Here is a 59,256-nt window from a genome sequence, read left to right as displayed (position 1 = left end):
CACAGACTCGCTGTCAGTTGTGGTAGAGCAGCTGACACATGGTCATCTGCTACCCCGTGGAAACTTTTGCATTTGTCCAAGTCCTTATGGTACTGGATTTTTTTTAATTGGATGTAAGAGATACAAGCATCTTCCTACTCCTAATTTAAATTGTGACACCCAGCACCCGCCTAGCCTGTGAAGCTTGAGGCTATGTAATAATCTGGCACAGGAAAGGAAAATTATCCTTATAATACTGAAAACAGCTAAAAAAAAAAAAAAAAATGTCTGATGGTTTACTCTCATAATTTGTTGACCAGTTTCATAATGCTATACTTTTAATTGCAAATACGGATTCACCGTTTTAAGATTTTATTGGAAACCTGAGACCACTCTCTGCTGTTGAAGAAAAGTGAGTACTATTCTAGGCTCAGGAAAACCACATCAGAGAAAGTAATTTATAGCATATTGCAGAGAGCTCATCTTTCCCAGAGGACAATACTCAAAGACTACAGGAAGTTTCTTTTAGTCTAATCTCTAGAAGCAGCAGCAGTTCTAGAGTGCTGGCTCCAGTCGAGATGGTGTTTTGTTTCCTGCAGGTCAGTTTGTACACATTTATCCACTGTTGTTTTCCTAGTGTTACGGCCAAATGCATAGTTACGGGAAGACATGAAGCTAGCGTTCAGTTCTAGCTAAGTAGGGTCTGTAACACAAAGTACAGCAAAAACAGTTACTTGCTGCAAATGTACTTTCAGTACTACTTATTATTAAATCGGCTGAAGACCTGTTACAGAGGAATGTGTTAATAAGCAGGTAATTTGGATCACTTGGAAGGGTACATGCCAGTCTGTCTTGAAATGTTCTGGCCACCTCTCGGTCACATACAGTATCATTTGAAAGGTGTAGAAAAAGGGGACCTCCAAGGGTTATATAAAGTTAAAATGAGTTGTCGTCTATATAACTGCTGCTTCTAGTAACGGGTGCTCTATGAGAGGCAACCTGGTTTATATTAATATATACAAACCAGTACAGAATAGACATCTTTTATGAAAAGAAACAGTTAAGTACTTTAAATCAGAATTTAAATTAGCAACAGTGTAAAACTAAATCATAATCTGCTAGTATCTGTTTGTATGTAAAGGTAAGGAGAAAAGGGTTTATTAAAGGTGTTTCATAGTCCGTTCACTGACCAAACCTAGTATTACCTACCACTATTCATTTCTAGTTAGGGTAAAAGTTACTTTTTTAAGGCAGCGTTAACTTAGCTATGCAGCTGATGAAAAACAAATACACATTTGAACTTGTCCTCTTAAAAAAAAAAAAAAAGGTGGACTTAAACAGCCAGTATAGGGCAGCATTCTTTTAATTTTAAAGTACAGGGGTACATGATTGATATCAAAAGTATTAAAAAGAGCTGAAAGTCAGGAATGAGTTGTACCCTATGTGCTGGATGCAAAAATACTATCAGATCAAATTTTTCCCATGACAGGGCAGAGTTATTAAGAATAAACGGGCCAGCTCAGTCTCTGTCCTAAACTTGCTGGTTTTGTGGGAATTTTAAACCAGACATGAAAGCTAAATTTACATGAGAGTAGTCCATCATTTGACAATACATGCATCTCTTGTCCCTTGAGAAACAGGATCTGAAATGCCTGTTTTGTTTTTTTTTTTTTTTACCTACATAAGTAAGAGAGTTCAAAAAACAGATCTGTGAATAAAAGAAAATTGCTCAACCTAGTTAAGGGCATACAAATCAAATACAGGATTCAGCTTCAGGGATGTCTTGAAAATTAGACTATGCTATTCCTTAAAAGGCAGGAACGATAGCACCTCCGTAGGAACCTGATATTGTGGAGCACATGGGGAAATAGAAGGGAGCACCCCAGGGAACTGCTAAAGGAAGCAAGTACTAACCATGCTCCTCCACCTATCTTCCAGCATGACCCGTAGGCTGTAGCCTGTTTGATGCACCTCGCTATGCTCATGTGGGGCACTGAGTGGTACCAGTGGCTCCTGTTCATCTGCCCCTGTGCAACACCAGTGCTCAGAACTGCTCACCAGGCGAGGACACTAGCTGGAGGCAAAAATATGACACGAGTAGAAATATATGATTGATTACAGCACCATGTGGGAGATGGGACAGATTCTGCTTGGGAAGGAGACAGAGGCAGCAGTGAGAACAGGAGGCGGGTAGAGTAGACAGTTGTCCTGATTTAGGTACCAGCACAGATGACTGCAGCTTGCTCTCTGGCTGAACCCCCATAAAGACACACAGTCTTTGCACACCAGCTCTAATAACAGACACGGAGTCGTGTACCATGGTGGAAAGGAGGAAGAGTGTGGAAAGGAACAGGGAATAAATTTGTAAGAAGATGAGAGTTGAGACGCAACTTACTGTAAGTGTTTCAGTGTTAAACCCACTCATCTGGCACTCCTCTAGCCTCACACAGAAAGGCAGACTGGCCAAATAACTTAGGCACAGAATGGTACCATCTGTCCCAGCTGACACTGGAATTACAGTGTTGTATCCCAGTGATTACGTAGGTGTGGGCCAGTGCCCTGCAAGCACGTATTACAGGGAAACCAGGTGGCAAACTAGCTCTAATGTACCCCAACAGGAGGTATGTGTAGCAACCAACGCTACATGCCAATTCTGAAAATGCAATCTTGCTGTTTTCAGGCTTAAAAACAGAATAAATGCAGAAACCCAGGAATTGCTTGAGGCTCAACTAAAAAGTCTGACGTACTTAGGTAAGCAAACAAAAATACCTAACCTATTGGCCAATCCGAGCCTGTTCTTGTGGCATCAGTTTTTTGACAGCAATAGCTGGGTTCCAGTTCAGTTTCAGAACGCTTTGGCCTCTGTAGCAGACTAATATGACAGCACAGATATTTTTACCCTGTCACAAGGCAGAGTAAAACAATTTGTCCAAGTCAGCTTCAGTGGTGATTTAACCTGATCTACCTTGGCGTACACTGAAACAGGGTAGGAGGAGCAATCACGTGGTGAAGTTAATGCCTCTGAGCTGTTATGGTGGGGACCTAGAAGATGGGCTATAGTATAAGAGCTACAGGGACTGTAGGTTTTCAGTGTTCAGCTAGGTTTTCAAGAAAACAGAAATATACACATTAACACACTGGAAGGATGTTACAACTGCCTGAACTCTTCCATTAGAAGATGTATTTGAAGCTTAAGTTCTTAGGGGTACAGTACATCTACCTACCTTTCACTGTATGCAGTAATTTTATTGCCTCACGTCTCTCCCTTGTCCCCCAAAGATCTACAGCAGACGTGATTATGTGGCTGATGACAGTCCAACAATTTTTCAGTCACGGCAGAAATGTCTGATCTCTGGGAACGCAGGTGGGGGATCTTCAGCACGGCAACATTCATCAGTCTTTAAAAACCTGTCTACAATTGCTGAACGAAGTGCAGGTATTACATTCTCTTGGGGCAAGTGTGCAGGCTGATGTGGCTCTACTGTCTGTTATCTTTGGATACGTTGTGTGCCAGCCAGTTCACTTTGATTTTCCAGCTCTCTCGCAGGGCTTCATTAAACTTTAGTCTGAAGTGCTTCAGTGCCTCCTCATCTGTTTTCCCAAGAGCTAGGGAATCCTGAAGGTAAGAGGCAGAAATGAGTGTAGCCTCACTGAAAGCGCAACTGAACAATTAACTGCTCAACTACTAAGATGTTTACTCACTAAGAAATTACTCTATTTGAAAGGAGCACCGAGTAGGAAACGAGTAGCCATTAATTGTTTTTAATAGTTACTGTAGTTGCACAAGGTTTTTTCATTCTGATAAACACATGCATCCTACTCTGATGTTGGGCATGGCTAGGTTGTTATAACTTAAGAGGCAAACTGGGAACAGGAAACGATACACAACCGAAGAGCTCCGTCTCCTTCCCTGCAAGCTGGTTCTACAAGGTACCTACTGCCTTTGTGCTGAAGAATCTGAAGTTATTTCCTGAGCACCGGTATCTGGCATTTCTGATGTCCCGCACATGAACGTTGGATATCTACTCATGATTTTTGGAGCTCATTTGCTTCTAAGAATATGCCCTTCCATACTGAACAGCTCCTCCTCACTGAGCTACAAGATCAGGTATTCAGTTTTAACTGGGCTCTGCTTCTCTTACCTTTAGATACTGAATGTCTTTAGAGCAGCTGAGTTCTGGCAGGCCAGCAGCTTTCATCAGTGCAAACAAGTGCAGGAAGAGAAGACCATGGCGCCTCAGAATCATATAGGCTTTTTCACAATAACCCCTGAATCTGTTCAGAAAGGAAGATGAGGCAAAGGAATGAAGAACACAAGCTATACCATTTTATAAAGCAAGACTACATATTGGTCTGAACCCTGCTGTCTGCATTGATGACTACCAATCTCTTTCACCTTCTCTAACAGGTAGGTAATCATTTATTTACTTTCGTGTGTATAGACAGCTGCAGGCTGCATATCATGGGTGGAAATAAATTCTGAAAATTCAGAGCTTAAAAAGCTTAAGTTTAACTGCTAACACTTACCTTTCAAACTTCTCACTGTTGTTAGTTTTTCCTTGCTGGATGACATGCACAAAGTCGTAGGTTAAGATGAAAGGAACTCGTTCTCTATTAATACCAAATTTAGTCTTGAAGTTCCCCAAAAAGTGGCCAAAATCAATATGGAACAGCTGAAAATAAGGAAGAAAAAAATTGTTTTCAGAATAGTATCTATTTTAGCTGATCAGTGGTGAGTTCTCTTCACAGTTACTGTATTCAAGAGATACTGACCATAGGATTTTGGGAGGGAGAAAAAATGACCTCTCCCATGGCACTCCTTTGGGAAAAGAGGCAATATTTACTTGCCAAGCTAGTCTCTAGTGTAATTAGATCTCGGACAGGACAGAAAAGGCACTTACCTCTTCAATACTTGGCATATCTGAAGAAGTTTCTGTTTTTTGTAAAGCCTTAGTGTGTCACTAGTAGAAGCAGAAAGAGAACTAAAATGGGTACCCTACCAGTGCAGTGTGCAGTCCCAGACCGTGTGTGGAAAGATGATGTCCTGTTTTGAAGTTGCTACAAACTATTACTTGCTCAGGTAAGGCTCCCCCCCACCCCCTTTTTTTTTTTTTTTTTAAATACCAAGCACAGTGAAGTCGTTGCACCGCTCGTGCAGTGATGGGAAGCAGGATCCTGCGCAGAGCCTTACACACTATGGCAATTTTGCAGAGCTGCTGTAAACCCTAGATGCACAAAACCCAAGGCTCAGGCTACCGCAGGGCGTCAGCTCCCCCAAGTGGACAAACAACTGTGGCCTCTGCTCTGCAGGACCAGTTTGTAAGCTCCCTGCCCAGCATTTTTTTAATGGGGAGAAGAGGCAGTCCTAGATAAGGGCTGCTGCTAGTCACAGCCCAGGGAGGGACGTTAGTGTCTTGTTAGCAAATGACACGGTGTCTCTGTCCCTGCCGGGACCCCAAAAGAAAGGCACTACCAGGTGTCTTTGACTGTGACTGCTTGATTTACGGGAATAAGATGCAGAGGAGTGGGATGCTACAAAGAGTGCAGGCAGGCAGTTGCGCGTACCTGAGAGATACGAGTCTCAAAACATCAGCAGCCAATTTCTTACTTTCAAATATTAACTAACTAGCTGACTTCATTGGACCTGCAGGAGACTTACCTTGCACCGTCTAGCACAGGGTTGTTTTAGGCTTTGTAGAATTCACAATTAAACAAGAAAGATAGCTTAGACATCCCCCTTTGCCAAAATACTACTGATGTAGTTTAGTACATGTCCTGTTAACAAAGGGATTTTCTTTTTCCTAATTTTGCCCTTTGTCTTCCTAACAGTGTACAAGAAGATATAAACTCTGGTAGCTCTTCTTGTGGAATAGAAAAGTAAAGGAATCAGTACAGGTATCAATGTGAAATAGAACCGCGCTGATCACTTGCATTCATTTTAAAAAACAACAAAAACAAAACAACTTTTTTTCTAGGAGGAAGGCTATAAATATATCAGCTTGGGTAAGTAACTGAGGATCTTACCTAGCAACTACAAGTGATTTGTGACTCTGCTGAAGCCAAGTAAGTCTTCAGACTAAGTACAGTGCTTGAGTTTGCATCTGCAGACAGTTTTAGGTCTGAGAGGTATGAATTGCTCCACTGTAATTTCAAAGTGGGTATTAGCAGCAGCAGCTGATGGCAGTGATGCTTACAGAATTGTAATTCAAATTATAAAACTGTATTTACCCTCTTCGTGACAGAAGCTATTGAGAATATTTGTCCAGTCTGCCTCTCGGCTGGAAGGTGAGGTACATTCCTTAGCAGTAGGATTGCACTGGGATGTATCTGTCCATCGCTAAGTAGCATTCATGCCCCTCCTCCAGTACTTCAACAGCAGCAGTGAATCCCCATACCTGTCCAGTTTCCCGGATCATGATGTTATCACTGTGCCGGTCACCTATCCCCAGCACATATGTTGCCACGCAGTACCCAGCACAGGAAAGAGTGAACTCCTCTATAGCTTGTTCTAATGCGTCACTAAAGAGGGTAAGAAAAAGATCGAAAGAGAATTTTACTTTGAACACCAGTACTTCACCGCTGGGAAAGCTGTTTTTGTAGCTTCCCCCATGCAAACCTGCAGGAGAAGGTAAGGCAATCACGTTTGAATTGCTGTAGCGCTCTCCAGAGGCAGTACTCCCATCCATGCTTTACAAAAACGAGCTGCAATAACAACTGTCTGTAATTGGAGAGGTCCAGATAAGGTCGTATCCACAATCTCAACAAAAATGGCTTAGTCTCAACTAAATTAACTCATTTCTAGATCTCCACAGATCCAGAAGATGAAGTGGGCTCCTAGAATGATTCCTGTTTGTGCTCTGTAATTTGGTGCCCTGCTACATCAGAGTAGCACTGATGTATTGCTGCTATCTGTTTCTGTATCTAGTAAAATCCCAAGCTACGCAGCTCTTGTGCTGCTTTCTTTTTTCACCTCCCCATTCTGGCATGACTCCTTCTGCCCCTTTTCCATCTGCCACCACACTGACTATCTATCTCTAGAGAAAGTAACAGGACCAATGGGAAGATCAAGGTTTGGATCCAGCCTGTGGACAGCGCTACCTTAAGCTATCAAAGATCGAAAAAGCTTGCAAACAGCGACCCAGATGCCTCCATTTCTGCTCAAGACCCATACAGATCCACATGATGCCTTCCGGTGTGCCAGGCAGCGAAGCAGCCATAGATATTGAGAGACAGCTTGGAAATACGCAGAACTGAAGGACAAAATTGAGCAAAGCAGAAGAAATGTCTCTAGATGGAAGGAAGCAGTAAAGCAGCACTGAGTAAAAGGTAAGCCCACTTACCCTGGGTTCTTGGATTTTAGCCAGTTCAGCAGCGCATCCTTGTTGAAGGCTGCAGTGGCCACCATGTTGCTCTTGTTCAGCTGGATGTTGGCAATGGTGTCTGAATGCATGACTACTTCTATCAGTCCAGTCTTGTCTCCTGTGGAGAGGCAGCCATAAGGGGTCATCCTGCAGAGATGAAAGAAACCCTTCCACTGAAATCTTGCCCAGAATTGGGTTGTGTTGACTTTTAAGCTTTCCCTTGTCTGCCATATCTACTCCATCTCTACTCTTCATTTCTACTCCTCATTACCACAAAACCTGACTAGCTGCTCATAGAATACTAGACAGACCTGCTGGGGACAAAATAAGCTTGCAGACTAAATGGCCTCACCACACGTGATTTATCATTGCAGCAGGACAACTGTGTGCACATTACTCACCTCAGGTCCAGGCCCTCCTGCTTCCACAGGATGTCCATCAACTGGATCATCTGCAGCGTCAGCATGTCCTGACGAAGATCTGTGCAGCATTACAAAGGAAAAAAAGGGTGATAAGTACCTCCCATTCTCCCCCCTCTTGTGCTGTTGCAAGTGGCACTTGTTTTGCCCCTGAAGCAGGCTGCTAGAAGGGCCTTTACCACGTCTGTCACTTGCTAGGTCTAGCTAGTAAAGAACATCAGCGCAGAGCAATGTTTACTAGTGCAGTAATAGCGTAAAGCCACCATACTAGATACCTTAACTCAGACACGATTCAACTAATGGAGGTATACGCTACTTCACTTTGCTTCCCATAGCAGTCAAAGTAGTACTTTAGAAAACATCTGTCTGGACACAGCAGTGAGCAGCAGCCACTCCAATCCTACAAAGCTTGGACTGCTGTAGCTCTTTCAGACCTCACATCAGGTTTCTTTTTACTGTGCAAGGGTAATCAGCTACTACTGTGCTAAAATCGTAATGAAAAGGGCAGCAAGTGAAATACAGAGGAGAGTTTATTATATCTCCAGATTACGTTCAAAAAACTCAAACACGTTGATGGTTCTCATTTACACAACATCTTAATGGTCCCTATTTAGGCCCACTCACCACAATAAATATTTGAGACTATTATGCCTGTGAAAAACATATCCTTTAAAGACTTACCATCTCCATTTTTAAAAATAATACCCACTCCACCTCCACCTGTCTCTTCATTATTAAACACAATCCATAAAGGTTTCATTTTGGAGTCCATAAAGGTGCACTGGTCCACACTAGAGGAAACAAAAATATTACCATCAGAGTTTCCATCTATGAAAAAAGCAGCCATCTAAGCTGCAAATTCAACAGCATCTACAAATGCTAACGGGCTGGTGACTTCCATGAGAAAAGACGACCTTGGGGTAACCAGAAACCTGGCTCCACTGCTGAACAAAGCCTGCAGCACAAATTAAGAGACGCAGCTATCTTCCTTACCAAACTTCAGCGAGGATAATGTTGGGGTTCAGGGGGGACTGGAGGTGGGAAAGTGCTTCAAGATAAGTTTCCTGTTTCATGCAGACATGCATCATCTCCTTGGTTTGAGGCTTGGTGGCCTTCTGAGAACTCGCTTTAACAAAGTCATTCAGAGCTTTCATCTTGTTGAGTGCTTCTCCCTGAAAAAAGGGAGGGATGGAACAGGGTTAACAAACAGGAAATTCCTGGAGAAAGTTTAAAAACTATTCCAATTCTACTGTGAAATGTAAACCTTGGTTGTATCTCTTACCTTCTCTTCAACTTGTGGCAATTTCACACATTGCAACAAATCAAATTTACTAGTATCTGCTTGACGGAGATCCATAATCAATTATGGATATTCTGCTGGGCACAAATGCATTGCAAGGTAATGACTGCACCAGGAATACTGCACATTATCAAGCACCAAAGGAAGAAGTGAGGTGCACTGGCTAGAAAAGTGAGGATGAGACCTATAGCCCCTGCCCTTCAATGCTTTGGGGGAGTTCTGGTTATGCAAAAATGCCACTCAGCCTTGAAAACAGAAGCAGCACTGGTTTGTGGGCACATCTTAGATACGACTTCATGTATACATGCGTCCCTCACTTCTGAACTAGGTACAGTAATCCTTGATAGATAATAGAGAAGTTTTAGCGAGTGGGTAAATAGCAGGATTAGCTCCACACAGCAATTGAAGGAAAGAGTGCACTGCTCCGAATCTGACAGCCAATTTTGATCAGCTCCTACTGAATGGTAACTCATTCAACTCATCTAATAACAGCAGTGGTCTTTGAACATTTCAAACCATTCTAGACACATAGTGTAGTTTGGGACGTGTGCGGGTGAGTAAGAGATGAGCAAAGTCACATGTGATGGGGAACTCCAGGCTCTTAACAGGATGTGCCAAAACAAATATAGCAGTTAAAAGGCTTTTTTTGTATTACTGATAAACATTAAGTTGGGAAAGCTAACAGCTGAGAACCAGCTCCAAGCAAGAGGGAAGTCAACCTTATGGCCAAAAGCAATTTTTACCTGTTTCATCAAAACTTTCATATGGTGGGTGCTGCCTCTGCAGTATGCTTCCAGGATCAGGCCAAACCTCAAGGCAACTGCAGGAACATGCATTTCTGACCTAGGGGAAGAAGGGAGATTAAAGCAATTCTGACTCACTGCAGTGAGTGACTAATCCTCCCATTCATGCCAGCAGAAGGAGGGGGGGAGAGGAGGGTGCAGAATACTAGCTGCTGTTTAGATTCTTTCTATGTACCGGGGAGGGAAAAAATGCACCCACTCCAGAAGGTGATGTAGAAAAAACATTGCTTGAAGAGATGAGACATCTTTCTGGGTGACTAAATTGCTAACCACTCCTTTGAGAACACCACTTAAGGAGCAAGGACAGTTAAGAGCCTATGGCTCAGAACTGGCAGGGGCCATGGACATCCAAAGTAAATTTCAACTCACAGGCATGTGTGTGTATATAAATTCTGAAAACAGAACCTAATCCAAACACCACCACCACAAAAGAAAATAACAAACAAACAAACAAACAAAGATTTTGTGTCCTCCTGGAATAATCCTTATTCAGTCTCCCAAAGTAAAAAGCAGCAGTTCCCAGGTTTTGGTAGTCACAGCAAGGAAATCCCACCAATGCTTTGATGAAGGACACTAGCTAAAGGACAGCCAATAGCCTTTAAATAAATACCCTGGCATCTATACATACAGACATGCTTGCTGTCTCACTTCACAGAGCAATGAGGAAACAAGTAAATGTTGGTTTCACTCGATTACTGAGAAAAAGCCTAAAACATTTGCTCTTTACCTCAGATGCCAGAAGAGGAAGTGGCCAATCTTGCGGTTGGATAACGCCCTGTCCAGCAGGAACTTGGTTAATTCACAGTCTAAGTAGGATTCATACTTAAGCACCTGGACAAGCTGTAGCAGGTATTGGAACAATTCATGATCTCTGTGGACAGAAAGGAAAAATAAAAGACAACCTTATCTTTACTGCAACAAGTGTACTTGCAAAAACTGTAAAGACAAGACTGTCAGCCTTGTTCACAGTCCCCCTCAGCAGCCCCAAACATAAATAGAAAGGGGCTCTGCATATCCCTTGTGGATAACACTTACGTCAGCTTCTTTAATGAGTTAATAGCAAAGGAACCAACGTAACGGTCAGGAAAGCTAAAATCCAGCAGCTCCAAGGCATTCAGGACAGGCAACTCTGGCCAGGTCTGAAGCAGAGAAATCATCTGTAAGGGAAAAAAAAAAACCAAATAGCAAAAAAAGGAACAAGGTTTTTATGACAATGGACATAAATCTAAAATTCTACTGATGGAAGAGCAGCTCCTTTGGGGGGGGGGGGGTGGGGTGTCACTATTTATAGATGCCTCAGAGCAAGTCTGCAGACACCAGGTCAAAAACCATCAGTCCAAACTTTCTAGCAAGGCTGACAGGAGGAGCCATCCAAGTCCACAGCAGGGTTACATTTGCTGTACCACAATTAGTGGAGTAAGCTCTTTGGGAAAAGCACTTTTTGCAGCCTAATAATGTAGACTACAAAGGGACCTTTAGAAGGTCCTGTCAAACCTCTTGAAGTAAGGAGGGATGAGCAGCACAGACACCATCCCTAACTGATGTCTGATGTTGTCAGCGGAAGAGATTCACTGACACCCTGAGGTAGCTTGTGCTGGTCTCTCACTATCAGTTAAGAATATCCAATCCAGATCCTATTTCTGCCATGAATTAAAACAAATTTTTTCTTGCCTCCATTTCCTAAAGGGAATAAGCAAGACCTTGGTGGTCAGTAATGAGTCTGGGACAGCGCACAGAGCCAAACGGAGCCCAGAAGAGCCAAACTTCAACTCAGCTGGGTACAACTCAGCATATGGTCACAGTGACTGGTTGAGAACAGATGATCTTCCTCAGACTCAGTGACGCCAAACCTACCTGCACAGGGGCACTGCAAAACATCCCCTGCTAAGTCGGCCTCCCAAACACAACACAGGAATGTAGACACTGAAAGACGGATCAAACAGGGAGCCCTGGCTGCCAACCCCAGCACCCTCACCTGGGCAACATCTTCATGCTTGTTCCATTTGGTGATGATAAGCAGCTTTGCCAAAGCTTGTGGGTACTGGTCACGGATATCGTATCTCATCTTCCACACCAGGTCTTTCTCATGCTCATATAGTTCAGTGTGGCTCCTCCGCTCCAGTATCTCCTTCAGTTGCAGCTTCTGCTCATGGGAATCACAGGAAAGAGCGTACACAAGGGCTCAGTCTCAACCCAGAGGACTTTCTCAGCCCAGAGAGACCCTGCAGGACTGGGGCATGACCCAGTTTGGTGAAAAAAAGCTGGTTGGGGGTAAGGTGGAAACCTATAACTTGATCTATGAAACCAGGCTTGCACATAGCCTGCACACAGCTGAAAAACTGAAGCCAGAAGACTCACCTCCTCAGGATCTTCTGGTGCAGCACGGGGTTGTTCTCCATTCCTCCCCAACTCCAGCAGCTGGGAGACAAATAAAGAGTCTGAGAAAGGCTCCTCGTTTCCTCTGTACTTCTAGCTCACCATCACTTCAGGCATTTATGCTGCCTTAGAGATCAGTCACTTGCCACCTCTAGAGAAGGGAATCACACCTCTCACAGCCCAAGTGTAGGTAATGTACTCAGTAGGACCCCTCTGCTCAGAGGTGTAACCTAACTGCCCATAGAGCCCCTTCCCTGGTAGTAACGAGAATGAAGGGATGAGTCCTTTCCCCCAAAAGGGCACATCTGCACACCCATATAGTTCGGGAACAGGGGCTCTGGGTCACCGAGCTCCAGGCTAACATGAGCCATTCCAGATTCGTAGAACGGGCGCGCATTTGCCAAGCAGACAGCGCTGCCCAAGCCACCCTGCACACTGGCACAATCCGTTAAAGCTTCCGAGCCAGAACATGCATCATGAGGGTGCATGCATATATGTCCCTGGCAGAGCAGATCTCCTTTCTTTCCTGTAACGGGCACATTTCTTCTTCCACTTTAAGCGTCTGGCCAGTTGCAATGACAGATGGAAAATCCCCATACCACACAGCATGTTATCACTCTGTGCTGAAAGGGAGGGAGCTGTCTACTTTCACTCATTTCCCCTTTTATTCCTCTTCCTTCCCATAGAGCCTAATGCTGCCTGCAGCTTAAAGGCAGCTCAGTTAAACCCATTTTTTAAACAAATGCTCATCTATGAGAGCAGCTTTACCTCAGTAATTCATAGGAACTCACCGCTTGGAAAAGTATTCAAAGGTCCATTAGTTAAGAGAAAAAGTCAAATTTTCAATTAACAATATCTATTCATCAAGTTTGCTTGTATCCGGTCCTGTCAACAGCTGCCCAAGAGACAGTGGCACTGTATGCTCCTCCACCAGCAAAGCTAGGGAATTTCTGTGCCTCCCAAAAAAGGTGTCCATGTCCCCTACCTGCTCAAATGACGGGTAATACACAGGATGCAATGCAACGCTGGGGAAGCAGATGACCAAGGCTGCTGCACTTTCTGTGTTGGGGTTGCATTGTACCGTGCCCATGGGGTTGAGAAGTTCCCCTTTCTCATCTGAAAAGCAAAGTACATAAACCCATGAACCCAAATCTTCTGAAGCTTTGGTCCAGAAAGCAGAGTACAGACTGCTTCCAGCTCTCACTGGACATTGCCTGGCCCTGAGCAGCTCACTTCATTTTCCTGACTTCTCACAAGCGAAGTATACATGACATCTTTAGGACAGCAGCAACCTCTTATGTCATACGTACAATGTCAAGCAAAACAAGGCCTTCATCTTGGCAGGGCTCTAGATGCCATCACAATACAGAGCGATAATCGTACTGGGTCTGCTACTCTGAACTATTACGGCCCCTCGTACAACTACTGGACAGCAATGCAGAATGCAGGGCGTCTCCTGTCTTTGTGGTGGAGACTAAAGACGCAAAACAATACAGTAGCTCTACCTCCTGACATACCTGGAAAGGAGGACCACATGTGCAAGCAGCACTCCCCTGTTTTCAGCTGGTCCTTATAGTCAAAGAGCATGACATTCACCCAGGCGATTGGGCAGTCCTGCAAAGCAAAGAAAGCAGCTCATTTGGGTGCTGTAATTGCAAAAACTGGATGAAGGGAAGAGAAGAACTAACAAGAAAGTGAGATATCCCCATGCAAAGCAAAGCCCTCACAATAGCCAGGAATAACAAGTTACATAATCTTGATCTTTTCCAAGTCTGCAAATTGCTACACAGAATGCCACAGGCAGGTAACTTCCCGTTCAAGAGTACGTAGGCACCCCCTCACCAAAAAGTTGCTGTAAAGAATATACCACTCCGGGTAGCCATGCCTGTCTGCTTACCTTTTAAGTTCTCCTAAAATCAGAGTACAAGGTGGCATCAAATTCAGATATTTGCCAAAACCTGGGGTCTTTTGTGTAGTGCTGAATGGCACCAAACACTCCCCACAAATGTGTCTAAAACTTCATCACCCAATATTTTGCATAGCTGAAGAATCTGTAAGTTTCTGGTAAGTCCTTGCAACTCTACCCTTGATGATACTTGAAGGAGCTATGACATATATACTTCATACATTTCACAGTTTGAGGGAAAGGAGAATAACCTTAATTTTGAAACAGGGAACACAGATTTAGCATGACTTCAGAAAACTAGGCAAAGAATGCTAGATATATCTGATAATGGGAAGAAAAGGCTTGGCTCTTTTGTACAATAATAAACACCATCTATAGAAATCAAACTTTATGCTGCCAATCCCCCGCCACACCCCCCAAAATAACACCCACAAGGCCAACCCAGTCACACAAGCCAGTCTCATTTTGGAGGTGGGAGACTCCAGCAAGTAAAGTGACCGGGACACAGCCAAGAAAGAGAACCCATCTCCCTGCTCCAACCCAGTTCCCCACCACCAGAGCAGACAGACATATTCCACAAGTGACCTAAGATTTCCTGCAGTCAGGTTCCCTAAATGGAACAGTTTACTTCATATAACAGTTTCAGCAACACCAGCATCTCACTCAGCTGCTCAGAAAACACAAGGCTTAAGCATACACTAGCACAGAAACTGACTGGCAAAGAGGTTGCGAGGCAAAATTCTAGTGAGACGCACCCACAAACAGTGTAATATTTGAAGGGAACCACAGCGAGACGACATCTTGTTCCACTGAGACATTCTAGAGAATGTATCAGGCTTACCCTGAAGGTACACCAAAGGACTTGGTGGAGGTAGCAAAAGCAGCATTTTCCTCTAATGCAACAAAATGAATCACTTCCAAGTGGCCTCTCACAAACCTTTGAGTTGATTTGATTAGACTAAGTATCTTTAGTAAAATCCTATTTGAGATATCAGCTTCTAGATCATAGGGAAAAGCCAAACAAAACACCACCGCCAGCAATAACCTTTTCTAACAGAGTAAATGACATCAAACCACAGCGCAGAGCCTGCCAAAACGCAAGGCAAGATTTTTGGTGGATAAGGTCCAGCAAAGCAACGATTCAGCACTGTAAGGACAGAAATATCCCCTGCGTGACTTACAGAAACACTGAAAGCCAACCCTCTGGGTGACATTAACCCTCTGACTCATCCCAGTCAGTCTGCAAGCATGCCTGTTTTTGTGGTAGTAAATGGTTTAGTCCCACCTATCTGCTCTGGACAGTCTGCACAGACAAACAACATGCATGTAATTAACCTCTGAGTACTGTAAGCAAAGCAAGCAAAAAGATTATTAATCAAAAACAAAAACCAGGGTGCACTCTGACTGTAACACCCTCTTAGCAATCATTTTAAATGAGATCTGGGCACCTCACTCAGAGCTGCAGCTGACCATGTCGAAAAATCCGTTTCTGCAGAACTCAGCTCCAGCAAATATTGTGATTTTATATTAAAAGCTCACCAGAATGCATCCACCTTTCCCCAGTACCAGAATACACACGAACAAGATCCTCTTAACAACTCAGCTAACCAGGCTGGTTTTGTTTTGTCAATCAGAATAGCGTGATCTCCTTCTGACTGCTTCAAAACTGAAAATTATTCCAGTATGACCACAAAAATGCAGCCTGTGGATGAATCAGATATTCTGTTCAACAAAAGCCTCCAGCATGAGTTGGAGTTCTGCTATTCTTAAGTAAAAATAAAAACCAATAAAAAGGTTGATTCTGGTCCTGGCCTCAAAATGTTTCCAGTCTGAAGTCTCCAGCGCAGAAACTGGTCCACACAAGCAGGACTCGTGGATTGCCTGTTGCTCCCCAGACATTAATGCACCGTAACCCTGAGAACCCTATTGATGTCAACACCACAAAGCCCAGTGAACCTCCCAGCAGTGAAAAGGAGCTAGCAGAACTGAGACTAAAATCTTCTGTGATCACATTTATCAGTCCCTCATTTCTCTGTACTCTAGTAAAGACGGCATGACTAATCCTCTCTTTAAAGCATGGTAACAGTGTTTTTGTGGCTGCAGAAACAGCAACTTGCAGAGGAACAAATGCACTTGTTGCTCATAAAGAAAACTCTTCACATGCAAAGAGCCAGAGGCATCACGCTTAAGTTACAACACTGGGAGAACAGCACTTCAATTACAGGCTGCACTTAGATCTACTTTTAGTTACTGAATTATTAATGGCCTAGAAGTTTTGGAATAGAGGTGAGGAAAGTGAGAAATATCACTACATCGCTGATTCAGAAGCTCAAAACAAGAGCTTCCAAAGTGATTTAACAATTCCTATCCTCAGTTTGCAGCATCTGAAGATTCTGCACTTCGATTTTACCTCACCCAAAGCTTTGCTGTAACCAGTGTTTACATTCCTCATTTTCTTCCCCCTTCTTAGCTGTTAATTTGCTCCATGCGGGATTTGCATGAAAAGACCTTACTAGAAAGAAGATGCAACAGCGAAGATGGTTTAACCTCAACTACAAAACAAGGAAGTTGCGGAACAGCAAAAGAGAAACACTAAACACAAATGATTCCTCTTTACGTGCATTCAGATGCTGGGTACATTTCTTAATGGCCTTTCTGGACCAGAAATTACATTTAAACAGCCTTTCCTACAGGCAGCCACTCCTCAGTTTCCTGTTCCTGTTGAAGAAGTTACCCGCCATCATTCTGTAAGCTCTTTTATTAATAAAGTCTTCTTCTGAAAGCAAAGGGCATTTGGTTCAGAATGGTATCCTGTGCCCTCCAGCACTGGCAAGCCTGGCTCAGTCCCACACTGGCTTTACTTACAGCTTTCTTGGACTTCTTCTTGGTGGAACGTGCCTTCTTTGCCTTCTCGATGACAGCATAGAGGGCAAAGCAGAGCCGCGCCATACGGGGAAGATCACAGATGTTAATATCAAAATCCAGCCTCTGCTTCCACACTGGTTCTGAGCATACATTCACTTCAGAGCTTGACACTGTCTTGCACAGCATCTCATTGCCATGGAAGAGTCCTGCTTGTACCACCAGCTGAGGGAAGGAGAAATAAGAGAATACCATGAATCCACAGGGACTTGACTTGTTTGCTGAACGCACATGATTAGAAGAGGAATGGGACAGGGCATCCACTCCCCCGAACAGGATGCCCTACTCCTGTCTCTTTCCCAATTCATTAAGTTCCTTAATCTTCCTCTTTACTCAACTTCAGTAAGGGCATTGTTATCTTTTTACTTCATTCGGACTTGCAAGAGCTGCTTAATCATTGCAAAATGCTTGGGTAATCCATTGGTAAGAGTATTACAGGTTTCATCCTGTAAAGCCAGGCAATATAAATATTCACTGAACCTTGCCCCCCGAGATGCTACAAAAGCTCAGGAACCTGTCACGGTGAAAAAGCAGGACAGACACCAAGAGCTAGGCAAGCGCTTATGCCAAAGAGGAGGCAAATCAACACCACAGGAGAAGGGCACATGCAAACAGCTGAGCCCCAAAACAGGCCTGCAGCGCAGTGCTAATGGCGAGCTGTCTCCAGGTGCACGTTTGCCTGCAAATCTGCACTCCTCTTGCAGTCTGCCAGATCGCTGTACAGCTGATAGGCCAAGCTCATCCCCAACTTTACCTCTTGTTACAGTATTGCTGGCTAGTCTCAGTCACAGGAGTTCTCCCCAGGAGAAGCTCTCTGCAAACGATGGGGCACTGGGCAGAAGAAATAACTATTTTGTTGCCTGTTTCTTTATAAAGCCTTGCCCTGCAGAACACCTGTAGATGTGATATATTCTTGCCCTGTTTCCTTCCTTTCCCAAAGGGCAGCCATTCCCCTTCTCCTCATTCGCCTGCTCCCCCTTCACGGCAAACACCTTGCAAATCCCAGGGCTTTGCTGCATCGTGCTTTCTGTCTTAACTTTACCAGTCACCACCTCTCCCATCATTCTCTCTTCTCGGAGCTGAATTTCCCCTCCTCTGCTTTTTGCAGACTTCCCTGCCCCTCCACACCGCTGTCAAGCGACATGACCACAGGGCAGCAGCTCTCTTTGCTACTCAGAAACTTTTGCAGGGGAGTGTTTCTAAGAACGCATTGCTGGGCTGCTGGCTAGCAAGTTCCCTTCCCCTTCCTGTTGTGCTGCAGTTTAGAAACTGCCCAAGGGCTGAATGAACCATAATGGAGGATCACGTGAGATCAAGCTGTCGGCCTCTGCTTTCCTCACCACACAAACAAGACAGATGCAACTGGGAAAGCCAAAACACAAAACCAAAACCCCAAAGTGAGTCAGTACCTACCTTCATTCTCTCATCTGCATTGACCTTGCTGCCTTGCACCAGCTCAACGTAGAAAGACTGCTCTAAGGACCAGAGGGAACCATAGTTTGGCTAGAAAGAGAAAAGGGTTCCGATTAGAAATAGGTGCAACAAAGACTTCTCAAGCCAGCGCCAGACCTCACCTCTCATCACACTTTTTGCTCCAACAGAAAAGAGCATTGCATTGCAGGTGGGGAGCATGAAGTCTGTGACAACCAGGGAAGTTGTGGAGGGAGCTGGAAGGCTGACTGCAAATTCCCAGCTCTTAGACCCTAGCTAGGAACCTGTCCTGAGAGAGGCAGGGAGAACCAGCTGCTGTTCCCAAACAAGATCAGCATCTCCATCAGTGGATGAGTTGAGGGTGACCCCACTGGGTCACTGTCCCCTTTTACCTTTTTCTTAGGGAGCGGGGGAGGCTTGGCAGCCATCTTTGGGGGGCTGGCAATACAGTTGGTTTGCTCATCTCTCATAGCAATGATAGTGGAGGAGTGTACCATGGTCAGGTGGGGCGTCAGGCCTCGGTGCAGGCAGCTGCGAATATACTGCAAAGAGAGGACAGAGTCAGCATGGATGAAACGGAGCCAGGCAGCCAAGAGCAGTCAAGCTGCTCTAATCAGTACTGGCTGAAGCAGAAACAGGGGGAAGGAGTAAGGACAGGACACAGCAACAATCAAAATTCAGTTTCAATTTATCTCCTCTTGCTTTATAAGCCTGCAACTCACTGGACTCATACTGCCAGAACTGAGAATATGAAGTGCCTTTTATAGCTGGCATTTCATCAACTGACTCAAATGGCTGCATTAAGGGAAAACACTGAGAAGGATTCCACACTCCAACAGCAGTTTGCCCTGCCAGGGGAACACAGGATACAGGATTACTTGCCCAACTTTCAGGAAGAGAATCCCCAGCCCACCATGCAAACAAACAGACACTTCCAGAACCATAGTCTATAAATGCATTTACACAGCACTTGGTACCCAAGGATGGGCTTAGATCACTAGCCCTCAAAAATGTAAGCATCTGTTAGGTTGCTAGAAATATCCCTTGCCCTAAGCAGCATCCGGGTCCCGCCACTGATGTGTTGCATTCCTGTAAACAGCATTGCCTCCTTGATGGAGGATAACCCATCTCAGTCCACCCTCCCAGCAAGAGGAGGCCATATGGGAAAAGATTCATTGATAAAGCAAGACACAAGGCTCACCTGAAACTGGTACAGGGGGTAGTTCCCATAGAGATATTCACATTTCCCATTCACCTGCAGGGTGTAGTCCTCTGGGTTCTCCACTGTCTCATGGCGGAAGACAGTAGCCTGCTTCTTGATAGCATAGCTCATTAATGTGATGGGGAACTCCTTTGGGGAGATCTGGAAAGTGAAGCTCTCCTGCAATCCCAACAACACAGCATACACTGTCAAACACCAGCAAAGGGCTGAAATCAGCACAAGGAGCAGCAGTAGCTCAGCGGATAGGTAACAACATTCCTGTCGCTGACAATAAAGAGAAGGATAGGAAGGCAGAATTACCCCCACACACACATTAGCAAATAAGTAGGGATGTTTGCCAAACTGGGCAGGAGCATGTTTCAGCAGCACAAGCGCAAGGCTGGAAATCAGGAACTTCAAGTCCAGTTTAAGCAGAATCACCAGTTCATGTGGTTGCTAGTCATTAAAAATCTTCCCACTGTCATTCCACCAGCAAGGCAGAGGGTGGCTAGGATCACCACGCTCAAACACACTGCTCTGGAAGGCCCTTAGCCCATGGGGGTGGCTCCTGCTTCATGCCCAGGCACAACATGCAAAAATAACATTAACCAAGGGTAGCAGGCAAGAACAGGGGCCCATGGGCAACACAGACTGATGCCTGCAAGCAGTGTACGCTCAGCATGAGCCGAGCAGACTCTTGGGCTTCAAAAGGAAAGGCATGTAATGGATTCTATGCTCCTCTCCTACCCAAAACCAAAAAGCTTTCCACCGCATGTACATGCAGCAACCTTAGCTACCAGCTAACCAGTACACCCAATGCATGTTCAGGAAGGGGAACAGCTCCCTTGGTTGGAGGCTCAGTCTCCCTCCCAACTATCTCCACAGGCAAAGGAATCTGGAGAATGAAGATGAACACTGAACACATGGAAACACTGTCCACGCACACATTATTCTGTCTCCAAATGCCCAAAGGTTCCCAAAGGGAAAGCACAAACCAGTTAAACATTGTCACAGAAAAGTTTGTGCTTTACCCCGCCAGACTGAAACTTGACGTTGACAAAAATGTTCTTGGTGGGGGTATGTAGAGGGCCAGTCCCAAGGCCTTTGGCCATGGGCTCCAGCTGCAAGGGAAAGTTGTACTCCATCCAAGCTGCCCAGCTGAGCTGCTGTCGCTTTGCTGCTCTCTCCTCACAGAACTGGCACATTTTGGTGCGGAAATCATTCACCTCTGGATCCTGCACAGAGTCGAACTCATGCAAACCTAAGTGGAGAGTAAGAGAGAAACGCAAATAAGCATCTGCACCCAATGGGGGAAATGAGCCTTTGATAATCAAGTGTTTGTGAAACAGTCTTCCTAAACACATGCTTAATATTTGGCCAAAAGGAGAAGAGTCAGCCAGGCTACTAGCAATCACTTATTTACTACGTACAATTGCACCGACTCAATTACTGTAGCCCTCTGCCAGCAGGAAAGATCACCCTTCTTGGGTCTGCACACACACTGTTCCCTTACCAGATCCACCAGAGACCAAACTTGCTAATGTCATCACCTGCATAAGCAGGACTCCATCACTATTCCATATGTAGCGAGGCTGTCTGGGACAGAAGCACGTTTCACCTACAGCCAACACCCCTGCCACACTCCTGGTGAGACCAATGATGGGGAACTGACCTTTTCCAATGAGCAGGCTGATCTGGGAGTTAATAACCTTCTTGACTCTGTCTCCTTCTCGAGCCACGAGCCGCAGTACCGGTAGGAAGGGCTGGATGTCACAAAGCCGCCGTTGCTCATCCTCCAACTCTTGCTGTTCTGCTGTCTGGTTGATGCACGTGAAGACATAGGCCTCGGGATCACTGAGCATATGGTACAGTGGCTCATACTGAGCATGCTTCCACACCACCTGGGCCAGACCAACAGCAGGGTGAAACTACCACTGCACTGCCAGAACTTCATCTTCCTCTTACTGTCACCCCACAACCTCACTCTCCCGAGATACGCCATTTAGCGAAGGCAACGCACAGCCAAACCGTCTCGCAGCATTCCTGGACCTGCAATCACAGGCTGCTTTTCAGCCAAGTCTAGTGGCTCCAACTCGTGCTGAACTGCTGGGTAGATTTATTTGCAAACGCCTTTGACTTCCTTTTTTCGTGCTTGCCATTTGTTTCAGGCAAAGTAAATCCCTCAACCTGAGTATTTAAATAACCCCCACCTGAATACCTCACAGTAAGTACCTGCTGACTGCTAGCCTTGTGAAATAGAGGTATTACCCCCACTGGAAGCAAAATTGGGTTAAGTAACTTGCCCCCAGTAACATGAAATCTGTGACAAGAGCCAAGAACTTTTCTCAAGTCTTCTCAACACTATCCAGTTCCCAAAGATCCTTCGCTCCCAGTGGATGGCACTTCCACATGACTCTTCATATTCCGCTTCTTCACTCTCATCCTAAGCACCTGCTACAGGAGACAAAACTCCGGAGCAGACGGGCCTCTGGTCTGACCCAGCATGCCTACCGGCTGTAACACACAGACCTGTAACTTAACAGCGGGAACCAATCAGCTCTCCTTAGGGGTTTTTTGGTTGGTTCTGGGTTTGCGTTTTTTAACCTGAAAATTGCAGCATGAGAAAACTTGGAATAATCTGGCACTGTGCTTCTGTCCCTTGTGATCTGTGACTCATCTAGGCCAGGTTGCTGCTGCAGAGAAAACCTTTTCCACTGTTTTCCTTCACTCTCCCCTAACGCCGCTTCCTGCCCAGGGAAATAAGGAAGCAGCTACATTTCATTTACACGTGGTTTCACTATAGGATTGTATTCCTCAAGTGAAGCACTAAGAAAAATCCTCTCTATCATACCGTTCCCAATTTTCAGTATTCAATTTCTGTCAGGCAAGAGAAGGCTGGGCTGGCATCCTGAATACTTTGAGTCAGTCCAGCATTTGTATTTGACTATTTGGGGGTGACTTCTCTTACTTGCATATGCATACACAAGAGCTTTCATCATGAAAAATCCAGCGTGGGGACTGGTTGGCTCAGGTGAGCAGTAACTGAACACACAATCCACGAGCTCTATGTGGCCAACTCAAATCTGCCCTCACTCCATAGTTACTCTAATTCTCATCCCAAGGTTGGACAAGTACCCAGAGAACCGAGGCCAACACCACTAGCACCACCACCAGCACCCTGTTGCTGGCAGTCTCAGCAGCTAGACAAGGGTTTAGTGGATTGCAGAGGCTGTCACAAAGGAGTGACTCTCATACTGAGTCACAAGGAACTGCCTCAGAGCAACGCAGAAGAAACCCAACTTGCACCGAGTTAAGACCCAACACATTTCCCCAGGTGCTCCCCAAGAACAGACTCCTCGTTCCAGGAGACTGCAGGTAAGACTGTGGAACAAGGCTGTTACCTGCTTGATGGTGCCCAAGCTGGCATTGCAGGACACAGAGAGGTTTAAGTATATGCCTGTGGGCAGCAGAAAGTCCACCTGGATGTTTTGGTTTTCCCCCTTGGACCAGAATTCCATAGGGCAGTAAATGCCTGGGGGCATCCTGCTCACTTCTTAGCTACCACCTGAAAGAAAAGGGAAGAAAGTCTGTTGCTGTTGACTACATAATATCTCCTCAGATCTGTGCTGGGCTCTGTAGAAAGTTAATGTGCAAAAGAAGCCGAAGAAAGGAAGGTTAGCATATCCTCATGGCTCAGAAAAACATGCACCTTAGTCAAATTTCCAGTCCAGTGCCTTTAAGCCACAGAAGCGTTCTTGCTATAGCATTTGCTTCTATCTCAATGCAACCCTTTCTTATCTCTTCTAGATGGGGATTAACATCTACATCTGCATTTGACAAAGAAATTAAAGAATTATCTTCACTTGAGAGCGAAGGCACTTGTCCCGATAGCTCATCTACAACCAAGCAGCCAACAGAAACAATGAGTCCCTACCCCTGGCTTTGTAAGGCAATCCTCAGGCCACATGCTCCAAGCTCCACTTTGTTTTTCCAGAGCTCAGTTCCAGTCTGCAAGAGGGAGAAAGAGGTGTTGCTGGTTCTGAGTACGCATGCATTTTTATACACACAAACAAATAATAATCCACTGTATATTCCCCCTCTACAAGTACAGGAAAAATGAAATCTAAGGCTGAGGCAATCAAAATAGGTTTGTTAATTCCATCTACATCCTTTCACTTGGCAAGGCTCTACAATTTAGTCTCAGTACATCCAAAGAATGCAAAGAAGAGAAAAAGAATCTGAACACTATCAGGTACAAACTGTTGTTTTCAAACACGGGATAAGTGCACACATGAACAGCTAAAACAAAAAACATTCACCAGAAGCCCATACTACGTTTTCTTTCTTAAAGACACGTAACACCAGAGTCAGAGAAACCCTCACGCTCCATCCATTTGCCCACAAGCAAAATACTACAGCAGTATAAAACTCCAGTTTCCTCCACAGATGACAGGCAGCAGAGTGTGGTGTCCCCGTGTGCAGGAAGAGCTTGGAGTTAGCATTCACTCCTAGCAAGAGACATGCAAGTGGCTCCAACTAATTCTCTTCAACCACCTCAGCAGAGAAACCAGCTCACCTAAATTCCCTCTCACTTATCAGAGTTTTTCCACCAGGTCTGCAGAGAAACATGCCAGTAGTACAGCCTGCAGGGTGCTCACATAGCCATGGCTCGTAGCTGCTGTGGAAACCACGGCTTCAGCCTCCTGCCAGTCTTACTCTCTGCTGGTTCTAAATTCAGCCCTGCACGTGCCCTCAGCAATTCTAAGCGTCACTTATCCTCAGCCCATGAAACCAGTACAAAATTTGTTCATTCACAACTTAAAATACGGCCTTGCAGCTGTCAGACAGTGCACAAACTTAGAAAGAAACTGAGCAACATGCTGCTGAAGATTTGGGTCTCCCAAATCATGAAGTCCTGCTGGCAGTTTCTCGTGAGCCAGCCCTATGCTTCAGTACGACAAGAAGCCCAGCATCTTATCTGCCAGTGCCTGGGAGCACAACACTTCCCCACCAGCAGTGAGGTAAGGATTCCCAGAAATATGAGCTATGTTTTATCTGTCCTGCTTCCTCAGTGCACATGCTGTATCACACAGAGACCGGATACAGAGACCACAAACCCACCCATGTGCCTTAAGAGGGAGGGAAGTAAAAGGGGGAGGAGGCAAGGTTTACAAGTACGAGTAAAGCAAAACAAGATTGCCTTGTCTTCTGCTCATTAACAATAAAACCAGCAAGTTTCTAGAATATCTGCTACCTCAGCCTTTCCCAATGGTAACAAAAGCAGCAAACTACCACAACTCTACTAACCAGCAGAGACGAAAGACACAACAATGGCTGAACTGCTTCCTTCTGCTGAGGATTTCTACCTGATACCACATCCCATCAGATACGGAGTACCTATCTAAGCTATTAGCACTACAATATCAAGTTCAAGTTGCTCAATACTTTGTCTTTCCAAACTCACTGATTATCTCCTGATGTAGAGGGATTTTTCCAACAGAACCTGGAGTGGATATGCCAAAGGAAGAATAACTCTGGACTTGCACTGTCTCTAATACTTCGTTTACCAAGCCTCTCCCCTTCCCATTGCTAAATTTAGAACGCTCTACTAGTTGGACCTTAGATATGATCCAGTGTGACAGTTTTTACATGAAGCAAGCTCTGCACAGATTAATGCTCCTGCACCACCCCACTTTCATCTTCCCTTTTGCCTTGGGAAATGGGAACAGAGTTCTCCAGGCTGTAACCTTGTTTGCACTATCTTGACCTCATAAGTAAAAGTAATTACAATTCCCTTTCCTCTGGGTCATTTTGCCATTTGTGAATAGCCAAATGCAGCATCACTCCTTTTTGTCAGGGTTTATGCTACTGGGGTTGAGATATACTCTTTGTCTTTCACTGCAGCAGTCTTCAAAAAAAATTATTCCTCATTGCAGCTGTCAATTTTTAAAAGCCCCAGCATAATCTCAGACTTTCATCCTGGTGGACAGACAGATTATTGTTAAAAATCCCATATTGTGGTAGGGTTCTGACCTGCAGGTCTGGCAGCCTGAGGTTCAAGTTAATCAACCCACACTTGACAGAAATTAGTTTACTACACAACTTGCATATCTCTCAAAGCTAGGGCAAGCAAGAGTGAGATAGAATGTTGTGTTTTAGTGGGATGCAAAGTCACAGAACCAACCTCAAGCAGGTACACAGGCTATCAAAGACCCCTGCTTATCAACACCGGGCTGTAGCCACCCACTTTCTATGATAAGACGCCCCCAGTCCTCACTCCTACTGCAATAGAACCCAAAACACCTTCTTGCTAGAATACTTCCACATTCCCCCACCTACATCTTCCTCTAATACTTCTTCCTCCTCCACGAGCCACATCTCCCCACAACCCTCAAATACTTGTTTTAAGTGCAAGGCAGGTACACTGCTGCCTTCCAACTCCAAGAATGCCAGACAGTTTAGCAGGACAGGATGCACGTGGCGCTTGGCACCCCAGGGGCTAAGAAGCAGAACAGGCAACCAGAACACACGAAGCTCTTGGTCTACAGCTGGCACGTACATACGCTCCATCCAAGAGAGCTATACCTCAAGACTGGCTGGCCAGCTGATCTGTTTGGGTGGCCAAACAAGTCATAACAACATGTGCACCCAAGCTAAAGACCTGGCCCTCGTGAGGGCCAAGTATATTGCTCTGTGAACATCATGTAGCCCCGGAACTGGAAGTATGCACAGAACATTTGAGGAAACCACAGGGCCTCAAATAGCTCCTCATTCATCTCAAGCAGCAATTTTCCTCTGGGCCTGCTTGTACACAAGCCTGACCTAAAAACTGCCCCATGGTACGTACTTGCTTGGGCAGGACACCAAGATCATGTGCTGTAAAGGCTGTCTACAAGCCATACAATCGTACTGACTCCAGTAAAGGGTACTGCACAGGCAGGAGTTGCAGGGGCAGTGTCTCGTTGGCAGTGCTGCTGGCATAGTTGAGCACATGAAAACAAGATGCAGTTTGCTCAAAACGTTATTCTGTTGTTTCCTGAGATGGGCAGGGCTCCAGCTGCCCTAAAGAAAGAACCACTCTTCCTGTCCCACAGGGAGGCAGTAATGGAAGCTCTTTTCCCAAAAGAAGCAAGCACACTTGATGGGAACCTCAGATCTTGCTAAGAAAATGTGAGGAGTGACCAGCCACAACCCAATGGGAGAGCCCAGCAGTGGGACAAGCAGTGTGTGAACTGGCTGATGTACAGCATGGGCTGTGACTACCGTCTGTGTGGGGCCATCACAGCTGCTTCTTTCAGTCTGCAGATAAACAAGCTCTCACACTGCAGAGCACAGTATCGCTTTGGACTTCTCAGAGCATGTAAGAGGAAGAGAAACGCATGCTGTCACACAGCGCAGGTCCCAAAGCATCAAGCACGCGCCCAGCAATAGATTTTCATGGGTCCAAACACGAAGCTATTCCCCACAATTCCCAGAGAATTCAAGTGTACTCCCCTTTTCACATGTATTTCTGCTCTGTGGAATATTTTTGGAAGGGGAAAGTAAAAATCTGTGCAAAACAGACTTTCTGAGGAAACTAGGAATGAAATACAAATGGACCCATTCCACATTGACCCCTGCCTCTGGTTCAGACCAGCCCAACAAGCAGCAAAAACTCCTAGTAGTGGACAATTGCTCCATAATCCCTCAGTAACAGAGATGTAGTCTCGTTTCCTAGGGGAACAATCAGGAAAGATGCATCCATTGGTACTAATCACTTCCTTACCAAGAGTCATATGGACAATGAACCCATCTTACAATGCCCAGACCTCTTCATCACTGGGCAGAAAAAGAGGTGGAGGAAAATAATCATGAGACAAAATTCCAGGTTTCAGATGAAAGCAAGTCCTCAACTTCCTCTCCCATCTTTGCCTCAATTCATTATGCTGCAGGAAAGCTACAGACTGCTTTGCCCTCCTTAAGGTTTCCCCTTGCATTAATTAGTGTGAAGGTAATAAATTTATTATCTTTTCCAAAGAGGAGAGATGACCAAAGCAGAGCTGATATGCACACAGGACTAGTCCATGCACTAGCCTGCCAGGACAGAACATAAAACCCCAATGTTACTGGATGCCAAATAATGAATATAGGCACAACATCAGTAACAGGAGGTAGCATATGTTTTGAGTTCACACACCCTGAGGAACGCATAGTTGCACATAAAGGCAGATTTATGCAGAGTGTAACAGACACATTTGAAATTACCCAGTCAGTATTTAACAAGCCACCAGTCAACATAAAACACACTAACACAAATCTCCTCTTCCGAAGTTTATCAACCACAGCTCTGGTGTTTACAACATACAACTGCTATTGAGAGAGGAAAAAAAAAAAAAAGAAAAAAGAAAAAAAGCAGCAAGCTAGCAAGATCACACATGGAGTAGCGTTCCACAAACCTCTGTGAGGCTGCAGCGTTAGACAGACACAGAACCTCTAACGCCCACAAACAGATTACAAAATTACTAAACCCCAGGACTACAAAAATATCTTTCAAGTTTATAAGAAATGAGTGGCGCAGAGCTCACAGGTGATGCGTGTCGTGTGGGAGACAGCAGGAAGTCACTTTCATTGCAGGCATCAACTTAGCTGGGGGAGGAGACCACGGGAATTTTTATGTACACACGTGCTTGACATGTCTTTACCACACAATCAATACACTTAGCAGATCTGAACCAACCCTAAGCTTTCATAGGCCCACATCCATTTCAGTGAGCGTTCTGAAAGCGTTTTAAGCTTGGGCTTGCTTTTTTGGTGGGGGTCACGGCGTAGAACAGGTCCACTGTACACTGTGTGCAAGTCATTTGAGCACTGACAGACTGTAAAATTAACCCACAAATTCCCCTCCGAGAACAGACTGGGAAAACTCCCATAGCAGGTAAGCATGTCAAACTGTGACTGTACGTGGGAGTTTTGTAGGGGGACTCCCCCCTTGCAGGGCTAGCTGGATACTCACACCCAGGTGCCAGCCACTTAATCACACAGAAAAAACATGCCGTATCTGCTTCCCTTGAGGCATAACGTAAAAAATCCCGATTCAGGCTCCAGTCCCATGATGTGGATGCAACCAACAGAAGCTAATAGTAAGATTGGCCTTTGCAGGTCTGCCTGCTGACAAGTATTGACAACCTGGCTCTTTATTCATCTAAAAATGAACACATGCTGATGAGAGGTGCTAGAAACACAGCCTCAGGGACTGCCAGCCTGCAGAGGTGCACGTGTCTTGTGCTGCCCCATTCACCCCAACTGAGCAGGGACCTTCAAGGCAGCAGATCAGACTTGATGCTCTAGCCAGCCCACAGGATCCAGAGCAAGGTGGACTGAGAACTCACAGCCATCCCCTGCAGACTGCCACCAAGACTCTGAGCCTGGACATCCAGCTAGCAGCAGCCTTTTATGCCAGAAGAATGGCTTTGCTGCCTTCTTGAACACCTGCTAACATCATTTTGGAGGTGGCATTAATAGGATAGATTTTGCTCTTGTGTCAACAAAAGTGTTTCCTTTACAACTTCCACTAAGCTTTCTGTAAAATACAGACCAGTGTCCCAACTGTGCTGTTAGGCCATCATTGCTCTCTTTCAGTTCCTGTGACAGTGTTGCACCCTCAGTATTGACCTGAGTTGCACCAGAGCTCTAATTGTCTCTGGTTCCTCCTTCAACACACAGACGCAATTGTAAGATCTGGCCCATGAACTAGGTAGGAAAAAACTAGGACCCCTTGAAAAGGTGTGGAGAAGCATGCAAGTACTGAACAATCCCTAAAATCAATGCTTTTATATCTTCTGGGTTCATTTCCTCAAACCCTAGTTTAGAATATTCTAACCTCCTTTATTTAGTTTACCAAAATAAGACTTCTACCTCTACCAAATACAAAAATCAAATAAAGGTTTTTGCATGTTATCAGCTTGTTTTGCACATTGATCTCTCATATCCTGCCACACAATTCCCTGCACCAATTTATTCATTCTTTCAACAGTAGTTCGTTGTTCATCCAACTCTACATAGTAGACACACAGTTACATTGGTTCGATAATGCCTTTTATTAGAGATATCTAAGCCCCTGATTAATCACCTTTACTCCCTACTTTGCTTACACAAACCATTAGACTGAGGTAGATGGACAATGGAATCTGCCCAGGATAACTGGGCAAAGGATGAAAATGCACGCACCTAACTCTTCAGGCCTCTAAAACACTACAGAGCATCCCCTTCCCTAGCAGAGGGCCTGATATAAACCAGCATTTACATACCAAAATCAGCATCTTTCGTGCATCAAGATGTCAGCGGAGAACTACAGATTTTTCCACCTTCCAAGGAAGTGTTCTAGCTACGTGGAGACTACAAGGATCAGGCTTTGAATAACCACTGGACCCAAAGAATCCCTTGGCTTGTGCCCTTCCCTTTATGAAATAAAGGCTCCTTTACTTTGAGCATTTTTATCGCTCAATGCCTGCCTTATACATGCACACTCCCATAAAACAGGCACACAGAGAAAAGTAATGGGAAACAGAACTACACTAATGTAATCTGAACTGGAGCTAACCTTGTTTGTGTGCAGAGCTGATGATGAAAGGGGTTGTCAACAAGGAAAGAGATAGGAAAGCAGAATGTACACGTGGTGATAAAAACAGGCTGCAGTTCTGTGGGGCTCCCAGCTCCAGAGCAACTAGAGAGAGAGCATCAGAGTGATATACCATCATTCAAGCTCAGCAGGAACTTAGATCCAACCACAAGTAATAGCCAGAGGCAGGGAAAGAGGAGCTCAGGTAAAGCAACTTAAGAGAAATAGAAATGTAAAGCCATACCTCATTCTGGAAGTATAGCAGTATCAGTAGAGAAAGGCAGAGGAACACCAGGGAGTAAGAAAAGCATCTAACGGGAGGACTTGAGAACCTTGCTCTGGTGGAAACTTTCAAGCAGCCTTTTAGACAAGTTCACAGTCAATCAACTATGCTTTCAGTATTGTCTGAGGAAGCATCTAGTGGGAAATAGTATATTTAGTGGTTAAAGCAAGAGCTTGAAAACTGACAACTTGCAAAGTTCCATTCCCAACCCTGACAATTGTTTGATGCGTGACTTCAAACAACTAACTCCTCCGTGTTTCAGTTTTCTCATATGCACAAGAATATCTCATGAAAGATGCTGCAATTCTTAAATGCTGGCAAAGTGATTTGGGAACTTCGCACTCTTGCTATTACTACTAACACGGACATAGTCTGGGAGTTGGGGGAAGTTGTGATAAATGAAAGCTTCTAGCTGAAGAGATTGCTGAAATGAGTCTTTTTCAACTGCTCCCATGAGTGGACAATACCAGAAACCCAAGTGCATCTCGCTGATGAAAACAAAAAAAACACCATACATTTCTAATGACCCTCCTCCACTACATTCAGCTTTCTTTACTTTCAGGTTCTCATCTCGAGCACGTACAGCACACCACGCTTAGGCGTTAAGAGACTCTCTTCGGAGAGCTCTTAAAAGACTTCCTCGTGCCCTGCCAAAACACACAATCCAAAGCTAACCTATAGTACAAACACACACCGCTGTTAGCAACTAACCTAGGCAGCACAACCCCAACGTCAAAGAAGGTGCAGACGGCCAGATGTTGCCAAGCACGCACAAATCTCTGGCTGACTCTTAATTGCAGCGACAAGGTGCCAAGTGCCAGACCTTCCGGGTAAAGGCCGGGCAGACACCCTAGCAGGACAAGACCCCTCCAGCAGCCCACGGACTCGGTCAGCAGGTGACATGGGTGGTTATCGGCCAGCTCCTGGCCAAAAAAGAAAGACCGCTGCCATCCGCCCGCCTTGGAAACCGAGAGGAGTGCTGCTGCCAGCACATCTATGCCGGCGGGGGGGATACGGCTTCAAGGGCTCACCCCAAAGCAGCTGACATCTACGTCTAACTCGCAGATTACCGAGTCTTAAAATACCCAATTTTCACAAGCCAGAAGTGTTTTTTCTTAAGAAGAATACAATTCGTTAAAGGAGCCCGAGGAGTAATTCGGATTTGCCGCAAACGCCACGGAGACGCCCGTAGGAGCGAGACACGGAGGACAGGCACCCCACCAGCCGCGGGGACCCCGGCCGCGCCCGGGCAGAGACTCCCGGGGCCGCGGCAGGGGGGTGCGCAGCGCCCGCGGCCCCGGCCCGGCGGCGGGGGGACGACACAGGCGGCCGCTCCTGCCGGGCCCCGCTCCCCCCCCCCCCCCCCCAGGTCCCCCCGGCCCCGGCCCGCCGCTCACCTGCGCTGCTCGCCCGCGGCGGCCGGGCTCCCGCGCTCCCGGCGCGGCCCGGCCCCGGCCCCGGCTGCCGGCTGGGCGGGCGGCGCCGCCCCGGCCCGGCGCGCCCAGGCACCGTCTGCAAAGGGCCGCCCGCGCCCCGGCGTCGGGCACCGTCTGCAAAGGGCCGCCCGCCGGCGAGAGCGCACCGCCCACCCGTGACCCGGGGCGGCGGCCACGCACCGGCAAGTGCGCGCGGCCCATCTGTCACCCTGCACGCCGGTAGCTGTGCCCCACACACCAGTTACCCTGCACTGGGCACCGGTCACGGTGTGGAAGTAGCCGTGCACCTGAACGCCTGCGCCAGCTGTGCATCGCGCACCGCTGATCCTGCGCCAGCCATTCTGCGCGGGGCCCCAGGAACCGTACAGCTGCAGTTGCGCGTCACGCAGCAGTAACCCTGCAGCAGGGATGTGGCAGTGTGCTCCAGTAATCCAGCGCTGCACAGCAGGCACCTTTTGTTGTGAACCGGTCGCTCCAGCTGCACACCAGTAACCTGTGCAGCGCTGGTTTGTGCAGCCTCGTGCACAAGAAGGTGCACAACAGGCAATGCAACACCCGCAGGAGAAATCGATCCTGGCAGCCAAGCGCAGAAAATGTCCAAAGCATTACATGGCTGCCGCCATCCTGACACAGCTGACATCGTGCGTGCAGCAGGGACACACTGCTGGTAACACCAGACAGTAGCTCCGTTACTACCAGAGTTGAAGGACTAACTATAGGACACAATGTCAAATGTACGCCCTAAATCCATATGTATGTGTAAAACTACTCACATCGGAGATTTAAAATGGTTTGGGATTCACTCCTTCCCTGGAAAGGGCTCCTTTGACAACCTCAGTCATGCAACTGTTCTTTCTTCATCTGGAAAACTTTTGTGCAATAAGGATGGGGAGGACCCCAAATCCCAAAGGAGAGTCAAGTGATTTGGAGGATGAGAAGAAATGCCAAACGGGGAACCAAGCACACCTTTATATGCTGGATACCAAGGACACGCAGGCTATCTACCCACTTTTTTTCCTCCCCCAGCCTGTTGTACAGGTCCATTGGCTGCAGGGGAAACCCACCCAGGCACCAAACCATTGTGCAAGGGCCCATCCTACCAGAGCCCCAAGGTGCCTCACGGGCCGGCTGCTTCTCCGACACCCCATGGGGCTGCCGTCACCCTTTTGCACAGGGCATCCCTCTGACTTGTCATGGGAAATTAGTGCTTCCAAAGAAGCAGCAGATGGGGATAAGAGATGTTCCCAGTGTTCAAAGACAACCACTCTCCTGTCTCATTAAATTTTCAGCAGCAATTAGAGACCCAAAGACCATTTGCTCATCTGAAAAATCTCCCTCTTTTCACACATGTCCTCTTGCACTTGAGAAGTGCCCACCATACTTTGGGTCACGAATAATAAGAGATTGTGAACCTGGATTCGTGCTTTTAATTATTTCACTCCCACACATGGAAACAAACAATCTTGGTATAGGACACGGTTAGCGTTGGTGTGTCGCCCTGACTGGTCCTGCAATTTTACAACTCCCAGAATCACCATTTTTCCTAAAGCTTCTGCTGCTGGAGGCATGTGATTAAGGTATAAATTCTTCTTTTTTCCATGTTATAATCCAATAGAAGCTCATTATTCTTGCAATCTGACTCATTTTTTTCCCTGAACATTACTAGTTGGCAACACAGATATCTCACCATCAGTACAAAATGTGACTGTTGAAACATTCGTTCAACTCCATTTGAATCTACTATCACATCTTAACGTGACCTTTTAAAGCTCAGAAACTGTCTATTTTAAATCATCGGCCCCGACATGTGTTGAAGATATTTTTAACAGACTGTTTACAGGAATTCTGGTTTCTGTTCTGCTATTTTTTTTCCTTTTCAACAGCTTTTCTATTCATCATCTCTAAGTTTCACATATAGGACTGTACTGAACACTTACAGGACATTTGCCCACACGGCCTGTGAGAAATTGGACAGCAGAAACCATAGGGAAGGGAAAAAGGAACTGAAAGTCAGAAAATAGTTGCAACCTGCTAGATTAAAGAGCCGAGACCTCCAAGGAGAACAGAAGGGAAAGGTCAGTTAGTTGTTTTTCCTCTGTGTTATTGAGAACAAAACAGTGCTAACAGGTTTGAAGAAAGAAGGGCTAGTGGCATCTACATGGCCTTATTTCAAATGCATCCAATATTAGGCACGTACTAGGCATGCCAGTTCAAAAAGACCGTCTCCACGCCATGCCAATCTGGTATAAATTTACCCACAATTGTTCGTAAAACTCTGACAGATTAGTTTTGTATTCTCAGCTCTTAAGTTCTCTTACCACACAGCGGGCATGTGCTCCATGCCACTTATGCTGGTGAATTTGCCAGAAACATGATTCCATGCTCCTGCTGAGTCAGGGGTCAGCCTTGTCCTGCTTGGCGAACGATGCAGACCCCAGCCTAGTATTCACGACTGTCGCACCGCGGTCCAAGTTTTATGCAGGACTCATTAGGAGAGCGGAGAGGAGAGAAGAATGGTCACTTCTCGTATAATTGCAGGGGCTGATCTCTGCCATGGGGACATGGCAGCTCTCTCCTCAGTTAAGAGCCCTGCGACAATAACAAATAGGGTACAGTGCTGCAACTACAGCTTGACTCCAAGCTAAGCATCAGGCAAAGAAGAAAAATTGGTATCTAAAACTGATGTTGACATAGTTGTCGGATAACACAAACTGACTTCCATTTAAAAAAAATAGTATTTGCCATACATAAATGAATGCACTTGAAAACAAGAAGGAATATTCTCTCAGACTGCACTATAAAGGACATGCACTGGGACTACGCAGGGCTAACATAAAACTGTAGACAGTAGAAAGACAAATGGACAGGAGGAAAGGGATGACGAGTTTTCAGACATTCTGCCTCACACAACTGCTGGCTCACGATTCAAGTCTTTGCAGGATAAGGAGTGCCCAGAGCTCACAGGAGGAAAGGGATGACGAGTTTTCAGACATTCTGCATCACACAACTGCTGGCTCACGGTTCAAGTCTTTGCAGGATAAGGAGCGCCCAGAGCTCACAGGAGAGAGGGGAGACTCCCTATAGACGGGGATAAAAATCCTGCAGTGCTTGGCTAGGGTTAAGGGCTGCTGTCTATTATATATTTATCAAAGCCAAATCTAAAGTGTGATTTTCTTTTCATCTTCTGGCTGTATCCCAGTTACAGTGACTACTCACATTAATATCTTCTTTTTATGTCCCTTTTCTTCAGCAAAGACCTTTTTGAGCCTTTAGTCTTAATTACCAGTCTTTCATAGCTCCACCTCTTGGCATTTATCCTCACATCTTTTTTCAGGTTTTCCTCTCTTCCCTGCTCCAGGTACACCATTCTTGCACATCTGCTTACCATCTCGGCATCCCTTTACACAACGGACATGGTTGGAACCACTGGCTGTACAGCTCCTAACCATCTCCCTTCCAAATCCCTTCTCTACACCAGTTTGCTGCATGAGAAATTTAGCCAATGTTCATAGCCTAGATGAAACAGCTGGTCAGCTTTCAGAGGAAGAAGGAACAGAGGGAGAAAAAGGAGGAGGATGACAACAAGCAAGCAATGTAACCACAGTGCCTTGGTATTTACAGGATTGCCTGGCAAGAACGCTTTCAGCTGCCAGTGGGGCACCTGGAGAGAAAAAAACCACCATGCCTGCCCTCCTGGGTCCCGACCCACATAGATGTTGCCAATTTTAGTAAACAGTAACATTTGTGAAGCTGTATTCACCACTTCTACAGACAAGGCTAGAAGTAGCCTCTCTTATCCTCCACTTACTGAAGTATGGGGCAAACAAACAAACAAACCAACCCCACCAAACTCGCCACATTTAATTGCACCACAAAGCAAACAGGAAGCCGGAGCAGTTTTAGGAGAGTTGAAACTATTTGCTCCATGTGGTTAACACTACCCAACAGGCGGGAAACCGCGTTTTTGCTTCAGCTATGCAGTTGGTCTGCAAATACGGCTCGTAACTTGCTCTTATTTAAAAGTCAAAAGAGTTTTTTTTGGCAACAAGATCTGAAATAGGATCACAGCCGCATGAAGTGTACAACACTGATCCACACCAGCTATCACAGAGGTGATAAGTACAGTGTAAGTACAGTTATACAGTACTGTATAAGTACAGCCACAGGATACATCCTTCCCTGAGAAATGCCTATGGCCAAACCAAACAGTACTTCAAGATTTGAAGATCACTGTTTCTTTTTGCATCTTACACAAAGGGCATCTGTGCTATAGCATAATGCTACCCTGCTACAGGCTTTTCATTCTTTGCTGGGATTTCTTTAAACACATATACATATTTGGGGCACCTAGGCTCTCTTGCAAGCAAGCAATGCGCACACTGAAGGGATGTTAGGATATTAGGATAAACTGTACTAAGTATTTTAACTGCACCTTACAGCCTCCAACTGCTGTACACATTCATTTTCACATTTTGAACTTTCCAGTTCTCCATCTTCAAATAGCCAGAGCTGCCACAGCCTTACAACTTACGATGAACTTCATAAACAGCTTAATACTGCTGTATTTTACAGATGTTTATTCAAGTAGGACATAACATAAAAGAAGAGGGGAAGACTAGACCTTCATCACTTTGAAAATCAGTGCTAGTGCTCTAAGGAAGACGTTGACTAATCTAAACCAACTGCAGATCCAAAACCTCCTAAACTTTGTTGGGGAAATTCAGATATGAATTCACAATTTTGATGTCAAGCCCCATATGATTGTTCATATAGCATTCAGCAGTGTGGTAGGACATTAGAGATAACATGCACAAACTGCTCAACTAGCCAGAAGTATTATCAAAGCAAACACTTATGCCAGGGAAACCAAGCTCTCGTCTAGCACTGGGAGTGCGACAGCACCAACCTAATTTGACATAAATTCCTGTTTTATAGGAATATAGCACTACTAATAATAAATAGTAAATGTTGTTAATATATTCAGAATACATACACTTTCATTTGTACTGCTTAAAAAACTTAAATAGTATGTACTGTAAACTCTGCATGCCCATGCTTTTCCTCCTCTTGACATGCAAGAAAACCAAGGCACAGAAATGAATTGGCCAAAAGTTACATAGGGGGATGGTGGAAAAATCAGGTTAAATCTCCGATGTCCTTGCTAAAGGACTTGTTTTATTAGGATAATGTAAATTTACTTGTAGCACATCTATATATTCAGTGAGAAGACAGAAGAAGAAGAAAAGTGGAGGAAATGGTGACTTAAAAAACCTATTAGGTCCAGAATAATTCTAGCAACTGGGAGGTGACTGGGCAAAGGACAGCAAGTGCATTGGGACCCATGACTGGTGGAAATGTAAAGAGATGACGGACAATGACCACCCAGGAAAGAGCTGCAAGGAAGACGATCCCACAGTTCCTATGATAATGCTGGCTCCTGCCACGGCTGAGGAAGGGAAGGAAGGAGGAGGCTGTGAGGGCACAAAGAGAATCTCCCTGGGCAGAGCAGCAGTGTCAGGAAACACGGATTTGCTGCAGCCAGCGGTGCAAGGGTTGCAGGGCAGTAGCCCCTGACATGGGTCTCTGGAGAGAACAGAAGCTGGCAAAAGGCTGTGCTGAATAAAACAGAGGAGAAATTCACCACACCACCTTCTTAAAATGAAACTACTACCTCTCTCAAGAGGTCACTATCACACATCTCAGGTTCCACTTTCACTCAGCTCAAGTCCCACAAAAATGGCATGTCCCCTGCTAAGGACAAGGCAGGGGACAAACAGCAGGCAAGGATACTTGAGGGAATAAAGAGCAAAGGATCACAAGCACATTTACCAGCTTTACCCAGTATGGGTTGCATTAACCTGGGGGGACCACAGCTACAGGGACAAGGGCCTCACTGAGCAGCCAGCTCTGCTGCCCTGGGCTGACCACCTCCTTGCCCTGCTAACTTGTCACATCCTGAAGCACACATCCTTAACCAACCCCAAAACAGATGCTGTTTTTCTCCTATTCATCTACGCTCAAGTAACCTTCCCAGGAGGAGGATATTTCTCTGAAGAAAAATGCGGCAGTTATTTCATAGCTTGGACTTGGGGACAGCTGAGTGCACAGTGGTTATAACATGAATTGTTTTTCTTTCAAGAACAAGGCCACAGCTTGCTTGTTGATATTGCCACAAGAGATATTTCAGAGAAGAAAATAATGACAAAGCCTCAGCACCTTTTTCTCTTTGTTTGATGGACATGCATTCAAACAAAAAACTCACTAAGCGAAATCTTTCCATGAGCTGTATAGGAGCTGATGGTGAATTATTTGGGGGTGGGATTCAAGGACCTGAGCAGCCTGTTTGTTCAAAGAGCCTCTGAAATAGCGTCAAGCCTGGGACCCCTGAATGACAGAGAGAAGGGAGAATGATGACAAAGATACTCAGCTCTCTTGCTGAAGGCCAGAATGGCATACTTTGCTGTCCTTGCCCAGACAAAAATACTGATTTGTGTGACTACGCATTTAAACGAACGATATTGCAGACTTGAGAACAATGCGTTCCTCCATGATTTCCCCATAAATGTTTGCAGAGGAAAAATAAGTAACAAGAACTGACCTGAGTTAGCTGCAGCAAGCAGCTGAGATTCCTATCTTGATCATCAGCAACACCACAGGACTTCTAAAGGAGAAAAATCCCTGGAGGCAGTTCTCCTTAGGAGGTTATCAAAATGAACCAGGAGGCTTCATTTGATACCTCCTTGGTTGTTTCTTCTTCGTCAGAATTTCAAAGTTACAACCTCTGCCATGCCAAAGTATTGCGTTAAGGAAAAAGCAATTTCTCTTAATTGTTGGTGTTGCAAGCAGCACAACATCCCAAAGAACAGAGTGGAAGGTATTAGTCAAATGTTAGATGGGAGGAGATGCTACTGACCCAGTTCTGCAAGGTACGTGAAGCTACAGCTATGTCAGGGATACAGTTTGAGTTACTGACTGCAAAAGCGCAAGACAAAATGGTTTGGGGGGGAAAAAAACCACAAAACCAAGCCAACACCAACAAAACCCCCCCACCAAAATTACACACGCTGCTCTGAAAACCCAAGACTTAATGCTTTCAAGGACAGGACCTGGAGTAAGGTACTCACGTTCTACTCCTCATACTGGCACTGATGCCGTGGCCTTTAATAAATTGTTTCACCTGTTTCTCTGCGTGCAGAATATAGATAGTATTACTTCCGTGTTTCACAGAGCATCTCGTGAAGCTTTGCTGTTTGTACAAGTCATTTGAGGTCTTTAACTGGTGGTGCTACAGAAGTTCAAAGCATCAGTGCCTCAACACAAAATATCGTTTACTTTTTTATCACTTCAAAATATAATTGCATACATACACACAGCATTTCCCCCCACACACAAGGAATGCCTCAAAAACTCAATTCTGTTGAAGATGTTTTTTTGATACAAAACCAAAGAATGTCAAACACAAATGGCCAGAAGCTACATCCCTTTTCCGACTATCGGTTCTTCAGGAGGGACAAACAACTTTCCTCTCATTTTTTTGTCATACCATTTCTTGGGAGTACTTCTTTTTGCAGAAAGTGAGTGATCTATAAAACCACAAATTTCCATTATGAGTTGTAAGTGCCTGTTTAACTAAACCATGCTATTTAATCTTGAAATTACTGTTAGGGGATTCTGGATCCTTTTCTTTGCTACCAGAAGAAAAGCAGCACTCAGTCTTCCCACACTCAGAAGTACAGTCTAAGTTCACATGAGCGTTGGGTTCTCAAAAAATATAAAACTAGACCTCAGAGATAAAGTCAGAGCACTAAAAAAAAAAAAAAAAAAAAAAAAGTCCTTCATCCATTTTGGGAATTTTGGGGGTCCTTATTAATTGTTTCCAGTAAGACCGGATCTTGCAAACTTTTGTGTGGGTGGCTGTCTGCACACTGAAGACAGACAGATGCAGGTGCCTGCCTGCACTAAATATTTTGCACAAACTCATGAGGAGTTTGTTATATTTGGGTGGGTTTTGTTTGTTTAGTTTTATTTGATGTTTAAAGTGTGTATTCCAAACTAAGCAACATTCAGAACCCAACAAATACACTCTATGTGCAAAAAACAGAATATATGTATCATGTTACAAAATGAGGCAGATGCCAGTGACAAATGCTTTAAGAATTTTTTAGCAGCCACCTGAAAAATCACTTAAGAGTCAGAAATAAGTAGTAAAGGCCATTGCATGAGTCATCAACGACAACAAGGAGAAAAGGAATGTGAAGGGAATTTTTTTCTTTTTTTCTAAAAAGAGAGATGGCTTTGGCTGAAAGAAAATTATTATTTTTACTGTTACCAGAGTAAAATTTCCATTTGTGAACAGGGGAATTTCCACCTGAGACATATTGATGAAGAATCATTTACATAGCTGGAGGTAAAACTACAACTTTTACCCTGGGAACAATGTTGAAGGAAAAACAAACTCTTTTCGCTAGCAGGAAAGTGCAAAATTTTTGTCTTCGAATTTTGGTCCAGAAATAGATAATGTTTGTTTTCATTAAGTCTTTAAAAATACTTACAAAGAAGAGAAGATGTATTTCACAGAAGCAAACATTCCAGCCAGCCTAAACAGAACTAGGACTGGGAAACTGTACCAGACAAGTATTAACTACATTAAGCGCTTACACTATATGCTACAAGGGTGAGTGTGCCTCTCAAAATAAAATAAAGAGCTTCACTGTTTATTATTACTGTATCATCATTTAAAATGTGGCAGCAGCCAGGATTTGAGTGAGGTTGGATCTCCCCTCACATCAGCAGGATGCACTTAAGCAGCTAAATTTGCTGCCTCAAAGGATTTTTGCAGGTCTCACCCTGCCCCTTTCCATGACACTGGCCACGCTACAAACTCACTGCCTTAGTTTCTCTTTCAGGACAGTGGGAACAGCAACGTTTAGCATTGGATCACTTAAGAGATTAGCGTTTGCAATGTGATTTGCAAATTACAACAACTGATACCATACCAAACTGTTTTGTATGATACTCGCAGATCTTCTACTTGGTGACGCAGAGACTAATATTAACTTGGGTTGGTGAAAAACAGAGTCACAGTAACATTTTCTTTCTCTAAGCAACCTGGGCAGCTTGTTACGATGGAATTTTATACTCTTCTGCATTTTTTTCCTCATACCTCAGTGCTGGTTTTTTTCCTCCTTGATTGCCGAGTTGAGGCCCAGAAAGACCAAGCGACTCTCCAACACAGGGGTATGCAGGATCTGGAATAGAGCAGCAAATCTACTCCCAGATCTCCCCTGTGCAAAGCTAGCACGCAAACCACTGTGCTGACCTTCCTCACGATGGACATTCCAGAGCCCTGTGGCTCTCAGGCCCTAAAAAGGTGTTTAAAAATCTCCATCATCTTATTCTTAGAAGCAACTTTTTGGGATCGCCCAACAGAGGAAAAAAATTGAGAAGGAATATTATTTCCTATTATTTTCATAGTATAAGCTTCCCCCTGGCCCCCTTCTTTATTGCTGGCTTTTCTGCTATCCCCACAAAAAGGGGAAAAACAGAGAGTACCACAAACAAGCAAAGTCTTTAAAATCAGTCACCTAAAACCAGAGAGAGAGGGGATTCTGGCAGGGAAGAGCCTTCAGGAAAGTTCTCCACCAGCCCAAAAGCAAAACCATCCACCCCAGTGCAGAGATCAGCAGTAAGTCACAGCCCGAGGGACAATTTTGGCCAGTCCTTGGGATGGGTCCCCTGGCACACAGTTTGGTCAGAAAGAGCTGCTCAGCGCTAGGATGGCATCCAGTAGCCTTGTACATTTTAATACAAGGGTAGGAATGGACATCTCCAGCAAAGCCTAGGTGTTTTGCAAGTCCAGCTGAGCGTGGATATGCTCCTTGCGTAACACCCCTAGGAATAAACCTTCTTCCTATTAGAACGCTTAGAACTGGCATCACCCTCCACATTCGCTCTCTTACCCGGGTAAATGAGACACACTTCCTACGGTAGACAGCAATCAGCCTTACACTGCCACGCTGGGTGGAGAGGCGCTGCCTATGAGCACACACATGATGCACTACATGCACATATAAAATAAGAGGTGAACTACATGCAAAACAGCAAAACAAGACACACAGAACGTGCATTTAAGACAGGCATTGTGTCTAAGCTATTGACAAAAACCCCAACTCACTCCCACACGTGTATCTCGTACCACATCCTTTGGGTCATCTGGAATTTTTATCATCAATAGTTGCAGCATTTGCTTCTTTTCTCTGGGACTTGAGGGGAAAAAAAAAAAGGCACATTCTTCTGCAAAAATTGTATGTCATTATGATTTGCAGACTGGGTTTTGCACATACAAGACATGCTACTTCTTTCTGAATATATGTTGTCCAGGTCCTCATCCCAATGGCTGCCTTTCAAAGCCAAAGCACTGCACTCCTGGTAGCTCATCTTCCCTCAATAACCACAAAAAAGTGACAGATTTATTTATTTATTCATTCATTTTAAATCTTTTTCCTTCAAGTTTCCAGGAAGACCATGCTGCTCATTTGTCAGGGCTTATTTCAAGGAAAATACTTGAATATTTGAAAATTTGGGGGGTGGGAGGAAGTCCCACTCGTTTAACTGGTGCTTTAGCTGAGTCTAGCACATTAAATAAGTCATCTTCTCCTAAACAGATAATAAAACTGTCCATATCGGTAAACAACACTGAATATTCAAATTCAGTTATTAAATCAATTGAATGATGGCAGTTTCCACGTGCAGACAGTCTTAATTGCTTACTAGAAGAGTTTGCAGTCTATCTTCATATTTGTACATTTTACAGCCCTGAGTAATGAGGCTTCACCTAAGTGATTTTTTCATTTTAACAGAAGGACAGCGATATAATACAAATTACCCCAGCTTACACACTTTTGCATATACAACTGCTCAGTCGGTTGGAGAATCGTAAAGATCTTAAACTGAATTTGATACAGCTTTATTTCCACTAGGTCCTCAATAGCCAGCTTCTGTATTAGTATGACAAGCACACAGCAACTCACCCCCACATCTCTCAAATAGGAAAATTTTCGGTCTTATCCAGACTGCCTGGAAGTTCCTTTTCTAAATTGTCTCTGCTTTAAGCCTGTTGTGCACCATCACAAAGACCTGAAGTCCAGCTTTACCCTTACACTAAGAGGAAAAAAACATCAAACAAAAGCAGCCATAAAGCACCTGCAGATTGTGGTGCTGGTGGGGGCTCAGCAAGATGACAACTTTGCATTGAATTTCCTATTTTATTTCCTTGTTACCTGCAACAGGAAAAAACTCAACCTCTCATTTCCTTCCTCCTGCCCACTTTCTGTTCAGTGTTTTGAGTGACTGGTGTAAATTAGCTACAGTCAGGAGCCAGATTTTCAATTTGCTCTTTTTCTAAAGGCCATGGGTAGAAAGACACAGAGCAAAGTCTCCTGGATAAAATGAGAAAATGACAGGGGCAAGGAGAGGACAGTAACAGACACACATAGTTCACAGAACTCCCAGGCAGCAAGAGGCATGATGCTTGGATGCCTATAGGAAGAAACCAGGGGCACACTACTGTCAAAAAGGAGATGGATTGCGCCACGGAGTTCAAGCACAACTTTGGCAAGGCAATGCTTTCAGAATTAGGCTTGGAAATTTAATGGAAAAGTTTAGTGAAATCTGTGCAACCTCTTTCCATAAATAAGCACCAGCTTCATAGGTATGTGCTATTATGTACAGCACGGTAATATTGCCAAAGCACACTGCCAAGCCACACTGCTTTGCGTGACTTTGAGAATGAAATGATCTAGAGTTCCCATCAGAGATACCAAGAAACATGGAAACCGCTTGAAAACATAGACTGAACACAGCCATTTGCTAGAGTTCCGCAAGAGGGGATGTACCTTGTTTCCAATGACCTGAGCATAAAACCCTACTTCTAGAAAGAAAAGTTTTGAAAGAATTAGCAACAAGAAACAAGGCACCAGAAAAAGGAACTATTCCATTCACATTAGTGTCAGCAAAGAGTCTCTCTCTACCATCCCATTTCAAACTGCTATATTCTCAGCCAAAGAGCAGCACTCTCATGATGGGAAACCGCAAGAAACTTTGCTTGCTTTGCTCAGAGGTCAGAGATGCCAAGTCTTGAGGTAGATGTTTTGCTGGGAAGCACTGGCTTCAACACTGTGCAAAGAGCTTATGGGCACTGAACTGCCTGTAGCATGAAGACTGCCGTGCTTTGCAAGCTGGGCAATCCCAGCATTGTCACTATGGTGCAAATGCACATGCCTTGCAAAATTGCAAACTGTATCAGCAACTGTCTCGGGCTATGCAGGCTGGAGAATTGGGGGGCAAAAGTAAAACATGACTGAATGCCTCTTGTTGTGGTTATCTACTTGCTAGACGTGTGGCTCACCAGTCAGATGCCCAACAGGCTAACAAGCCTCCTGCAGACGTATGGCACGGCACCCCAATGAACCCCTGATGGCAGCATTTCCTGCCTGCTTCTGTGGTGACCACACACCACCCACCTGCTCATCTGTCAGGTTCCTTTGGGACGCTCTGGGGAACCAAGATGCTCACTCAACTCTCTAAAGAAAAGTTTGCAAAGAAAAGGGGCCTTTAAAGACATCTCCTCCCCGCCCCCAAAAGGCCCCAACAAAAATATACCTAGCTACTACACACATGATTCCTTCCATGGCAAAAGCAAAAGAAATTCACAAGCCCTTTGACACTAAAAATACATCCTTCCTCCTCCTCAGACTTCTCCTTTTACAGAAGCATTTCTCTTTCTGTGCCATTTCCCAGCCTGTCACACTTGTCTCTTCTACTAGCTCCCACTGTGGAGCCAGATAAATGCCCTCTCAAAACACAGAGCTCCTGATGATGCCATATGGGCTTTTAATGTCATGCCATTACAACCCGAGCCACAGCACCCACTTACAGACCATTCAGTGCTAACAGGTCATGCCCTGACTATTCCTCCATGCACGTTATTTATTTGCCATTCTTCTCTTCCTTCAATACTTTATTGATTGCCACTGCTTACTCCTGTGCTCTCTGCTTGTGCATTCCCCGTGTTGGGAGGTCATATGCAGCAGTGGGGGAACGGAGGCTAGCACTACTTTCTGTTCCTGTTCCTGAAACACCAGACAGTCTTTTCCCTGTGTCACACAAATATCCACACAGCAAACTTTAAGATCAGAGTAGCTCCCTCAGATTAGCAAAAAACAAGCCAACCAACCCCTCAAAACCCACACCTGATCTTTTTTTCACTGCTGAATCAGAACCAGCAAAAGCCCACAGAGATTTGAAACGTATTTTGCCAAGAGGAGAGATGCACAAGTACATGCATCTGATCTCATTTACCAGAATGGCTGAGCTCTTGTCCCCCATGGCTCCTGTCTTTACTGAACCTTTGTCTTCCCTTATCTCTGATAACGGACACCCCAGCATGTTTGGTGATAACAGATTACTTGGCACTGGGAATTGCTCAATCCAGAGCATCATAGCATTTTTCCCACTCCTCTTCCTAAGCCTCTTTTGTGGGGTCCAGCTGACCAAAGGAGGAAAGGCAGTTGAACATCTACTCAATTTACAAAGGACAAAAAACAGCATGTGAAATCCTGCTATGTTGCAAAAAAGTAAAGATGAGGACACCTGACGAACCTGCACAGGAAAGAGAGCTCACAGAGCAAAGTCTTCCCCTTCAGGCACTTTTGATAGCAAAATGACCAGTCATGGGACAATCAAACCTTGATTAATTTTTTATCACCTCCTTGATGATCAGTGTTTCCAGCTCATAGACAGATGGTTGTGCCTGCTACCTTGGCTGTACTTTGGAGACCTTGTAGCTGCAAGCTGGCATGGGTAAACACATGTCCTGGTAGTTCTGCTCACATATGAATTAGCAAAGACTGAATGAGCCCAGTAAACAGTGCTCCCATCATCTGGGTCCAGGGGAAAGTCATCTTCCTCCATGCTGGCAGCATCAGGAAAAGACACTGAGTGTGAATTGTCCAGCAGTACTCCCCACTTACTCCCTTGGGATCAGTCTTATAGCAGAAAATTAAAAGCAGTCACACTGCTTCGCTTATGTCACAAAAAATAGAGGAAGAGGCCATTAAGAAAAAAAAGCAAAGCAGCATAACTGATTCTGAAAACAGTTTTTCTCTGCTCTGAATGAGGAGTCAGCAGCTGTGATTGCATGTGTGCAAATTCCCCCAAAGTTTCCCTGAAACTTTCCATTAGAGAGGCAACTGAGCTCTAGTAAAGACAGCCATTAAGTTTATGCTGATACTTGTTTATTTACTTCAATTAAGATATCTGTTCGATCTTAGGTGACTGAATCACCTCTACTACATATGTGTAGTTGACCCTCCCTGAAGGAAAGGAGCAGGTCAGCAGTTCTACAGATCGCAAGTGCTCAGATGTCATCTGGCTGTAATGGGGTTTCTCCCTGCAGTGCTTTCCTCCCCTTTTTAGCTGGTTGCCTTAAGTGAAGAACAATGTTCTGGTGGGAGGACTGGGAACTGCCAACTGACAGGCTGTTTTCTTTAATGTATAAGACAGTTGTAGCTTTTATGCTATCTGCTTAGGTAATACAGAAGCAGATCTCTGCAAGAGATTGCATAGAGCCAGGTGAGAGACCAGTCAGATGCAGCTCTCGAGGAGGAGAGAGCATCTGCTAAATTCTAGACAGAGGCGCCTGGAAGACTTGTCCTGGGAAACAAATCCAGGAGGATAACAACCCTAGGAATTAATCTGGAAGACATGAACGGGCATCACCATGAAATCACCAATGACAAAGTTACATTCAGCAAACAGTAGAGACTCACTGTTAAATCTTATTAAACTACATCCTTGCATCACAGTAGACAGGTCTGCCCACAAATCAGAGACCACAGCATTACAGTGCAAAAAAATCATTCATATGTTTGCTGGTGGCTCTGGAGGGAACTGTAAAATGAAGGAGAAAATTGAATCCTAATGGAAGCCTGTTCCTGTCATTTGGGAACCTGGACTAACCAGCATTCTGGCCAGTTACTTTACAGCCCTGGTACCAATTCATATATGGAAAAGCCAGGCAATCCTTCTCAACAAACATTTGCACAAGCTGTTCTTGCCTCTCCTTGTATCACTGGTCATATCTGGTACCACTGGTAACACCTCTTGAAAAGCCACAAAAACGGCATTTAATCTGCAGGAGCCAAGAGTGCGCAACTTAAATGAGGAGATGTCCCCTCCCTCCTTGCCCTACTCTAATGTGCATGCAAAGCTCATACATTAATTTTTCATCTCTCTCCCCAGCCACTGATTAAAGGGACGCCTTACCCAATTCCCCTTCCTTTTCTATCTCCAGTGAAGTCCTATCTTTCCATGCTTTGGCAGCTGTTTTTCTCCTCCTCCCTACCCATTTGCCTGCTGTTGTCTTGCTAATTATTTTTACAAGGCTCAGTAATTGATGTAATCTTTCCCATTTTTCATCTCCTTCCTACAGCACTGTCTGGCAAGCAAGGAACTCCAGAAGCAGCTGTGCTCAGTTGGCTGCCCATCCGCCTCCTGCAGAGAGGAACCATCCCCAGAACACGACTTTGCAACCTAACCCTCTATTTACCTTTCTCTGGACTCTGCAACTATTATCCAGAGGAGCAGCTTTTGAAGTCACTTAGCAACATGTTAGCAAACCAAGGCTCTGATGTCACCAATAAAAATAGCATCTCAGAAACACCCATTCGTCTCATTCCTTGAACCCAAGTTACCTGTAGCCATCTAGCTCCATTCCTCCAAAAGTGTTGCTTCTAGAGAATTTATCTTTGACTCACTGGCAGACAAGGCAGCACCACAGTGATTTCCGACTAAAAATAATCTCCCATTCTGCAACAATCACACTGACTAGAGCACAGGACTCCTTGTGCCTCTCTCCAAAGCACATGGCATTGAACAAGAGCACAGATCAGATACTAAAGTGAACATGATACTGGTCCTATGTGGTAGAGTAGCTCCCTCAACCCTACTAGTTATTCATCTACCAAAGATGAATTACGGATTTAACTAGAGTGAATAGAGACTCACTCATGTTAAGTCTGTGGGCAACTGGAAAAAATGTTTTCAAACAACATTGTCAACAAGTCCTGTTCAGGAGAGGACTCTGCTATAGGTTTGACTCAAGCAGGACACCTCACAGTGCAGTTCCCTCATCCCAATGGTATCCTAGAAATAGCTTTCTTCACATTTTGCCTTTTACTGATGATCAAACAGACCATTTCCCCCTCTCAAAACAGAGGGGACAAAACATAGCAGTAAATACAGGAATTACACTGACAGCAGAGTTCCTAATGCAACTTCTTGTTTTTCTATGAATGCTGTCAGGCATCTGAAAAACAGAAGTCACAGCTCTCAAGAATTTTCAGTTCTTTGCAAACCGTTAGCAATTGCTGCCTGGCTCACAGATTGGGATTCACTTCTCTGAGCAGTTCACTATCGTCCAGCCTTTGCACAAGCTGTGAGCTGCCCAAGGTCATGGAAAGGTAGCACAACTCGTAACTGTTGCACTTCAAACTAGATGCTTGCTCATTTCACACACTAAGCAAACCTGGACTGCATGGGGTTTTTTAAAGCATAAAATCCCAAATTCTGCAGTAATCAGCACGGGTGGTTCATCTTTCAGCATTATTCTGACACTAACTACATCTGATTGATTATCACAAGATGCCTAAGAATAGGACAAATTCTAGTTTTGTCCATTCAAGAGCAGCTGAGGAAGACAACTGCCAAAGAGGAAAATTAATGGACAGTTCCGCTGCAATCGCACAGCACTGAGCAATGCATTTCTGAGGAGCACGTGCATACCACAGCACCACCTCCTCAGAGAGCCTCTTCTGTGGTACACAATGTCGGGATCACACCCAGAGAAATACATAAGGATGCAGTGCCTTTTCCAGAGCCTGCCCCAGACCTTTTGCAAGTGTCACCAGAGGCTTCTTCCAGCCTACTAACCTTCACCCCCTGTCCTCCTTGCTGCTTGCAGCTTGTTGTTTCAAAGAGCAGTGGTGTGAAAAAACAGGAAGCCATGCAGAGAAGAGAGAGAATACAGATTGAGGCACGAAACTGCAGCAGCAACAGCTCCCCCAACACACACCCCACCCCCTCTTCCCTTCCCACCCCCTTACCACAGGCCACGTTCTCACTGAGAAACGCTGTACTTGCTCTTGACGGGAAACTGGTTACGGAGTTGCACGGCCAGAGAGCCACTGAGGGAGGGGAAATCCAGCAGCATGAAGGGAAACGCATCTTACTAGGTTCTGCTGGTCTTGGGGGCGGGGAGAGGTGGGAGTGCAGTTGATATTACGAGAGCCAGACCAAACCCACAGGTATCAGAGGTTCCCGGAGTGCCTGCTACACTTTGCTATCAACGTGAGCCCTAGCACACGCTGTCCGCTCCTGTGTGGCGGAAAAGGCAGGACTGAGCGCAAAGAGCTCCCATTATTGCGCTCTCTTCTTTAGGAGGCTGTGCTGATGGGGATGGCTGGGTGTGACCTCGGACCACGCAGAGGCCCTGCGTCTTGCAGCCAGGTTCTGGAAATGCTGCAGGAGCAAGGCAGGCGGAGGGCCTGTTCCAGATCTATGTGGGGTCTGCAGCCTCCCTGCCGCGCTCAGAGAGATGCCAAACTGACTGCAACCAGCAACTGCCCTCCAATACAGAGAATAATGACCAAGAGACTTTGGGGAGAACAGACTGGAGAGGGTACAGCACACCCAGAGCATCTGGGGGAACGGGAGCTGTACCTTACCTCCCTCCAGACAATGCATGAAGCATCATTTCCCATACATCCCCCTCTCAGAGCTCCCTTGTTGCTCTCACTCTCACTGGGAACTGGGATTGCTCCTTGCCTCCCCTTCTCTTCGCCTGTGTTACTTATCCCTTGCTAAGGCAGCTGGCCTTTCCACCACCACTGTCAGCCACCACTTTGAGCACACTACGTTCAAGAAGTTCAACAAATTTTACTGCAATTCTTGTAGGCTAAAGAGGGATTTTTGAAGGGAGATGCAAGACTGAATTGTTGCCCATTTGTCCCTTTTGCAGCCTCTGCAGTAGGCCATTCACAGCTATTAGCTCGCTTTTTAAAGCGCTGCTCTCTCTGTAGCTTGGATAGGGTATTCTTGGTCCCTCGTGCACAGGAAAAGTCCTAAAGCTAGACTAGCTGTGGGAGGTAACACAGTACTAATTCCCACTCTGAAGGTCCCTGGGCCATGGAGTAAAAGGAACAGGTCAAAACTGACACTATTCCACAGGCAGCTCTGCATCCATTTTATGCTCTAAACTTCAAGGAAAAAGTATGTAACTCCCTTATCCCCAAGAGTTCAGACTTGCAGCTTCAAATATCTACTGAGGACCATTCTACAGACTATCTGAGCTTTATCTATGACCTACTGCATTCAAAAAGGTCTTAGCACCATTTTTACGCTCTTATATAACCTGTTTAAGGAATAAGGATTCTGAGTCGCATCTATCTATTGAAGAGGGACAGTGGATCAGCTTGTCTACAGCTCTCAGCATTCACAGCTCTCCCAACTCACCCTCTGTTGGCAACTTCCGACAAAAAGGTTTCTATTTTGCAGGAGTCTTCACTGCTCACACCCTTATCTTTTCAGTCTTCTACATAAGGCTGAGAGATTAAAAGGGTGGAGATGAGGAAACAACAGTTAGGGGCAAAAACACTAGTCGGGAACAGAAAGGCCAAGCAAACCACTGACAAACAAGCAAACACTCTGGCTTCCATTTCATATGAAGCATTTCCAACTCTATCTCTGCATGTAACCACGTCTATGTTTATGGCAACCAACTAACTGGATAAAACAAAAGGAAAAGAAGCAATGTCACAGGAATCCTGGTGACGTCGAAAGCAAGGGAAAAAGCCAAACACAAAATGCAGCTTTGCTAGTGCTTCTGGAGACCAGTGCTCAAAATTTAAAGCGAAGGCAGGTGGGCTAAGCATGCACAACCTGAGCCATAGACAGCTCAGGATCCATTATAGGCCTTAACATGTTAAGATACCAGCACGGCATCTCCCTACACTGTACTTAGCTTGGATTTTGTCAGTCAGAAGTTTTTTACATCTGTACTAATTCAGCACTGTGCACAGGTGAATTGTCCTTCTTTTCTACTGTTAATAACATATAAACCCACTTTTTTAATTGCTAAAACCAAAAGGGGAAGGAGTGAAGACAGATGTGAGGCAACACAATAGGAAAGAATTAAACAGTCTGATACCTACTGGTGGGAAAGGGGAATGCAGTATTTCCTCAGTCATTTTCAAAGCCTCTGTATTGCTTGCAAAGGGATATGCTGTGCTGTGGTTTATTTATAAAACCTATAAGAATGTTGACCAAAGGCTATAACTTGAAGAAAAATAAGCAGAGGTCAAGTTTTCTAAATGCAGTCACAAACCCAAGAGAAAGAGGCTTACCAATAAGACCCTCTGCTGTTAGAGGGATGCAAAACACAGGAGAGGCCCCAGTACTTCTGAGCTGCTAAAAGCCATGCAAATCATGAACAATCCCCCTGGTTTAAATGCAGTCAACATTGCAGTTTTCTGTTCCAGCCACAGAAGTAAGGGGGGGGGCGGGCAGTGAGAGTGCCTGAATGAGACTGAGGGGGATTCCCAGCACCTCCCTTCTTCGGCAGAGCTAGCCAGCTAGTCTTCCTAGGCTCTTAGGTTTTTTGTTTTGTCTTTTTAAATAGCTGATGAAGAGAGATTCTCCTACAAGCAGTGATTCAGAGCAGGGTCTTCATCTAAATGCTCTGAATCATTCTTTGGAAGAGACCATCTCTGCTGACAATTGAAGGAGCCTCTGGAGAAGGCAGACAGCTAAAAGAGATGATTAACCCTTCTGTGGCATTCACATCAAGACATCCATGCAAGAGACCTAACTATTTGCTATTGGGGCTGTGGCTCATTATCCAAACCTGCTCAAAAAAAGGACAAAGCAGGGGCAATAAGGAACATGAGAGGAAGAAGAACAAGGCCCCTTACAACGTGGTCTGCAATCCAAATATTTGGACCACAGACAGTTCAGCCATGTGCATCCCTACTATTCTTACAAGGAATACAGTAAATTCCACCTACATCTGATTGGACCTGCCCATAGGCCCCATCACCTTAAGAAAAATTAATCAAGCCCAGCGTGATGGGGGATGCTGCTGGGAGGGGGTGAGCAGGCGAAACCGCTGCAGGTGAAAATGGCAGTTGAACTCATAGTCCCATCTCCATTTGCAGACTTTTAGAATCTCCCTTCGACACTGCTCCAACGTGTATTTGTTTCATTTTCCAGAGGGGATGGAGATGCAGAGGTCTTTCACTAAAGACCCATTTCAGCCTCATTAATAAGGAGGCCTAACGTTGGTATGCTGGCACAAACACACCACCTAGTGGCAATCACAAACGGAAAAGCTGTGGAATCAATGAAGTGCTGGCAAATAAATCACTCTTACCCATTTAAACAGGCTGCTAAAAGTAATGAAGGGCCAACACGACACATGAACCCACTAGAGAGAGAAGACAAAGCTCCTTACTCTTCCATGTGTCCTCAAAAGCTTGGTAGACCTGTATATTTTTTTGAGAGAGATGAAAATCAAGAGCTGAACAACATAAAACTGCTGCATCTGTAATTACCTTGTATAATTTGACATTATTAGTATTTCTTGACGCACAGAATTCCTGTGCCCATTTATTCACAATGTTCATCTTAAAACAGGATTTAACTGGAAACTTGAGACTACTTTCTTATGCTTTGCCTGATATATTGTATTCTGTTTCACAGCCTCTACTGCCTACAAGAAATTCAGCATTTCATGCATCACATACAATTTTTTATCCATTGCACAAAGGCACTAGCACACCACTGAATTTAGTTTTGCCTGCCTTATGATGCCACAGGACAGCTACCGTGCAACCAGAACCTCACAGATAAAATGAAGCTTATAGTAGCTCTACCCTGATGAAAGGGATAGTTTGATTAACATAATTTGTTTCTCTGTACAGTTGCAGGAGCAACTAGTATGTATATGTAGCCACATATATTCACACAAGTAGTGGGGAAATGTATAAACCAGGCATTGGACAGGGATAGTCTTGTCTTTACTGTAGCACTGCCACTATCCCTTCAGACCTTTGCCACTTAATCCTAAGAAATATGGCTTTTCAACAAGAAGTGGTGCTCAAAGATCAGGAAAGAAAATTTATCTTAGGACTTGGAAGTCCAGTTTCTAATACACAGTATTATCTTTCAGGATTTAGCCCCATCCATATCTATTTCCTGTTCTTCAGAAACCTAACATGTAAACAGAGCTCTTGCTATGTATTTGTAATTATATAAAGCTTGAAATGTCATTTCTAGTCTCTCTACTGCATTTGTTGAATAAAACAGAGGCTTATGTACTGACCACAATTTACTTTTCTAGACAGTAAACATTTTTTGGATAGAAATGCCAGGGGCCTGAATGCTGTAGCTGTGAAGACTATTACACAGAAGTCTGCTGGTAAACTAGTTATAATTAAATACATCCAGAAAAGTTAAAAACTAGAACTGCTTCAGGAAATCCTGAGGACTTAACAAAAAACCCAACAAAATAAAAATACCCCACCTCCAAACACCAAGAACACCTCCCTCCCCCACCACTTTAAAAGCCAAACTTAATTGGGAAGATCATTTATTTACTCAGAGAATCACACACAAAGATGAAGGATAAGACAGTCTTTGAAGGATTTCAGACATACAAAAGAAGTTCCAGCTACTAAATCAGCAAAGACAGGGGATTAATAATAAATTAGCTGTTCCCAAATTTAAGTGCAACTGTAGAAGTCCAAACTGAAACACTTTTAAATGCTTGATATTAAAAAATCTTGAGAATATCATGTGTCCAGGACCCAAATTCACTAGTTAGTTTTGAAAACCTTGGACCAGATGTAGCTAATAATTTCCACTGTGCTCATCACCTCTTGTGTGAGAATGGATGCCTCAGACACTAGAGTCAGAGAGTCATCTGAAAGTTAAAACAGGAAATAACCAAAAAAAAGCCACAAAAACCAACAAAGTCCACTTTTGAGTATGACATGTCTATTTCTTGCTACATGCAGGATTACATGAGCTGGACAACGCCTGCAGTAAAGTGCTTGCTTAGTTGTCAGTTGCTGTAAATATTTGTAAATATAAACCACCATTTTGTTCTGCCCGTCTCAGCTGGGTCCTGGCCCACAACTGAAGCCTGTAGCTACTACCACAACACACACAAAGTAGAAATCGGCAACAAATACCTCCCTCTGAACCCATGCAAAGCCAACACTGCTGAGTGCCTCACGAGCCATGGGCACACAGCCTCCCAGAAAACCACCCGGACTGTTTTCTTCGGCCTATAAAATTAACTTTGTACACTCCTTATAATCTCTTATTTTCAAGGGGAATAATGGGGGCAGGAGTGATCTTTACTTAAAAGCACATAAAAGTAGTCTTATATATGCATTTGGTGGGAGTACACACAAGATGGCACCCACAATAGGGAAGGCAAAGAGCTCCCCTCACGCGACCCAGTGTGAGGGTGCCAAGTCATACAATAGGCCACTATGGAAGTAAGAAATTGCCATCACTTACCCCAGTCCATCCCCTGCCAGGCAACTGGTTCAGGTCTGGTTTCCACACAGAGGTACACACCTTGTACAAACCAAGAGCTAGCAGGGACCGAGGGCTCAGGCAAGCGTGGGTGCCCGGTGCAGGGAGAGCCTCTCAGCACCCCCACAACTCACTGGGACCAGCGGCGCCTGCAAAGAAGGTTCTGGGCCTCATTAGCACAGACAAGCTGCAGCTGCACGTGCTCCCAGGCCCCTGGGCAGGCTGCGGGGAGGACACTGCACCACCCAGCTGGCCCTGGAGCTTTGGGTAACGTGAGGTTACCTGAGAACAATTATTAACTGGCCCTTCAGAAACTGGAGCAGCTGTCGCCCCTCTCCAAGAGGGGTTATTCCACATTAAAAAACCAACCAAACAAACAAAAAACCCCAGAGAAACCTTCTCAAAAAGCCCCCTCTTGGGCCCCGGCTTTGCAGCCTGCACTGGGCATAAATTGCAGCCTTTACTGCATTTGGCAGGAGGGCGCAATTAAGATGACCCAGACTGGGACCGAGACACCCTTGCTGAGAGCAAGAAGCACCAAGAGCAGCATACAGAAATCCTTATACATGTAAAAACCTCCTGCACCACTTGTCGCCTCCCCAATGGAATTGGGATGGATTGAGCACAACGCTTGGCAAAAACAAGGGAAGCTGAGACTAGGAAGGAGAAGTGTAGGTGTTTGGCTTAAACGGAGCCTGGGGAAGGGGGAGGAAAGGTATTTCCCTAAGTGTATGATTGTTTGTGGTTTTTTTTCCCAGTACCTAAATCAGTGACTAGAAGTTGTACTAACTGGCAATAAATTCAATTAAGTAAAAAGCCCCTAAGTCAAGACTGTTTTGCCTGCAACAGGGCCACCTGGCAGCCCCACGGCCCACCACAGGGTTTCTAAGGAGACCCTGCGCACTGGACCTTTACCTGGGAAATACAAAATCAGAAAATCCCGTTCTTCATGGGGATGGGGTGTGATGGAGCCAGTGAGTGAGGGTGCCTGTCCCAGTGGCACTACAGCTAAGGCCATAAAACCCTGAGCAAGTGTTCTCCAAGACTTGATTTCTTTCTACTTCTAGCTCTGGAGATCCATGTATGAAAGCGCACACACACAAAAAACAGACACTTTCACTCTTCACGAGTTAGCTACACAAGAGAGTAGAAAGAGGATACCATCAGGGTCCGGGTCCATCTTACTAAGACTGGCTACACCACACTCAGAAAGCAGAACGGCACAATTAGTTTACACACAAGCAATCAGTTTATGCCCGAAGGCATAACAAGTGCATGCATGAGCTAAAAGTTCATGCATAAGCACACAACCGGTTCATGCATAAGGGCAAAGTTAGTTTATGCATGAGCGAACAATTAGTTAATACCTGGGCAAACAATTAGTTAATGCATGAGTGCACAATAAATTTCACATGTGACTCTGGACATTTTCACTCTTCACACATTACCTATAATGGAATAGGAAGAAGAGATATCAAAACAAGAAATACTGGGTCTATTTGTACGAATACCAGCTATGCCATGCCCTGAAGGCAATTCTATTTGAACAAAAACAATTATCCGAGAAAACAGATTGATTTGTTCTTCGTATGCACACCTCCATTCATTATTTTAGAATAAAATGGGAGTCCTTTAGAAGAAAAACAGTTATTACTCTTTCAAGCTCCAACGAGTAAGGTCCATTTTACAGAAAAGACAAATATCAGCTGAAACATCATCAGATTCAATAACCCGTACGGTGCTTAGCTGATAAAACAACCTGAGAGAAGCACACACAAAGAAAGTCAGACTTTCAGAAACTCTTCCTATTTTCCTAATTCTGTGTACAGTGGAATTAACGGGAGTGCAGAGGTCCAACTTAATACCCAAAATTCAGCAGCTGTAGTTTCACATACACGTATTGTTCACATATGCTCTAAACCGCAGCAGGGACTTAAAAACTTTGCCAAAACAGAAGCATGTATTATTTAAAACAAAAACCCTAGAATAATTTGTTTCAATTACATACAGACTTACCACCAGCTTCAAAATGCAACAATTCTTATGTACTTGCATGCCACTTTGGGCACTGAACGGATTTTATAACCAAAGTTCAAATACAGTTTTTCAAAGTATAGCAAGTGGTTTAGTGTTCAAGATTATCAGGAGCTACATGAAAAATGAAACAAAAAGAAAACAAAAAGCAACCTGAAAAATCATAAAACTGCAGTATCTTTAATACGTTGGCATCCTGTAAGAACAACCGTAAAGTTGTTACCCCAGCTAAATCTAACAGTATTTTCAGCATTGTTTCTATCATATCGCTAGAGTTTAAAGATGACATTCAGAATCACTTTGTAAGTATAAGAAAGTATAAAATAACAAATATAAAACTGGATTTAAGTTGCACCTTCTTTCAAGGATCATCAAGAAAGCGTCCAAATAGTTTAAGTACTTTCTGAAGCCACAACTCTTAGGAAGTACTATTTATTAAACAAGTCATAAAATGTAACATACAACAAGTGCTGCTCTTCACATAACACTATGTGAACTCTTCTCTCCCTTAAACTTAAAACACAGTTCTTATTAGAAGCATATTTTGTCTCTGGACCCTTATTCTGAGGGAAAAGCATAGAAACTACTCCCTCTGAAATTAAAAGGGGAAAAGACCCTTACATAGTAATTATAGCATCATTTATAGGAAACATGTTAACAATGAACATATGTAAACATATATAACAAGCAACAATATAAAATAACCCTTTACTATATGAAAAATCCCATATAGATTCACTTTAAATACAAACCCACAAGATTCCCAGTATTACTCCAAAGATCTTTGGGTTTTGTGTTTCGTTGTTGGGGTTTTTTTCCCCCCCAAACCAAAAAAATACATATATTGCTTCTTCATAAACCTTGAAAGAAAAGCTCCAAAATGAGTTTAAGGACACTTGAAAAAATAATTCCCCTGCATGAACCAAGTTTCACTTTTGCAAGGACTAGCATCCACATGACTCTTCATGTACTTTCAGATTCGAGAAGACACAAATACTGATTTAGCTTGCTCAAGTTCTGCAGCCCCCCTTCAGCCCTGCCTGAAGGTTCAAACAACAAAACCATAACACCCCCCCCACCCCAAATCCAAACGGATAAAGCAGTACAGAACCACAATTCACACTCCTCACAGCACCGAGGAGTGAAACAAGGTGGCACATCTTAGTCACTGCAACAGGAACTTTTCAGACCCATCTTCCTTCAGGCATTTCCAACAGCCGAGCGTTTCAAGTCCCGTTCTCAGAAATTCAGTCGAGATGCAGGAGCACCCCGAAACCCGCGGCAGCCAGCCGACTCAAGCTCTGCCAAGCAGAAGAGCGCCCGCCCCACGGCACCGCACCTCACGTCGGGGCCTTTATTTGAAGGAGGAGGGCAGCTTCGCCCCCAGCTCGCAGGTTACCCCAAGATCCAGGTCGGCCGGGCGCAGAGCCGCCCTCGCCCCGGCGCCGCCGGGAAGCGGCCAGGCGGGCAGCCCCTGCGGCGGCCCCAGGAAGCCGGGCGGGCCCCAACCGGGCAGCTCCGGGCAGCGGCAGCCACGGGGCAGGGGCAGCGGCAGCGCCGCGCAGGGACCGTGCGGGCAGCCGGCGGGGCCGCCGGGAAGCAGCGGCAGCGGCCAGGGCCCGGCGGCGGCGGCGGCGGCGGCGGGGGGGGCGGCGCGGCGGGAGGCGGCGGCGGCGGAGGGCGGCGCGGGCGGCGGCGGCGGCGGTAGTCGCCCCCGGGAACATGTCGTGGAAGGCGGGGTCCAGCGCCCAGTCGCCGCCGCGGCGGGGGGCGGCGGGGCCGCCGCGGCGGGGCAGGCGGCGGAAGCAGGGGTTGAGGCTGAGGTTGTGGCGGACGCTGTTCTGCCAGCCCTTGGGGCCGCCGCGGTAGTAGGGGAAGCGCCCCGCGATGTAGGCGTAGATGCCGCTCAGGGGCAGCCGCTGCTCGGGGCTGGCCCGGATGGCCATGGCGATCAGCGCCACGTAGGAGTAGGGCGGCTTCTGCAGCGCCTCCACCGCGCCCGGGCTGCCCCCCGCCGCCGCCGCCGCCCGCGGCTCGCCGGGGTCCGCCTCCCCCATGGCCCCGCTGCGCTCCCGGCCCCGCCGCCGCCCTTGTAAACCCTCTCCCCGCCTCCCCCCCCCCCCCCCCAGGCCCGGGCTGTTTGGGGTCGCGGGCGGGTCGGGACGTCGCTTTGGCTTCGCAAACCCAAATCCCGAGGAGCGGGTCAAAGGCGGCGCCGGGACGCCCGCCCGGCCCAACGGCGGCTGCGGGGGGGGGGGAGCGGGCCCGCCGGCTCCTTGCACGACAGGGAGCGGAGCTCAGGGCAAGGGCGGCAGAAAGGCCGGGGGGGGGGGGGGGGCATCCCCGGCAGAGTTCAGCGCTGCTGGGGCATCGGCAAGGGGAAGTACCTGCAGTAAAACCAGTCGAATATATTGATTCTTACCGTTTCAGTGAGATTAGGTGCTCAGCTGCACACCTATTACTTACAGATGCAAATGCATCTGGCACTTCTGCACCACACACCATCATCACTGTCCCAGCTGGTACCCCAGCATCATGGCCGCAAGGGG

General features: G+C 45.4%; 2 protein-coding genes across 3 annotated transcripts; both read right to left on the bottom strand.

The window, feature by feature from the left end:
• Nucleotides 1-273: 273 nt before the first annotated feature.
• Nucleotides 274-54,735, bottom strand: PIK3CD (phosphatidylinositol-4,5-bisphosphate 3-kinase catalytic subunit delta). Of its 2 annotated transcripts, XM_050909328.1 has the most exons (24): nucleotides 54,656-54,735; nucleotides 23,633-23,706; nucleotides 23,100-23,263; nucleotides 21,371-21,599; nucleotides 20,730-20,959; nucleotides 19,699-19,878; nucleotides 18,890-19,039; nucleotides 18,480-18,569; nucleotides 17,010-17,231; nucleotides 13,756-13,852; nucleotides 13,224-13,354; nucleotides 12,221-12,280; nucleotides 11,838-12,005; nucleotides 10,898-11,019; nucleotides 10,590-10,733; nucleotides 9,803-9,902; nucleotides 8,753-8,931; nucleotides 8,441-8,550; nucleotides 7,742-7,820; nucleotides 7,320-7,487; nucleotides 6,375-6,498; nucleotides 4,507-4,652; nucleotides 4,122-4,254; nucleotides 274-3,595 (listed from the first exon to the last, which is right to left on the bottom strand). In XM_050909328.1, exons 3-24 carry the CDS (start codon nucleotides 23,238-23,240, stop codon nucleotides 3,458-3,460), a joined length of 3,141 nt encoding a protein of 1,046 aa, XP_050765285.1. In that variant the 5' UTR covers nucleotides 23,241-23,263; nucleotides 23,633-23,706; nucleotides 54,656-54,735; the 3' UTR covers nucleotides 274-3,457. The 2 variants fall into 2 exon arrangements, with proteins under 2 accessions (XP_050765285.1, XP_050765286.1); XM_050909329.1 differs by lacking the exon at nucleotides 23,633-23,706.
• Nucleotides 54,736-56,323: 1,588 nt separating this feature from the next.
• Nucleotides 56,324-58,764, bottom strand: LOC127024917 (forkhead box protein D4-like). The gene is given in 3 exon segments (XM_050909657.1): nucleotides 56,324-56,432; nucleotides 58,395-58,431; nucleotides 58,434-58,764. Coding segments are annotated over 3 exon segments (477 nt in total).
• Between the last annotated feature and the right edge of the window lie 492 nt (nucleotides 58,765-59,256).

Source organism: Gymnogyps californianus, chromosome 21 (genome assembly GCF_018139145.2).
Source record: "Gymnogyps californianus isolate 813 chromosome 21, ASM1813914v2, whole genome shotgun sequence".
Classification (NCBI taxonomy): domain Eukaryota; kingdom Metazoa; phylum Chordata; class Aves; order Accipitriformes; family Cathartidae; genus Gymnogyps; species Gymnogyps californianus.
Note: the sequence above shows the minus strand (reverse complement) of the source record. Positions and strands in the feature narration are given on the sequence as shown.

What these genes read in the sequence shown, in the direction of transcription:
- PIK3CD (XM_050909328.1), bottom strand. Translation starts at nt 23,240, where the DNA reads ATGCCCCCAGGCATTTACTGCCCTATGGAATTCTGGTCCAAGGGGGAA. An exon ending in TTCCTCTTCTGGCATCTGAG is followed by an intron (nt 9,903 to 10,589) that starts GTAAAGAGCAAA and finishes TTCTTCCCCTAG; the next exon opens with GTCAGAAATGCATGTTCCTG. An exon ending in TATTTTTAAAAATGGAGATG is followed by an intron (nt 7,821 to 8,440) that starts GTAAGTCTTTAA and finishes AATGCTGCACAG; the next exon opens with ATCTTCGTCAGGACATGCTG.